Here is a 72,089-nt window from a genome sequence, read left to right as displayed (position 1 = left end):
TGGATCGGTGATGGCTAGAAGACTGGCGACTTCGACCGCCGAACACCGCCCGAACAAGGAGAGGCATCGACTTCGGCAGAAGTCGTGACAGAAGGAAGCGTGAGGTTGGCTAAAGCGTTAGCCTGCACTAGTGAAGCTAGACTAGGCCTATAAGAAGTAGGTACACTCCCATCCGTATTTATTTAGACAGTGAAGCAACAATTAAAAAAATGTGGATCTATACTCCAGCATGTTGGATTTGAGATCAAATGTTTCATATGAGGCAACAGTACAGAATGTCACCTTTTATCTGAGGGTATTTTCATACATATCTATTCTACCGTCAATTAAACCAAACCAAAATGCAAATGCATTCAACAAGTTTGTAGAGCTTCAATCTTGATTTAGTCATTGCATGCTAGAAACATGGGACCAAATACTAAACTTTTGACTACTTTAATACACTGTTAAATATAAGTGATGTAAGTGAATTTGTCCATACACTTATGACTTCTTCAAATGGGGGGACTAGATACAAAAAGTGCTGAAAGGTAAAACAGATATGCATGCACTGTCGCCTCATATGAAACATTTGATCTCAAATCCAAAATGCTGGAGTGTAGAGCCAAATTTAAACATTTTAGTCCAAATAATTTGAGGGGAGTGTAGATGTTTCCCCTCACCACTGATAAAGGGGAGGGTCCGATATTTTTGTCATCCCCCAACACCTTAATTGTATTTTTATTTATTGAACCTTTATTTAACTAGGCAATGGTTAAAGCCACACTGTTAGTTATACATAGTTGCATACCATCTAAGTGGGCCACCATTAAGACTGTAAACAATGATAAGTAACCTTGCCTGAGAACTGAAAACGTGTGTTAGCTCCCGGAGGTAAAGCCTAGGCCCTAGGCTTTAGCTCAGTGGAATAACACAGTCTTGTGACTCTTAGAAGACACGGGTTTAAACCCAGTCGATCACATTGTGAGATACATTGTTAGCCTGTGTTATTTGTTTTTCAACAGGACAATGACCCAACACATCTCCAGGCTGTGTAAGGGCTATTTGAACATGAAGGAGAGTGATGAAGTGCTGCATCAGGTGACCTGACCTCCACTATCACCCGACCTCAACCCAATTGAGATGGTTTGGGATGAGTTGGACTGCAGAGTGAAAGAAAAGCAGCCAACAAGTGCTCAGAATAGGTGGGAACTCCAAGACTGTTGGAAAAGCATTCCTCATGAAGCTGGTTGAGAGAATGCCAAGAGTGTGAAAATCTGTCATCAAAGCGAAGGATGGCTACTTTGAAGAATCTTAAATATATTTTGATTTGTTTAAAGCTTTTTTGGTTACTACATGATTCCACTTGTGTTATTTCATAGTTTTGATGTCTTCAGTATTATTCTACACTACAGAAAATAGTTTAAAAAAAGAGTAGGTGTATCCAAACCTTTGACTGGTTCTGTACATTAATGCATACTTCGGTGTACTACAAAGTGGCATGGCATTGCATGAGAGGGTGTTGCTCATGGCCCTTTACCATCATAAAAACGTGGGACAGAGATAATAGAGATAAGAGTGTTATGCACCGCCCTCCCAGTGTAACGAGAGAGAGGGGGACAGAGGGAGAGAAAGATGAGGAGGAAAGAGGGCATGAAAGAGAGATTGAGGGAGAGACCGGGAGAGGCAGATAGAAAGAAAGATGGGGATATGGATAGAGAGTAGGGTTGGGTGGTATGCAGATTTCCATACTGTCATACCGTTTCTGATCCATACCGGGGTATACAGTATCACTGGAAATGCACACAAGGGGCGTTATAAAAATACATTTTAAAACGTTTTTTTTTTTTTACTCACAAAACAATTTAGGCAACAGGATTCTTGATCCAGGAGGGGATTGGATGTCTCTGCTGTAACCAAGAAGATTGATCTTGACATCTAGCCACTTAGTTAGCCAGTTAGCAAACCAAATGCATAGCTGGATCCCTGAGCTGGATATCATTTATTTGACACATCTTAGATTTCTTATAGTTAATGGTCTCCCGAGTGGCGCAGCGGTCTATGGCACTGCATCTCAGTGCTAGAGGCGTCACTGACCCTGGTTCGTTTCCAGGCTGTATCACAACCGGCCGTGATTGGGCGTCCCATAGGGCGGTGTATAATTGGCCCAGCGTCGTCCGGGTTTGGCCGGGGCTAGGCTGTCATTGTAAATAAGAATTTGTTCTTAACTGACTTGCCTAGTTAAATAAAGGTACAAAATAAAAAATAAGCAGTGGCATAGCACCCAATCCCCTGAAAATAAAATAAAAAGCTGAATGCCATCACCACAGTGACAAATCAGGCGTGAGGGCACTGGTGTGGGAGTCTACACAACAAACCGACACACACTGACAACAACACATATTGAGTCACTGTATCAGGATGACTCACACCATGCAAGGAAATGAATCTATAAGCAAACACACGGGACGAATGACCACTAATTTTTCACCACGGCATTATCAGTTTATACACAACCACGCATCGACTCAAAATCAAAAGGGTTGCTTTGAAAGAGATGAAAAGTGAAAACAGTTCAGTGACAAAAACCACCAACTCGTCTTTGAAGATCTCCCACTTATGGTTGATGGTCTCACAAACATGGCTACAGTATTCCAATTCCCACAGATGGAACTGTATAGTTTATGTGCAGTATGCCGTTATATGAGGAGATATGGGGGTGAGGTGGGGGTTGTTACCTTGCTCCAGTAGGTTCACTGGCATACAGTCCAGTCAGTTCCAGTCGGGAAGGGAGGTTAAGTTATAGACATGCTCCCCATATGTTCCCTGTGTGTGAAATGACTGTGTGGGGAGGAATGTGTGTGAAAAAGCGAAGGGGTAAGTGAACGAGTGTGTGTGAAGGCAGGTGTGTGTGCATGCACATGTGTCTGTGTGTGAGATGGCAGGGATTTAATGGGATTTCCAGCTCTGCAGAACGCACCTGCTCATCGGACCAACCCCCCCCCCCCCCCCCCCCTCACCCCCAACCAACACACACACAAACACACACACCCTATCGATCCGCATGCCGGCCGCGTGGCCATTCATCAGTGGGATGGTCACACCCACTGTAACTGTTATTTACTGTTGGCCAACGCTCAGTCAACCAGGTGTGTTTTACTGTTGGCCAACGCTCAGTCAACCAGGTGTGTTTTACTGTTGGCCAACGCTGTCAACCAGCTGTGTTTTATTGTTGGCCAACTCTCAGTCAACCAGGTGTGTTTTACTGTTGGCCAACTCTCAGTCAACCAGGTGTGTTTTACTGTTGGCCAACCCTCAGTCAACCAGGTGTGTTTTACTGTTGTCCAACCCTCAGTCAATCAGGTGTGTTTTACTGTTGGCCAATGCTCAGTCAACCAGGTGTGTTTTACTGTTGGCCAACCCTCAGTCAATCAGGTGTGTTTTACTGTTGGCCAATGCTCAGTCAACCAGGTGTGTTTTTCTGTTGGCCAACCCTCAGTCAATCAGGTGTGTTTTACTGTTGGCCAAAGCTCAGTCGGGCCTTGGAGGAGCAGACGACCATCACAGCTCAGAGAGAGTGAGAGACAGAGGAAGAGGGGCTCAGCGAGTGAGCGAGAGACAGAGGAAGAGGGGCTCAGCGAGTGAGCGAGAGAGAGGAAGAGGGGCTCAGCGAGTGAGAGACAGAGGAAGAGGGGCTCAGACTGAGAGACAGAGGAAGAGGGGCTCAGACTGAGAGACAGAGGAAGAGGGGCTCAGACTAAGAGACAGAGGAAGAGGGGCTCAGCGAGTGAGAGACAGAGGAAGAGGGGCTCAGACTGAGAGACAGAGGAAGAGGGGCTCAGACTGAGAGACAGAGGAAGAGGGGCTCAGACTGAGAGACAGAGGAAGAGGGGCTCAGCGAGTGAGAGACAGAGGAAGAGGGGCTCAGACTGAGAGACAGAGGAAGAGGGGCTCAGACTGAGAGACAGAGGAAGAGGGGCTCAGACTGAGAGACAGAGGAAGAGGGGCTCAGCGAGTGAGAGAAGAAGAGGGGCTCAGACTGAGAGACAGAGGAAGAGGGGCTCAGACTGAGAGACAGAGGAAGAGGGGCTCAGCGAGTGAGAGACAGAGGAAGAGGGGCTCAGACTGAGAGACAGAGGAAGAGGGGCTCAGCGAGTGAGAGAAGAAGAGGGGCTCAGACTGAGAGACAGAGGAAGAGGGTCTGGTGGAAGTGAAAAACTAAAGGCTTACAGTTGAGAAGATCGATAACCAGTAGGAGAAATACAGAAAATCAGCAGATGAAGTACGAATGGGAGTTAGGAAAGAACCCATACTCCTGTGTTGGTTGCCATTTTCGATTCTGCAAAGAAAAGAACACTGTTTACTTGTTGCACACGTTGCTGTGCAATTCTGCCAGTTAGACAGCACTGACAATGGCGCATGACGATCAGGACACTGACTAAGGTGACGCTACTACAGTAATCCACTTTACGGTCGCGCTCGTAGCGAGCTAACATGGTTCTCTGACACCCGCCACTCAACCTCCGGCCTAACGACGCTGTAATTCGCCCCCACGCCACGGCCGGAGGTTCCTTTTGCATTGTCATCATTACAACCCCATTCAATTACCTTGACCTCCAGCAGGGCCCGGGCCTCCCTCCCTGTCCTGCTCCGTTTCCACGGAAGGTTAATTGAAAGCGAATGCAACATTAATTTCCTTATTAATGAGAGCAGGTGACTGGCGGTAACTACAGAGAGGCTTACGACCTCAGCGGCTCTTTCGTGGAAGTCTTAGAAGGTTATTAATTTCCTTATTAATGAGAGCAGGTGACGGGCGGTAACTACGGAGAGGCTTGCGACCTCGCGGGGACTTTCGTGGAAGTCTTACAAAGTCCCTGACAAGAGAGATCGGTGCGTCTCAGGTCCACTTCCACTCTAGACAATGAACAGTGTATGTAAGTGTGTGTGTGTGTAACCTTCTAGGGTATGCGTGTGTATAAATATGTAAATATAGCTAGAGAACCTTGTGATTTGTAGGACTTTCGTGGAAATCTTGGAACGTCCACTTCCCTGTGTGTTTTGTATACACTGCGTGTGTCCACGTGTTTATATGTTTGTGTGTGTTTATGTATTTTGCTGGTAGCATCCCTTTTAGAGCAACGCTCACACAATTCCCACACTAACAGAAAGAGTCTATAATACAGTCATCCCACAATACAAGTGTCCAGAAAACTTTGCATTTCAATGTCGCCATAACACATTCACACAGTTCCACACGCTACAACACTCCACATGTCCGCAGTCTAATTCTTCACACCGCTCATCTGTCGAAGCACGATAAGATACAAAACTCCATGCAAAAGAACAAGCGCGCTCCCTTTTTCAATCTCCTTAAACAAATACCAGGCAAATGAATGAATTCTGAGCAGCCACTGCCAGCTGTATCACAAGCTAAATCTCTCTTTTAGTTTGTTTCTGACGCATTCCACCAGATGCAGGCTATTTGTTCTTATGAAAACCTTTCACAGCACTTGGGCTGTTGTTCTTTCCTCTCTCCAGGTTTGTGCGATTCATCCTGAAAGTCTATTAAAAAGCCACGTAAACATTGCGAAGGCTATATGTATAGTCAAATATGCAAATAGCCATAACGAGGGGTTGATTAGCGTGGTATTTTGGCGGCGCTATCGATTTGTAAAGCATTTACAGGGGACCTTACACCTACAGTGATATCCTCTTTGTTCCCGCTGACTGCCAACGTAACACACGTTAAACGGATCAGTTAGGCCCGGGTGCCTTTAAGGCAAGCACCTTAAAGCCATTTAAAGCATATTCACACATGGGAATCTTTCTTATGATCGTTCCATTATAACATTGTCCAAACAGATTGGGAGGTCATATTTCGCTATGCAGTGCAACAAAGCCAAAACATACTGTATTATTTTGTTTTGTTTCCAGGCCAACGCAGAGGTTTACGATATCAAATGATGGTTGGATTAAAATTCATATAAAACAAATGCATTGTGCTCTTCTGGTCTCAGTAAGACACTGGACTCCCTGTGGAGAGGGCTTTTGTTATTTTGGGGGAAAAGGACAGTGTGTGTGTGTGTGGTTTATTAATACAGTTTGTATGCACCAAGAGTCTTTTTCTATGGATACCCACGATCAAACACTTGTTTGAATACCATCATAAAGTAAAAATCCTGAAAATCCACACAGTATGATGCTGTTCTCCTATTTTCATTTTCTTCACTAAAGCGCTAACACTGCCCAAGTATCACCGTGAGAGTGGTTCTTTGATACAAAGCAAAATCACAGAATTGTCGGGAAAGCTCACACTGCCAAACGTTTTCCTCAGCTTTTCCTCAGGTTTTATTCTTCTATATTGACGTCATTGTTCATCCGCGTGTTCTTCGTTTTTGCTCCTAACGTCGGAGACAAACAGAAAGCAAACTGTGCCATATCAGACCAGCAGGTTATTAGCACGAGCCCTGCCAGGTATCCAAACACAAAGGACTGTGGGAATAATTCTGGGAATAATTCTGTGGCTGCACAAACAGAAAAATACTTTATCGCTCTCGCTGCTTGGTTCCGTTTCTCTTGTTTTGAAAGATTAAAAGTGGACGGGGGGGGGGGGGTGGTAGAGGAGGGATGGAGGGAGGTTGTGGTTGTGTTATTGATGTGCAACACTGGCTCTGATAAAGGATTGTGGGAGCTCCAGCTCCTATCTGGCTCCTCCAGCGACGACATGTTTACTCCCCAGGACATGCCTGAAGTCAGACTGTGACTGTGTGCGCTTGTGTCTATGGGGGGGGATGGTGAGAGAGAGTAAGCCTGCAGATGCTTTTTCATTCCGTCTTTAGTAAGAGCACAATTAAGGTAGGGGGGGGGGGACGAGAGAGAAGAGAGGGGGAGAGAAACCAGATCAATTCTCCGGGCGAGGTAATGGAACAGGCGCGTCACCACTGCCAAAATCCGATTACCATAGATCCATTTCTGCCATGCTTTTAAAAAAAGCTAAACGCTGTGTGGCCGAAAATAATGCACATCTGAGCCCCCCCCCCCCCAAGTTGGGAAGAGAGGAGGGGCCATCACATTTCAAAGAGAGAAGCTAAAGCCCCTGCTTTATCAAAAATATAGATTTCATAGGCAGGCGGGGTTGATTTACACAGAAAGGGGCCAATAATGACAAAATGACTTATTGGGTGAGGCCGGCTGGGGACGGGCCGAGGAGGGATGTGTTCTCTTCATCACTTCCACTGATGTTGTCTATTTAGCTCAATATCAATCTACCAGGAGGGTACCAATGGGAAGAAGTCCTGTTCCATCAAGTTCCTCAAAGGACGGCTGGCCTCTATCATATTCAATTGTGAACCGCAGGAGTCCTCATCCCATCTCTACCTTTCTTCATGAGTGATAGTCTTTCCTCCACTCCATTTGTCTGACCCTACGGGGGGAACCGATGCACTGATCCATCGAACCACACGGCTCCGTTTTACGGACGGACCCCCGCCTCCAAAGCAGCTCCTCCAGCCGGTGCTAACAGCTGGCCGGACGTCTTAAACACACACTCAAGAAGGGCAAGGCCAGACGAGGGCAAGTCCCCAATGGTACCGTCAAACCACTGGCATCCACCTTTTGACTGCTTTGTAAAAGACTTAGACTCATAGAATGTTAATCTGAAATGATCAGTCAGATAACTCAGTTCTTCTCTACGTCCATCCTGGGTATTTTACTACAGCTGAGATTTGTTGAGATAGGAATTCCTTTTAGTACAAATCCCCCATTTCAACTTCCTGGAATAATTTAAATAGCTAGGGTTTACTTTCTCCATTCAATACAGATGTAAATTTAGGTTTCTTAATTTGAGCCAGTTTGCTTCAGCAGGAACATAATCGTGCAGAAACAGGAAATATCATTTATTATGTGAGTTATAATTAAGGAAAATGTTTTGTAGGGGTTGATACATTTTCCGTTAGGGCAAATCAAGTCTGAAATTTTAAAGTGGAAATGACTAAGCTAAGTTCGATCATGCTTTGTGATATATATATATACACACACATATATATATATACACAGTTGAAGTCGGAAGTTTACATACACCTTAGTCAAATACATTTAAACTCAGCTTTCCTGGCATTTAATCCTAGTAAAAATTCCTGTCTTATTAAGTCTGTTAGGATCAACACTTCATTTTAAGAATGTGAAATGTCAGAATAATAGTAGAGAAAATGATTTATTTCAGCTTTTATTTCTTTCATCACATTCCCAGTGGATCAGAAGTTTACATACACTCAATTAGTATTTGGTAGCATTGCCTTTAAATTGTTTAACTTGGGTCAAACATTTCAGGTAGCCTGCCACAAGCTTCCCATAATAAGTTGGGTGAATTTTGGCCCATTCCTCCTGACAGAGCTGGTGGAACTGAGTCAGGTTTGTAGGCCTCCTTGCAGGCACACACTTTTTCAGTTCTGCCCACACATTTTCTGGAGGATTCAGGTCAGGGCTTTGTGATGGCCACTCCAATACCTTGACTTTGTTGTCCTTAAGCCATTTTGCCACAACTTTGCAAGTACGCTTGGGGTCATTGTCCATTTGGAAGACCCATTTGCAACCAAGCTTTAACTTCCTGACTGATGTCATGAGATGTTGCTTCAATATATCCACATCATTTTCCTCCCTCATGATGCCATCTATTTTGTGAAGTGCACCAGTCCCTCCTGCAGCAAAGCACCCCCACAACATGATGCTGCCACCCCTGTGCTTCACGGTTGGGATGTGGTTTCTTTGGCTTGCAAGCCTTCCCCTTTCTCCTCCAAACAAAACGATGGTCATTATGGCCAAACAGTTATATTTTTGTTTCATCAGATCAGAGGACATTTCTCCAAAAAGTACAATCTTTGTCCCCATGTGCAGTTGCAAACCGTAGTCTTGTCTTTTTTATGCCGGTTTTGGAGCAGTGGCTTCTTCCTTGCTGAGCGGCCTTTCAGGTTATGTCGATATAGGACTCGTTTTACTGTGTATATAGATACTTTTGTACCCGTTTCCTCCAGCATCTTCACAAGGTCCTTTGCTATTGTTCTGGGATTGATTTGTACTTTTCGCACCAAATACATTAATATCTAGGACACAGAACTTCCTGAGCGGTATGATGGCTGTGTGGTTCCACGGTGTTTATACTTGCGTACTATTGTTTGTACAGATGAACGTGGTACCTTCAGGCGTTTGGAAATTTCTCCCAAGGATGAACCAGACTTGTGGAGGTCTACAATTTTTTTATTGAGGTCTTGGTTGATTTCTTTTGATTTTTCCATGATGTCAAGCAAAGAGGCACTGGGTGTGAAGGTAGGCCTTGAAATACATCCACAGGTACACCTCCAATTGACTCAAATGATGTCAATTAGCCTATCAGAAGCTTCTAAAGCCATGACATAATTTTCTGGAATTTTCCAAGCTGTTTAAAGGCACAGTCAACTTAGCGTAAGTAAACCCTCTGACCCACTGGAATTGTGATACAGTGAATTATAAGTGAAATAATCTGTCTGTAAACAATTATTGAAAAAATTACTTGTGTCATGCACACAGTAGATGTCCTAACCAACTTGCCAAAACTATACTTTGTTGACAAGAAATTTGTGAAGTGGTTGAAAAACGAACTTTAATAACTCCAACCTAAGTGTATATAAACTTATGACTTCAACTGTGTGTGTGTGTGTGTGTGTGTGTGTGTGTGTGTGTGTGTGTGTGTGTGTGTGTGTGTGTGTGTGTGTGTATATATAGATAGATATATATATATATATATATATATATATATATATATATATATATATATATATTCAACTTTTTTTTTTTACCAATCACAAGTTTTTCAAATTGTATTTATTTTCAATCGCAAGTGGGGTGCCGCTCCTAATGCCCTTATGGGCGGGCCTCCACTGGAGTGGAGGCTGGAAGTTAGCCTAGCCGAGCAGAGTAACTGACAGCCCCATCAAGGCAAGAGTGTGACAGTAGGGAAAGGAGGATGGAGAAGGGAGCAGAGGGGGAACGAGGGGAGGGGAACGAGGGGCTCGTTCTAGTGAACTCTGAGCTCGGATGGCTGGATCATCAAAGACCACACTTGCGGCTCGGTCATGGGGCTTGAAACTGAATCCGTCGGGCAGAAAGAGGACCCTGAACAAACCGGCCCGACGAGTTTCAAGTTTTATTGTCACTGGATATAGCAGGTGTAAACAGTACAGTGAAATGCTTAACTTGTGAGCTCTTTCCCAACAATGCACAATAGAGGTAGCAATATAGGTAAGAAATAAAACGTGACATGCGAGAGAAGCAAAAAACGAAACAAAAACATGACAATACAGTTATATAGATATCTTATATACACAGGTCAGTGCAGTGCCCGTACAGTTATTACAATGTTCATTGGTACTGGAATATACATGTAAACAGGGGTAAAAGTGGCTGGTAGGAGGATACATGGGGCGGCAGGTAGCCTAGTGGTTACAGCGTTGGGCCAGTAACCGAAAGGTTGCTGGATCGAATCCTTGAGCAGACAAAGTAAAAATCTGTCGTTCTGCCCCTGAACAAGGCAGTTAACCCACTGTTCCCCGGTAGGCCATCATTGAAAATAAGAATTTGTTCTTAACTGACTTGCCTAGTTAAATAAAGGTTAAATATATATATATATATTTTTACGTAAACATACTAATGGTAATAAACAATATAGCAGCAAGAAATGTTTATTTTAATGAATCACTATAATCAATCAATGCAGATGAGTGTGAGTTGTCAGTAGTGAGTGTGTGAGCATGGGTGCATGAGTGTGTGTATTGTCAGTATGCGTGAATGTGAAGTGTGTCCGTGTAGGTGTGCGTGGCTGAGTGGTAGAGACCTGAGGATGGGCATATAGTCTGTGGGAGAGATGGGAAGGCAGTGGTAGTTAGCTATTCAACAGTTGGTAATAGTGGGTGAAGGGGAGGGGGGTTTGGGATGGGGGCGCATGCATGACTGATGTGTTTCCCCTCCCGCCCCTCCTCTGGGAAACGCATCAGGCGTCTCAGTTGAAACCAATTGCTGCCTGAATAGCCCTGTCTTGCGCTTACACTACCATTGTCGCAGCTCTTGTTTTGACAGGATCGGATCTTCGTCGCCCGTCAGAAGCTGCAGACAAGGCCTGATTCCGCCGGTGGCGATTACCCGGGTAACCTTTTAAACGCTGCGCTCAGAAATGGAGTTGGGACATTAACATATCCTTTGGCTGGATGACTCGTTTAACCGTGGAAAAGTGAAGACTTTCCTCCTTGCATGAGAGGTTTACGTCAGCGTTAATCCTAGCCCAACCCCCCCCCCGCCACCCCTTTTTTCCCAAGCCCCCTGTTTTACCCCACCCCTGTCAAGGAGTGCAACTCTAGCCTCCTTCCACGGCTTATCTTTCATGTCTCTCTCTCTCGTTCTCAGACACGCTCCCTCTCTGGTTCTCGCTAGGGCGGCAGGTGCCATCACAAGCAGCGGAACCACGGCTGCAGAAACACCCTCGTTTTTTTTCCTTCGCCAAAGACACTATACCCTTTCCTTCCCTCCCTTTCTTTCCACCTTCCACCGTCAACCGATCTCTCTCTCCGGTCGGGGCTGTGTCACGAGGGATGGGTGGGGGAAATGACAGTCTGGCCACAGCATTGGGGGGGACATCTGTGGTGAGTACCCTTCAGGAGAGAACACAGAAAATGATACATCCATGTCTGTTCATATACAAAAAAGGTGTGGTTTTGAAAAGGTGTTTTGCACTTTGGAAAGTGACAGAAAACTGTAAAAAATATATATATGTCTAATTAGTGGTAGCCTGACTAATTATAGGGTGTGTATGACACAGTCAGAGCCCTGTACTTGAACAGCAAGTTAAGTAAACACTTCACAAATTTGTGACAGACAATAACACGGAAGAGTTACTGTGCAAGTACACATTGTTACCTATTTTGCACGACTACACAGGGTTCTACCGTACTGTGCTTACACCTACCGTTTCAGTTCATTGGTCATGAAGGAAACAAAGATAGGAAGCATCTAAGGCAGGGCTATCAGGTCTTCAGTTCTAAAAGCCTGTACAACCATCCAGTTACATGGCTCTCCGGGACAGAAGAGTCAAAGGTCCCAGACCTAACAGGCTATTTGGACACGTCTCCACAGCACTCCAACCCTTTCCTTCTAAGGTTTGAGGTCAAAGGGTCAGCTGAACTTATAATGACCTTTACCATTCAACCTAACCCTAACCCCGAAAGGCTGAGCCATCGCAAGGCAACAGGGTGAAGAAGTGTCTCTGTGGCACAGAGTGACTCGTACAGCTCCCCTGTACAGTCACCGTGGTGACAAAGAGGTCGCGCCCGGTGATATGTCATAATGTCAGCGATGCGAGGCCAGGGGGCGTTGAGGGAGTGCAGATGACCTTTGACTCATGTCACAATCAGTCAAATTTACATAGCTAATGGGGATATTGAGAGAGACAGAGCTTGTGAATTTACAGTAGATATTTACAGTAGGCATTTACTGTATTAGAAAGTATGGAGTAGACATGTATTATTTACCAATGAATTTGGTCCGGATTCTCTACAGATGGTTATAATTTTAACAAACTATCTGTTGATAAGCAACTGCTTGCTAAGTTTACGGTTCGAATATGGGTTAGGGTAAGGGTTAAAGTTAGGGCTATTAGATAGTTGAAATGTTACTGTAGAGCATCTACAGATGGACTATCCAAATAAAGTCATACCCAGAATTGGGTTACGCTTAAAGAGTAGTCTGTGATCCAATGCACTCCATCACTGAGTACCTCATCGTGATATTCTACTCAAAGCAAACACATCATTTGGTGGAGGAGTTTAATCATAAATCAACTTTGTTCAATGGGTAATGATTGCATTCCATCTCTTTTGATTATAGTTTTCATGAACATGAGATCTAACATGTTATTTGGATTAGAAGCGATCCAACGTACAAAGTCAATATGCAAAAATAACAACTGCAAACTGAGTCTCCAAAAAGATAATAAGTGGTGTCATGAAAGAGAGCTCTGTCGTTTTCATCTTGTAGATTCTTCCCACTGATTCTCTTCACTTTTTTCAGAACTGTTCATTTCTGGAGGTTGGAGTCTCGCAGCTTCGGGGCGTGCTTGTTCCTCTCCACGCTGTATCCCTGGCTTGATACTGAGCTTCAGACTGTATAATTTTGGGCTGACACCGCTTTAAACGCAACAGCGTGGAGCAAAACAAGAGAGAGCAACTCGAGGGACACGGGCTCAAAAAATTTCACTCTCATACTCGCCGAGCAAAAACCAGAACTGAAACTACAGAGGGTTCTGGAACAATTGTTTAAATCATGACAGGAAAATGGCCACCGCTTGGGGAGGTTGTGTGTGAGTGCGACTGTGGATGAGTGTGTCTGCATGTGTGAGAGACAGAGGGTGAGCGCATGGCTGTTTGTGTGTTTGTATGCGTTAAACACCAAGATGGTCTACATTTGTGACTGTGTGGTGTGAGAGAGAAAATGTGTTCCTAACAACATTTTTGTGGATGTGTGCTAGCACCATATACTTGTTTGCATGCGTGCACAATGTGTGTGTGTGTGTGTGTGTGTGTGTGTGTGTGTGTGTGTGTGTGTGTGTGCCTGCCTGCCTGCGTGTATCTGCCTGTGCCCCTTCATAGCTGGACCCCACTACAAAGCCTCTCTGATCTCAGTGTGAGCTCTGTCTCTGGGCCTTGTTGAACAGACCACTTCGAGCGGCGCTCTCCTGGGTATGTGCCACACCTGCTGCCAGGACATGATGACCAGAGGAGGGCCCCCGTCCCTGGCACCCTCAGAAGCAGCAGTGCTAAAGTGCTAGTTGAAGTCCCCGTCGTTTACATTCATTAAAAAACAGTAACGCCTAGAGCCAGGAGCCCGACGCCAAGCCTGCCACAGCCGATAAACAGGGGCCACCTCTCACTGCCCAGTCCCTTCTTTCTTCGCTCCCTCTCTCTCCTAGACTGCGCCCCACAGCACCCCTCTGTGGGCACTGGGTTCTGTGTGTTGGCAAGCTCTCCTTCCTTCCTCTTTCCCTCTCTTCCTCCCAGCTTTGGCGAGGGGCTCCTTTGATTTTGGAGTTGAAACGATGCAGGTTTCTCTCTGTTCCAAGGGATAAAGGGCATCAATATGAAAGTGTTTTTGCCCTTTTGGGTTTTCTGGAACCCAATGTGCTTTATCAATTTGTAGAAGGCTATGAAATCTATGTCACTTCTCTGGGAAAGGTATCAGGTTCTGGTTCAGTTGGGCTGCAGGTTCTGGTTCTATAGGGATGTAGGTTCTGGTTCCGTAGGGCTGTAGGTTCTGGTTCCGTAGGGATGTAGGTTCTGGTTCCGTAGGGCTGTAGGTTCTGGTTCTGTAGGGATGTAGGTTCTGGTTCAGTAGGGCCGTAGGTTCTGGTTCAGTAGGGATGTAGGTTCTGGTTCTGTAGGGCTGTAGGTTCTGGTTCTATAGGGATGTAGGTTCTGGTTCAGTAGGGCTGTAGGTTCTGGTTCTATAGGGATGTAGGTTCTGGTTCCGTAGGGCTGTAGGTTGTTTCTACAGGGATGTAGGTTCTGGTTCCATAGGGCTGTAGGTTTTGGTTCCGTAGGGATGTAGGTTTTGGTTCCGTAGGGCTGTAGGTTTTGGTTCTGTGGGGCTGTAGGTTCTGGTTCCGTAGGGCTGTAGGTTCTGGTTCCGCAGGGCTGTAGGTTCTGGTTCCGTAGGGCTGTAGGTGTTGGTTCCGTAGGGCTGTAGGTTTTGGTTATGTAGGGCTAGAGGTTCTGGTTCTGTAGGGCTAGAGGTTCTGGTTCCGTAGGGCTGTAGGTTTTGGTTCTGTAGGGCTGTAGGTTTTGGTTCTGTAGGGCTGTAGGTTCTGGTTCTGTAGGGCTATAGCTTGTGGTTCCATAAGGCGGTACCGACCACACACTTTGAACCACTGAACCACATAAAAGCTTAAAGTTGCACTATGCAGAAATCGCTCCACCATTTCCTGGTTGCTAAAACTCGAATAATTCAACTAATTTCAGTTTATCCTGTTAGGGCTAGGGGGCAGTATTTGCACGGCTGGATAAAAAAAATGTACCCGATTTAATCTGGTTACTAATCCTACCCAGTAACTAGAATATGCATATACTTATTATATATGGATAGAAAACACTCTAAAGTTTCTAAAACTGTTTGAATGGTGTCTGTGAGTATAACAGAACTCATTTGGCAGGCAAAACCCTGAGACATTTTCTGACAGGAAGTGGATACCTGATGTGTTGTATTACCTTTAAACCTATGCCATTGAAAAACACAGGGGCTATATTTTGGCACTTCCTATTGCTTCCACTAGATGTCACCAGCCTTTACAAAGTGTTTTGAGTCTTCTGGAGGGAGATCTGACCGAACAAGAGCCATGGAACGATGATGGCCCATTAGACACCTGGCGCGCGAGTTCATGTTGGGTACCCTCGTTCCAATACGGTATAAAAGAGAATGCATTCGTCCACCTTGAATATTATTCATGTTCTGGTTAAAAAAGGCCCTAATGATTTATGCTATACAACGTTTGACATGTTTGAACGAACGTAAATATATTTTTTCCCCTCGTTCATGACGAGAAGTCCGGCTGGCTTAGATCATGTGCTAACAAGACGGAGATTTTTGGACATAAATGATGAGCTTTTTTGAACAAAACTACATTCGTTATGGACCTGTGATACCTGGAAGTGACATCTGATGAAGAGAATCAAAGGTAATGGATTATTTACATAGTATTTTCGATTTTAGATCTCCCCAACATGACGTCTAGTCTGTATCGTAACGCGTATTTTTCTGGGCGCAGTGCTCAGATTATTGCAAAGTGTGATTTCCCAGTAAGGTTATTTTTAAATCTGGCAAGTTGATTGCGTTCAAGAGATGTAAATCTATAATTCTTTAAATGACAATATAATATTTTACCAATGTTTTCTAATTTTAATTATTTAATTTGTGGTACTGACTTGACTGCCGGTTATTGGAGGGAAACGATTTCCTCAACATCAATGCCATAGTAAAACGCTGTTTTTGGATATAAATATGAACTTGATAGAACTAAAAATGCATGCATTGTCTAACATAATGTCCTAGGAGTGTCATCTGATGGAGATTGTAAAAGGTTAGTGCATCATTTTAGCTGGTTTTATGGTTTTGGTGACCCTGTCTTTGAATTGACAAAACATTACACACAACTCTTGTAAATGTACTGTCCTAACATACTCTAAATTTATGCTTTCGCCGTAAAACCTTTTTGAAATCGTAAAACGTGGTTAGATTAAGGAGATGTTTATCTTTCAAAGGGTGTAAAATAGTTGTATGTTTGAAAAATTTGAATTTTGACATTTATTTGGATTCAAATTTGCCGCTCTTGAAATGCACCTGCTGTTGATGGAGTGCACCACGGGTGGGACGCTTGCGTCCCACCTAGCCCATAGAGGTTAAGTGACAAAATAAGCAAGTATAGTGTAGAGATTCATTATACCATCTAAACAGCTGTGAAATATATTTTCCATATTTTCCATTATATTGTTGTTTCAGCTGTTTGATGCTGGTGTACAAAACCGAAAAAAATATGCTAAAACAAAACTTAACGGGAAGCTTAAAAATAACGCACATAGAACAGATCTACCGCTTCTTAAGCTTTCAAGTAGAATGATAGATCTATAACTCACATTTCAACGTGAATTTGGTCGAGTTGCCCAAAAAGTTACAATTTCCACTTTAGATATTGACTTATGTCATTTCAATACTTCACTATACATTCTCTCTAACCACCCTGCGTTAACCTCGTTCTAATTCCATCCATCTCGTGGCATCGATAGGCAGTGCATTGGGGGGGGGGGGGGTTCTCGATGTCACAATTCTCTCATGCCCCTTTTGCCAGAGTTGGGGTTGGAGTGGGGTGATGGGGAGGCAGTGGTGGATAGGTTAACAGCAGTTACCTTCCTACACTAATTTCGCGCCTGGCTGGCTAAGATCATTCATTGTCAACATGCTAACCCCGGCCCACCCCCTGTTAGTGAAATACGCGCACATACACGTGCACACTACAACAACACACCCCCAACCAGGAACCTGCTGGTTAATGTATTACATAAACCAGGGCAGGAGAATTCCAGCCTGCTAGCTCCACTCAGCATTTAGAAGCATGAACACGAAAGAAATTCAAGATGAAGGGGACGGTGACCACTAACTTTCCCACCCCCGTGGCTCAACAATGACGGTAGGGTCTCCCTGCACAAGCGAATGGAGGTGTGTGTGTGTGTGTGTGTTTGTGTGTGTCTGGTGAGGAGAGGGGGTGCTTAGAGTGTCACTTCTGGCTAGATTAGAGAGTGTCACTCTAGAAGAAAAAGATCAAAGTGCACACTCCTAGAGGAAAAACAGCCCCTTTCTGAAGAGAGCAGAGAGCTGACAAGAGTGGCTAACCAGAGAGGGAAAGCCAGCTCGTGTTAATTACAAACAGCATGGAGGGATAAGGACGGGGATTAGGTCAATCATGGAGGGTGGAATTAGAAAAAAGGGTCTAGCTTTAATTAGCATTGTTGGAAGGGCGGTCACGTGGCTAGCCTAGGCTCAATGAGCAAACCGCTACGGCTAGCCATCATTAGCATTCAGATAGTGGAAGTGAAGCTAAAAACAAGGACGTTTCAGGTAGAAATAGCTTGGCTAGCTGCTCAGACATGCTGGGAACCTACACAAAAGACAGTCACTTTGGGCTACAGGGGTACAAAGAGCCAAGGGAGTGAATCATTGTGAATAAGCGACTGGATATTCGGTCCAAGCTGCCTTTTAGTGTCTCTACTCGCTAACTCCCCTCCCCTGACCAGACATTATGGGCTTATCACACCCAGCAAAAGGGAATAATTACCCAAATACTATCCAGCACAGCCATCTTTAATCAGAGCACTGAGTAATTACTCCGACACAAATGACTTCAGTTCATTACAAGGCTGCCATAACATGGCCGACGACGGCAGACTGTTCATCATTTTAAAGCGTATTTTTATTATTTACAACCGCCGCCGCGAGCCGGGAAACAGATAAATACACAATTGTCATTTAGGAGTGGGGGGTGTGAATGGATGTGCTAGTCAATTGAGCATTTTTCAAAACATGCATTAAAACCCCAAAGTGGAGGGAGAGAAGATAGGAAACAGAGTTGTTGTTGCCATCGTCCCTCAGGCGATTTGTGGTGTGCTTAAAAAAGAAACACTTGATTAATCCCGCTCTTTTTTTGAAAATAAATTACATTTATACTAATATTAACTATTATTTCAACATGTTTACATCCATCCATACAAATAGAGTTAAGTCTTTTACATTTTTTCCGACTTGTTTCTTTTTGTTGTTTTCTTTAAGTACTTGCGCTGTCTATTTTCATGGGGTCCAGTACTGGTCTAATCAGCTGTAGCCAGATGGGTTAGTTCAACGCCAGCCACAAAGCCCCACCGCCACTAGACGTCTCTGCATCGCTCCTGGCCAGATATGATGCTCCCTCCCGCGGGGAATTAGCCGACAGGTCTGCATGCTCCAAATACAACCAACCTCTGTACTGGTGCCGGAGGATAATAATATGTACAAGACAAATAGGGGTCAAACTCTGAGAATTCTGAGAGATTCTATAAGACTGGCACAAGATAGAACTGTAAACAGACAAGAATGTTCCAAATTGATCATCAAGAGCTCCAAATGAAATATCTGAGAAATTATGGAAATTGGGGTTTAAAACAAAGTCTTTCTTCAGATGGCAACCCATAATTCTAAAGTGGTATTGTCGCCAAGACAGAGTGTTGACATTAGCATTGAAAAGGACTGCGTATTGGCCTTATGAAGGTATTAAGGACTTCCAACAATGTAATATAGTGCTTCAGTTATGGGGGTTCTAGGATTCAAATCATAGAAATTGCAATCCAATACCTGTGAATCAGACGACATATGTTTATGATATATTTTATCTGTGTGTGTCAGGGAACATACACCCCTTATTTATAGGTCTGTGACCGATACTGACAGGAAAATATTATTCTGAAGGTTCATCTGTATGTTTGTTGAGTTGCCTTTCCCAGCTTGAGAGTCTGATAGCCTTGCGCTGACTGGCGTTTGAGGGACAGCGTGCCCTATGTCTGAGAAACACGATAAGAGCTATTGTGCCGTCACATGTCACACACTCCTGTGACATTAAAGAGGCCCTCATCAAAATGAGTTTATTTATGGCAGCCATTCAAACTGCCACCACAGCTAAATGTTAAAGGTCAAATGCAGCCGTTTTTATCTCAATATCAAATCATTTCTGGGTAACAACTAAATACCTTACTGTGATTGTTTTAAATTAAAATGGTCAAAAAGATGGCTTCTTATTAAAGAGCAAATTGCTAGCACTGTCTGGGTGTGGTCTAAGGGGGAGAGGAAAACTGAAAACAAGCTGTTATGGGCAGAGATGTTTGGAACTAGTCCATTAACCAATTTATCACATGGTGATGTCACCATGGAAAGACCAAAGCTCCATCCCACCAAAACAAGCAGAAATTTCAGGCAGTCTTTCCAAACAGCTCTTACACTAAAAGTGCATTGTCATCATTCTCACAATTTCACAGTATTATACCAACTGCATAGTGTGGAAATTTATAAAAGCAAGTAAATCACGTTTTTGACTGCACTGGGCTTTTATGTAACATATTGTACATTGTAAGGGGTACTCAGAAAGTATTCACACCCCTTGACTTTTTCCACATTTTGTTGTGTTACAAAGTGGGATTAAAATGGATTTGTCATTTTTTTGTCAGAATAGTCTGTAGATTCTAACATTTGTCAAAAAAATATGAAAAATTCAACACTAATATATCTTGATTAGGTAAGTATTCAACCCTGAGTCAATAAATGTTAGAATCACCTTTGGCAGCGATTACAGCTTAATCCAGTCACACCTGGACTGTAAGTCTCTAAGAGCTTTGCACACCTGGACTGTAAGTCTCCAAGAGCTTTGCACACCTGGACTGTAAGTCTCTAAGAGCTTTGCACACCTGGACTGTAAGTCTCTAAGAGCTTTGCACACCTGGACTATAAGTCTCTAAGAGCTTTGCACACCTGGACTGTAAGTCTCTAAGAGCTTTGCACACCTGGACTGTAAGTCTCTAAGAGCTTTGCACACCTGGACTGTACAATATTTGCACATTATTCAAAAATAATAATAATCTTCATGCTCTGTCAAATTGGTTGTTGATAATTGTTAGACAGCCATTTTCAAGTCTAGCCATAGATTTTCAAGTTGATTTAAGTTTTAAAAAAATGTAACTAGGCCACTCAGGTACATTTAATGTAGTCTTGGTAAGCAAATCCAGTGTATGCCTGGCTTTGTGTCTTAGGTTGTTGTCCTGCTGAAATGTGAATTTGTCTTCCAGTGTCTGTTGGAAAGCAGACAACCAGGTTTTCATATCGGATTTTGCATGTGCTTAGCTCTATTCCGTTTCTTTTCATCATTAAAAAAACTCCCTTGCCAATGACAAGCATACCATAACATGATGCAGTCACCACCTGTAACGCCCTGACCATAGAGAGGGTTTTTTACTTCTCTATTTTGGTTAGGCCAGGGTGTTACATGGGTGGGCGTTCTATGTTTATTTTTCTATGTTGGTTTGTTTCTTTGGTTTGGCCGTGTGTGGCTCTCAATCAGGAACAGCTGTAGATCGTTGTTGCTGATTGAGAGTCATACATAGGCAGCCTGTTTTTCCTTTGGGGTTTGTGGGTGATTATTTTCTGCCTAGGTTTGTGTTAATCCTGACAGAACTGTTGGCTGTCGTTTCTTTTCGTGTTTTGTTAGTAGTGTTTATGTTCATTAAAATCCTTAATGATGAACACATCCTCCGCTGCACCTTGGTCTCCTACTTCCACCGACGACGGTCGTTACACCACCATGCTTGAAAATATCAAGAGTGGTAGTCTGTGATGTTTTGGATGTGCCCCAAACATAACACTTTGTATTCAGGACATAAAGTTGCCACATTTTTTCAGTTTTACTTTAGTGCCTTATTGCAAACAGGATGCATGTTTTGGAATATGTTTAACTGTGTACAGGCTTCCTTCTTTTCACTCTGTCATTTAGGTTAGTATTGTGGAGTAACTACAATGTTGTTGATCCAGCCTCAGTTTTGTCCTATCAAAATCCCTGAGCGGTTTCCTTCCTCTCCAGCAACTGAGTTAGGAAGGACTTCTGTATCTTTGTAATGACTGGGAGTATTGATACACCATTCAAAGTGTAATTATTAACTTCATCATGCGCAAAGGGATATTCAATGTCTGCTTTTACAAATTTTACCCATCACCAATAGCTGTCCTTTGTGAGGCATTGGAAAACCTCCCTGGTTTTTGTGGTCGAATCTGTGTTTGAAATTCACTGCTCGACTGAGGGACCTTACAGATAATTGTATGTGTGGGGTACAGAGATGAGGTAGTCATTTTAAATCATGTTAAACACTATTATTACACACACACAGTCTATGCAACGTATTATGTAACTTGTTAAGGACATTTTTACTCCTGAACATTTTAGGCTTGCCATAACAAAGGGGTTGATACTTATTGAGTCAATAATGTAATTCTACTTTGACATTATGTGTAATCCATTTTAAATTCAGTCTGTAACACAACATAATCAGGAAAAAGTCAAGGGGTGTGTAGAATTTCTGAAGGCACTGTATCTGTTCAGCATACTTTCTGCACAATAGCAGAAGACATTACATTTGTTTAATGATCAACGAGATAATGACTTCCGATTGCAGATGACCGTATAAGACGGCCTCGCAACAAAAAACTTGATCTTATGCAACATTGCTTGCATGTTGTCAGTTATTTGAAGTGGTGCTGAACAAAGCCACCACGTCACCTACAGTATCTGGGCAACAACAAGGAACATGCTGTACTGAGAACACATTTTCTTACACCTGTGGAGTTCATTGTGTGTTCAAGACAACTGGGAACTCTGGAAAAAAACAAGCTCAGACTGGGAAAAATTGTGATGTCAGTGATGTTCAGGTCGGAGAATTCAGAGCTCTAGGATGATGCCCACGAGTTTCCAATTTATAATTCCGGATTACCGTTCAAAACCATTTTCCCAGTCCGAGTTCGTTTTTTCCCCCAGAGTTCCCAGTTGTTTTGAACACCGAAGTTGGAGGTCGGAGTTTTCCAAGTTTCATGTTGTCTTGAACGCAACATCACTCCCATGTCCAGACTAACTTCATAGACAGGTGGCCATGAGTTCATGAACAGTTGCTTTCTACTTCTGTGCCAAATTTCAGAACAGATCTGATTGGGTAAGGGTAATTGTCACCGTGTCAACCGGGTCTTTGTGGCTTCAGACAGTCTGGCAGAAAATTACAGAGTAAAACAACACACGATCACAGCTGCTCCTCCGTCGCTTCTGGGGAAAAAGAACAACAGACGAGACCAAAATAAAGATAAAAACCAACCCAGAAGCGGCTAACTAAGCAACACATCTCCTCCTTTTTCACGAGACTGAAAAATGAAATGAAATAATAAACTACCGGGGTCACCGTTGTTAGTACCTCAAACATCTGACAACACATCAATATGCTGTAACTCCCATTGATCAACAGTCACCTGGTAATTTGTATCAACAAAGTGAGTTTTCTTCACACCTCTTTACCAGAGGGCCTCAATAATAGGGCTGTTGCTGTGACCGTATTACCGCCACACCGGCAGTCATGACCGCAGTAAAATTCCACATGACCTTTTGAGTCACGATAATCTCCTTTTATGCACTCAGGACATGCTTTGGTAGTACCCAACTTGCATCAGGTCCTAATGGCCTGGTACTCAGGGCTCGATTTTCCATCTAACCACTCTGACATCAATTCAAATGCAATGGGAAATCACAAACACTTATCAAAACAGTAGGCCTATCATACTTTCAAAACTCACCTCACTGTGATGATCAATTTGAAGAAAGAGGTTCTGTAGGTTGAAACAGTGTAAAACATAGTTGTTATGGATGTTGTTTCAAAGCCAAACACAACGAAATGGACAGCACTTTCTAAAGTGATGATTCATTCAAAACTCCCATACACATATTAGAGCTTGTGCACATGAGCCTAAACCCAACATTTTTTGGATGATTGTGCTGTTATACAATACATAGCCTACCGCATATTACACATGGCAGAAAAACATAAAACAAAACTGATTTTAAGATGTCTTTGGTATATAATTGGTCTATCCTATACTACAAAATTAAACAAATTCTAGTAATCGCTGTTGAGTGTAGACTGTATTATTATGCATAATTGATGGACTGATTACCTTATGCTACACTCCAAAATGTCTATCCATGAGTCTGGGAGAGAACGTGTAGCCCTAGGCGATGCTGTTGGTTCATTGATTGTGCAGGGAGCCTTACAGTTAGCCTACAATTAGTGAATTTGTATAAGATTTTGAATAGCCTAATAATAGGGATTTTTTTGTATATTTTCATAATTGAGTGACATTACTGTCAGATATACAGAATATCTCAGCACCACACGTTTCCATCTCCTCCTCTCTCTTCTGTATTCCTTTCTTGAGCGGGCAGACAGGCTGTCAACCGTTTAGTGAAATATGTTTCATTGTGAAAACATGTTACTATTGATGTTCCCGAACAGATTTCACTTGGTTGCCCAAATTAAAGCACCGGGCTCTGTTCCTGCCCATTGTAATGATGTGCGCTGAGAGTCGGGAAGCAAGTTCAGGGAGTGAGTGTTTTAATAAAATAAAGGGAACATAATACAAAACAAGAAACACTAACAGCACACAGACATGAAACAGAAACAATGGCGCCTGGGAAAGGAACCAAAGGGAGTGACATATATAGGGAAGGTAATCAGGGAAGTGATGGAGTCCAGGTGAGTCTGATGACGTGCAGGTGCGCGTAACGATGATGACAGGTGTGCGCCATAACAAGCAGCCTAGTGACCTAGAGGCCGCACACGTGACACCCATTTGATAATGGGCCATTCTAAAGCTTAGCTAATTTGGCATATTAGTAAAGACAAGAATAAATGGAGAATAGTCTGATGGGTGAAAATATGATCACTTGATGAGAGAACAGCTGCGCAGCCTGAGGCAACGAACAGAGAGCAAGATTTTTTTGCTACTTTCTCAAATCACCAATAGTCACCCCTTGCAGCTCATATATGTTTTGATTTCTAAGACAAGGTTTGTATCATTCACAACTAGTTGCCAAATAACTGTAAATCTAGTATATATGGCCTGTTTTAAATGTTCACTTTTACGCTCAACATAGCCACTTCATATGCGCACTTGCTCCTTGATGGGAAAAATATCATTTATATTTATATTCTTCTTACTAAACAATCATATAAAATAAAATAATGACACAGTATTTATAAGAATATTTTGTCAGCTAAATGATCAAGCCTACAGCCTACACCATGGAACATAGCCACTTAACATAGGCCTACAGTAGGATAACATTGGCCCACAGTAGGATAACATTGGCCTACAGTAGGATAACATTGGCCCACAGTAGGATAACATTGGCCCACAGTAGGATAACATTGGCCTACAGTAGGATAACATTGGCCTACAGTAGGATAACATTGGCCTACAGTAGGATAACATTGGCCCACAGTAGGATAACATTGGCCTACAGTAGGATAACATTGGCCTAAAGTAGGATAACATTGGCCTACAGTAGGATAATATTGGCCCACAGTAGGATAACATTGGCCCACAGTAGGATAACATTGGCCTAAAGTAGGATAACATTGGCCTACAGTAGGATAATATTGGCCCACAGTAGGATAATATTGGCCTACAGTAGGATAATATTGGCCTACAGTAGGATAACATTGGCCTACAGTAGGATAATATTGGCCCACAGTAGGATAATATTGGCCCACAGTAGGCCAACTCATATTCTGTTCTTCTAAAATTAATTTTCTTCGTATCATAATGTTTCTTTAGACCTGACTAAAATAAAGAATGGATTTATTGTGAAGGTGTATATAAAATTGAGTAAGACTTTTTAAAATGTAGATGTTCCAAAGGGGCTCATCAGCGGCTTGGATGTGTGGAGGCCTGGAGATGCTAAACGTGTTCATGTTGAATACGGTCAATTACCGGTGAGACCGGCAGTCTTTTGCATGACAATAACCGGCTGACAAAATATCATGACCGTCACAGCCCTACTCATCAGAATGGAAAATTCTGTTTTCATTTCATGCCCCTCTCCTCTGCAGCCGCTTTAATTCATTAACACGTGTTCAGAAGGAAATGAAATTAAAGTAAGGACTAGTCAAACAAGCTGTTCATTTATGTGTTTAAGTTGTGGCAGTGCACCCTCAAGCCCCATGTGCACATCTCTCGACACCCAACTTAAAAGGGACTTTGGATAATTGCTCGTGGACATAGTGGTATCAATCACAACCCTGCTAGCTGCGCCGACTGTCACCGTCTGTGTTTTATTTACAGTACACCGGCGAGAAGCAACTGCCGAATTGGTTTTTTGTTGTTGCCAATAATGTTTGTTTTTTTAATGGATATGACATTACACCATTACATAACACTAAAAACAACAAAAACATTACACCCAACAAGACAGCACCTTTCAACCATATATCAGTGGTTGGAATATTAAACAGCAAGTAAAAATAAATAAATAAATAATACTAATAAGTTATAATAATTTAAAAAAATAACACCCGTTACACATACATTTGTACTAACTTATACAAATGCCACATTGTTGACGATAAGTGCCACAACGCTTTGTTATGTCATCTGGTCTCAGACTTTGCCATAATGACCTGCCCGTGTCACATCATGATTAGTGATTTTATTCTAAATAGCACCGAACCCCCTCCCCTCCAACCTCTCAAGTCATCAGCGAAAGGAGCTGGATGCGTCGGCCATTAAATTGATGCCTGGCGAGTCGGTAAATTGTGAGATTTAAAAGCAGATAAATGTGGCATAGTGATACGATCATAGCGGGATGCTTACCAGAGGGTCATAAACCCTCTAACACACGGGATGACGAGCTAGGAGGATAGAAGGGGAGAGGGATGACACAGCGGAAGGGGAGTGGACACAGAAGTTTTGGCATAGCGGACACTGTAACCTAGCTCCGGTGGGGTGCAATACCAAGGAGACCATACGCAGGGCCACCCAGACGACACCAGCCGGCGTGACGCAGGAAGACCCTGGGACCAATGTTCCCTCAAATTTCAGGTCTGCTGAGCGTAAACTTGAACATTGTGAAAATTCTGTGCAACTTCCGGCGTGCGTTTACTGTGAACACAGAAGCTGTACCCTCTTTAAGTTACAGTTTTAACAGCATCCAAGTAGACTGCTGTGGCTATTTGATCATAATGTAGGCCTATCGGAGTGGCCTACCATCAAAAACAATGGAGAAATGGATCCCATAACATTTTAACATGGAAATAGCTGTTCTGTCAGTAGCAGCAAATGTGTGGTGTTCAATGTAGGCCTACATTCCATGAGACTTTTGAAAAAACATGCAGGGCTTGACATTAACCTCTACGGGATCAGTGTCCCTAAACCAGGACAGCTGTTGCTCAATATGCGATAATGTGACTAGAACAGCCAATTCCGAGACATAGACATGTCTTATATGGGCAGAAAGCTTAAATTCTTGTTAATCTAACTGCAGTGTCCATTTTACAGTAGCTATTAGAGCAAAAAAATACCATGCTATTGCTTGAGGATAGTGTACAACAAAACACTTATCACGGCAAGTGGTTTGATACATTCACCTCTGAAGGTATATAATGTACTTACATTCAGTAATCTTGCTCTGATTTGTCATCCTGAGGGTCCCACAGATAAAATGTCACATAGTTTTGTTGATAAAATCAATGTTTATACTCAAATATAGGAACTGGGTTCTACAGTTTGAACCCAGTTGCTGTCTCTGGCTCCAAACCCTCCCCCCCGCTGCCTTCTTGTGGACAACATCTAAATTACGCCTAGAATGCTCTCTCATTGCATGGCCTTTCTCTTGCATTTCAAAGATGATGTATTTTTTACCAGATCTAATGTGTTATATTCTTCTACATTAATTTCACATTTCCACAAACTTTTGAGTGTTTCCTTTCAAATGTTATAACGAAAATTTAAAATAGGTTCCGATCCTGAAGAGGATATTTATCAACTTGTCTTTCAGACAAGGAGGTGACTGAAACTGTTGTGTTGTTTGATGCAAGAAACCACAGTACAAAATACAATTCATTTTTATTCCCATACCATTATTAGAGAAAAACTAAAAATGATGCTACCCTCTGCCTATTGGCTACTTAGCTTGCAACACTGCCCCTTTAAGCCAAAAAAAAGCTCTTTACCTGACTCGGGGATGACACACACAAACAAAAGGGGTGTGTATTCTGACTTGAGATCCACTCGTGCAGAATTTTAGGTAAGTTGTTCATTGATTTCAATGGGAAATTATGTAAAAAAATGTGAGTTAGGCATGCCGATATCAACTCAGAATACCACCCTAAAGGAATACTTTTACCCCATACATGCCAAACACACACAAACACGTACACATCCCCCTCAAAGCCGATATCCATAAATGCATGCTCAATCACACTGGCAGACCCTCCTCGCATGACATCTGCTCTTGCTGAATTACTGCAGGGCCACGTGCGGAGCAGCCTACGGGGGCCCCTGCCTCTGGCTCAGGCAGGTTAGCCAACACACGACAGGCCCTGCATGGAGGCTCATCTGGACGCCATCGGATCAACTCTATCTTCTCCCCTTCTCTTCCTCCTGTACTGTGTCATCTTTCTACTGTACTCTGTGGTTCTTTTCCAGTAGTGCCAAACATATGAGAAGGCCCCGGCGGGGGCTAAACAAATCACTGTTTAGCCTGATGCTGATGCATATGGCTGATCACTCCACTAGAGGCAATCCAGTTATAGTGTGTGTGTGTGTGTGTGTGTGTGTGTGTGTGTGTGTGTGTGTGTGTGTGTGTGTGTGTGTGTGTGTGTGTGTGTGTGAGACTAGGAGTTAGTTATGACTCATTACTGTTACCCTCTACAGGCCCCATGGTGCGTTATGCTTGGAGTGCATCAACAATGGTTCATAATTTCTATTGTTACCGCCGTCCAACGCCTTAGCCCCTAATATCCATACATTGAGTTTTACATCAACAATGCACTATTCCTCCCCTGTCACAAATGAGTGATGAGCCGTGTGAATTTGTGCTGAGGAAACTAAAAACCTTAATTAAAGCAGGAGAGCAGAAACAAACAAAGATGAGATGAACGGAAACACTGGGCGAAAGAAAGGCTTGACTCATCGGTGTTGACTCTCCCTCTCTCTGATGGACAGCATCTCCTCCCCTGTCATGTTTGGCTACTCGAGACAAATTGCCAGGTGAGAGCGTATCATTTGTAGCATTCAAAAAAAGAAACGGATACAAATGCACAAAAAAGTTGAAGTGGTGGTTGGCGCTGGTTGCTAGGGAACAAATAAGGGACCAAGTTCCATGGCTGCGGTCCAAACACTTAAGACACACCCTCGTCCACTTATCCTCGCCTTATGCCCTCGGGCTAATCCCCGTCGCCATCTTGGAGGGCGGTCCAAATGATTAACCAAGCAAGGGAAGTTTGCAACGTAAGCCCCTCAGCCCTCGTGGTTCGTCGGCTTTGCGAGTGTATAACTATCAAATCAAAGTTTATTTGTCATGTGCGCCGAATACAACAGGTGTGTAGACCTTACAGTGAAATGCTTACTTACAGGCTCTAACCAATAGTGCAAAAAAGGTATTAGGTGAACAATAGGTAGGTAAAGAAATAAAACAACAGTAAAAAGACAGGCTATATACAGTAGCGAGGCTATAAAAGTAGGGAGGTTACATACAGACACCGGTTAGTCAGGCTGATTGAGGTAGAATGTACATGTAGACATGGTTAAAGTAACTATGCATATATGATGAACAGAGAGTAGCAGTAGCGTAAAAGAGGGGTTGGCGGGACACAATGCAGATAGCCCGGTTAGCAAATGTGCAGGAGCACTGGTTGGTCGGCCCAATTGAGGTATGAATGTATAGTTAAAGTGACTATGTATATGATTAACAGAGAGAAGCAGCAGCGTAAAAGAGGGGTTGGGGGGTTTTGCATACCTGTTCAGGAGTCTTATGGCTTGGGGGTAAAAACTGTTGAGAAGCCTTTTTGTCCTAGACTTGACACTCCGGTACCGCTTGCCATGCGGTAGTAGAGAGAACAGTCTATGGCTGGGGTCTTCAACACTTTTTAGGACCTTCCTCTGACACCGCCTGGTGTAGAGGTCCTAGATGGCAGGCAGCTTAGCCCCAGTGATGTATTGGGCCGTACGCACTACCCAAAGTAGTGCCTTGCGGTCAGAGGCCGAGCAATTGCCGTACCAGGAAGTGATGCAACCAGTCAGGATGCTCTCGATGTTTCAGCTGTAGAACCTCTTGAGGATCTCAGGACCCATGCCAAATCTTTTTAGTTTCCTGAGGGGGAATAGGCTTTGTCGTGCCCTCTTCTCGACTGTCTTGGTGTGTTTGGACCATTCTAGTTTGTTGTTGATGTGGACACCGAGGAACTTGAAGCGCTCAATATACAGCCCCGTCGATGAGAATGGGGGCGTGCTCTATTCTCCTTTTCCTGTAGTCCACAATCATCTCCTTAGTCTTGGCTACGTTGAGGGATAGGTTGCTATTCTGGCACCACACGGTGCTCACTATGTTCACTCCGGGGCCTGAAACTCCCCATAATTCAATTCACGACGATTGTACATCCGCTAAGAAAAGTCAGCAAAAACTTAAAAACAACATCAATGGAGAAGTCAACATACAAGTGTAAGTAAAAACAAATGCAAATTTGTTAGAAATTGTGCTACTAATGCACATGATGGCACAAACACGTCTCGTAAAAAGCAAATATGTTTTTGTTTGGTTATCTTTTGGAAATTGTAGAAAAAAAAAAATCCTTCTTCAGAAGTAGCTAGGCAGGCTAACGTTAATTAGCTAATTAATTTGCTAGCTATCTACTGTATAGTAGGCGTATATTAATAATTATATAGTCAATATAAGTAGACATGGAATCATAATTGACTAGCGCATATAAAGCGCCACCTACCGGTGGATGAAAACACAATCATCGCGGGATGAACAAGTGACGAATTTCCGGCCAAGGATGGTCCATTTAAAAATCATTCCTTCCTCCCTCGCCCTGCAAATGTATACTTGTCAGACATCATGATGTGTCATCAGAAGTGTCCACTTAATTTGAGGGTGGGGGGATAGAGTGTGTCTTAAGGGTTTGGACCGCAGCCCTTGTGTACTTTTTGTCACGGGTATCCAAGCAAAGGGACTAATGAATGGATCTGGTATAAACATCAAACGGCGGGGGGAAAGAGACAGATGCATTTTTTACAATTAGCATGGCGAGGCATTGGTATTTTATTAGGATCCCCATTAGCTGTTGTGAAAGCAGCAGCTACTCTTCCTGGGGTCCACAGAAAACATTAACATAACATAATAGAGAACATTAATAGACAAGAACAGCTCAAGGACAGAACTACAATTTAAAAATGGCACATGTAGCCTACATATCAATACATACACAAACTAAACTCAGCAAAAAAAAGAAACGTCCTCTCACTGTCAACTGCGTTTATTTGCAGCAAACTTAACATGTGTAAATATTTGTATGAACATAACAAGATTCAACAACTGAGACATAAACTGAACAAGTTCCACAGACATGTGACTAACAGAAATTGAATAATGTGTCCCTGAACAAAGGGGGGGGGGGTGAAAATCAAAATTAGTAACAGTCAGTATCTGGTGTGGCCACCACTGCAGTGCATCTCCTCCTCATGGACTGCACCAGATTTGCCAGTTCTTGCTGTGAGATGTTACCCCTCTCTTCCACCAAGGCACCTGCAAGTTCCCAAAAATTTCTGGGTGGGAATGGCCCTAGCCCTCACAATCCAACATATTCCAGACGTGCTCAATGGGATTGAGATCCGGGCTCTTCACTGGCCATGGCAGAACACTGACATTCCTGTCTTGCAGGAAATCACGCACAGAACAAGCAATATGGTTGGTGGCATTGTCATGCTGGAGGGTCATGTCAGGATGAGCCTGCAGGAAGGGTGCCAAATGAGGGAAGAGGATGTCTTCCCTGTAACGCACAGCGTTGAGATTGCCTGCAATGACAACAAGCTCAGTCCGATGATACTGTGACACACCGCCCAACAAGACCAAGACGGACCCTCCACCTCCAAATAGATTCCGCTGCAGAGTACAGGCCTCTGTGTAACGTTCATTCCTTCGACGATAAACGCAAATCCGACCATCACACCCGGTGAGACAAAACCACGACTCGTCAGTGAAGAGCACTTTTGCCAGTCTTTCCTGGTCCAGCGATGGTGGGTTTGTGGCCATAGACGTCGGTGTTGCTGATGATGTCTGGTGAGGACCTGCCTTACAACAGGCCTACAAGCCCTCAGTCCAGCCTCTCTCAGCCTATTGCGGACAGTTTGAGCACTGATGGAGGGATTGTGCGTTCCTGGTGTGACACAGGCAGTTGTTGTTGCCATCCTGTACCTATCCCGCAGGTGTGATGTTCGGATGTACCGATCCTGTGCAGGTGTTGTTACACGTAGTCTGCCACTGCAAGGACAATCAGCTGTCTGTCCTGTCTCCCTGTAGCACTGTCTTAGGTGTCTCACAGTACGGAAATGGCAATTTATTGCCCTGGCCACATCTGCAGTCCTCATGCCTCCTTGCAGCATGCCTAAGGCACGTTCACGCAGATGAGAAGGGACCCTGGGCATCTTTCTTTTGGTGTTTTTCAGAGTCTGAAGAAAGGCCTCTTTTTTTGCTGAGTTTATATAGGTCAAATAGGGGAGAGGCATTGTGCCGAGATGTTGCTTTATCAGCTTTTAGAAACCAGGTTTGCTGTTCATTTTAGCAATATGAGACGGAAGTGAGTTCCATGCAACAATGGCTCTATATAATACTGTACGCTTTCTTGAATTTGTTCTGGATTTGGGGACTGTGAAAAGACCCCTTGTGACATGTCTGGAGGGGTAAGTGTGTGTGTCAGAGCTGTGTGTAAATTGACTATGCAAACAATTTGGAATTTTCAACACATTAATGTTTCTTATAAAAAGAAGAAGTGATGAAGTCAGTCTCTCCTCAACTCGTATCCAAGAAAGACTGGCATGCATAGTATTTACAGTTGATGTCGTAAGTTTACATACACCTTAGCCAAATAAATTTAAACTCAGTTTTTCACAATTGCTGACATTTAATCCTAGTAAAAATTCCCTGTCTTAAGGTCAGTTAGGATCAACACTTTATTTTAAGAATGTGAAATGTCAGAATATTAGTATAGAGAATGATTTATTTCAGCTTTAATTTCTTTCATCACATTCTCAGTGGGTCAGAAGTTTACATACACTCAATTAGTATTTGGTAGCATTGCCCTTAAATTGTTTAACTTGGGTCAAACGTTTCGGGTAGCCTTCCACAAGCTTCCCACAATAAGTTGGGTGAATGTTGGCCCATTCCTCCTGACAGCTGGTGTAACTCAGTCAGGTTTGTAGGCCTTTTTGTTCGCACATGCTTTTCCAGTTCTGCCCACACATTTTCTATAGGATTGAGGTCAGGGCTTTGCGATGGCCACTCCAATACCTTGACTTTGTTGTCCTTAAGCCATTTTGCCACAACTTTGGAAGTATGCTTGGGGTCATTGTCTATTTGGAAGACCCATTTGCGACCAAGCTTTAACTTCCTGACTGATGTCTTGAGATGTTGCTTCAATATATCCACATAATTTTCCTCCCTCATGATGCCATCTATTTTGTGAAGTGCACCAGTCCCTCCTGCAGCAAAGCACCCCCACAACATGATGCTGCCAACCCAGTGCTTCACGGTTGGGATGGTGTTCTTCAGTTTGCAAGCCTCCCCTTTCTCCTCCAAACATAAAAATGGTCATTATGGCCAAACAGTTCTATTTTTGTTTCATCAGATCAGAGGACATTTCTCCAAAAAGTACAATATTGGTCCCCATGTGCAGTTGCAAACCGTAGTCTGGCTTTTTTATGGCGGTTTTGGAGCAGTGGCTTCTTCCTGGCTGAGCGGCCTTTCAGGTTATGTCGATATAGGACTCGTTTTACTGTGTATATAGATACTTTTGTACCTGTTTCCTCCAGCATCTTCACAAGGTCCTTTGCTGTTGTACAGGGATTGATTTGCACTTTTCGCACCAAAGTACGTTCATCTCTAGGAGACAGAACGCACCTCCTTCCTGAGCGGTATGATGGCTGCGTGGTCCCATGGTGTTTATACTTGCATACTATTGTTTGTACAGATGAACGTGGTACCTTCAGGTGTTTGGAAATTGCTCCCAAGGATGAACCAGACTTGTGGAGGTCTACAGTATTTTTCTGAGGTCTTGGCTGTTTTGTTTTGATTGTCCCATGATGTCAAGCAAAGAGGCACTGAAATACATCCACAGGTACACCTCCAGTTGACTCAAATGATGTCAATTACCCTATCAGAAGCTTCTAAAGCCATGGCATCATTTTCTGTAATTTTCCAAGCTGTTTAAAGGCACAGTCAACATAGTGAATGTAAACTTCTGACCCACTGGATTTGTGATACTGTTAATTATAAGTGAAATAATCTGTCTGTAAACAATTGTTGGAAAAATGACTTGTGTCATGCACGAAGTAGATGTCCTAACAGACTTGCCAAAACTATAGTTTGTTAACAAGAAATGTGTGGAGTGGTTGAAAAATGAGTTTTAATGACTCCAACCTAAGTGTATGTATACTTCCGACTTCAACTGTAACTGCCAAAATAAAGGAAACACTTGAGTAAATGAAGGATACAAAGTAGGTTTGGACAGTATACCATATATACCGTATTTGTAAATAGCCACAGGATGGTTTTTCCATACTATCAATACCATTGAAACTACTTATTTGAAGTATTTTTTAATACATGTGAATATTTGTAGTTACATTTAAGTAAATACCCACAGTCAACTTGTGCAATAAGTTAGGAAATAAAGAAGTTCTTCATGTTCTTCATTTCATTTTCACTTTAATTATGAAGTTTACCGGTAGTCCCCAGTCACAAGTTGTTTGTTTACAAGCACACAATGGCGAGAGACCGGAGCCTTGTGAGTCACTCACTGTTGTACAGCCAGGTGATCTAGGTGATCTAGTTACAGTATGGAATTCACAATTAAATGTTTGCCAGCTAAATATCTTATAACTATTAAGTTAACTGTCAAAACATGTGGTAAATGCTCTGCAGTTGTGCATTTGGTTTGCTAATTTAGTAGCTAGTTAGCCATCTAGCTAACTGGTTAACTTCTTCCAAAATCAAGTTTTGCTTGGTAACAGCAGTGAATCCCCTCTTGGATGAAGTCATAATATTTGTTTTATGTGTGCAGCAAACTGTGCATAGCATTTTTATTTACTTGTATAAACTTTATGAGCTGTTCTGCAAATACATTAGGTCAGTGACTGTATAAAATGTTTGCAATGCGCTCGTTAGCATTCTCTATGGGATTCTACATTTACTTGTTAGCATTGCTAAACTTTGTACTACAATAGCGCATCTTGTGTTCAGTGTCGGTATTACACAAGGTCGGTATGAACGTATGACCATCTAGATACCGCCCAAGCCTAATACAATGTATATTTACAGCAAGTGCCTCCACACAGGTGTGGTTCCTGAGCAATTTCTAAGCAATTAACGTCCCATCACGCTTCGGGTCATGTATAAAATGCTGGGAAGGCCCAGTTGCCCATTATTTTTTCTACCGTTGCTGTGATTGGGGTCATAGTCAACCTATGGGGGCATAGGTTGACTATGACCCCAATCACAGAGCATGAGTGGTCACTGAATGGTTTGATGAGCATGAATACTTTGTAACCCATATGCCATAGCTGGGTCAGTCACCGGATCTCAACCCAATTGAACACTTATGGGAGATTCTGGAGCGGTGCCTGAGACAGCGTTTTCCACCACCATCAACAAAACACCAAATTATGGAATTTCTTATGGAAGAATGGTGTCGCATCCCTCCAGTAGAGTTCCAGACACTTGTAGAATCTATGCCAAGGAGCATTGAAGCTGTTATGCAACTCATGGTGTCCCAATGACCTATTAAGACACTTTATATTGGTGTTTCCTTTATTTTGTCAGTTACCTGTATACACAGTGTATGTACTGACAATCTGGGTGTGGCTCAGGGAATGTGTGATAAGTTGGTAACATGACATCCGTGTGTGTTAAAGGCTGGCCAATGTAGCCATTTTCAATTCCAAATCATTTCTGTATAAAAAGTAAGTACTTTACTGTGATTGAAAACTATCAAAATGGTCAAAAATAAACAAAAATAGCTTTTTAGCAAGAGCAAATACTCAAGGAAAAATGTTGCTAGGACTATCTGGGAGTGGTCTGAGTGGGGAGGGGAAAACTGAAAACTAGCTGTTATTGGCAGAGGTTTGGAACTCTTTCTTATTGGTCCATTAACTAATTTACTGTCCCACCAAAACAGCCTGACATTTTAAGCAGTATTTTCAAGCAGCTCTTACACTAAAAGGGCATCATAATAATTTTCACAATATTATTTCAACCTCATAGTGTGTAAATGTATATAAAACAGAGGAGACTAATATTTTTGACTGCACTGGGCCTTTAACCTGTTAGGGCTAGGGGGCAGTATTTGCACGGCTGGATAAATTTTTTTTACCCGATTTAATCTGGTTACTAATCCTACCCAGTAACTAGAATATGCATATACTTATTATATATGGATAGAAAACACTCTAAAGTTTCTAAAACTGTTTGAATGGTGTCTGTGAGTATAACAGAACTCATTTGGCAGGCAAAACCCTGAGACATTTTCTGACAGGAAGTGGATACCTGATGTGTTGTATTACCTTTAAACCTATCCCATTGAAAAACACAGGGGCTGAGGAATATTTTGGCACTTCCTATTGCTTCCACTAGATGTCACCAGCCTTTACAAAGTGTTTTGAGTCTTCTGGAGGGAGATCTGACCAAACAAGAGCCATGGAACGATGATGGCCCATTAGACACCTGGCGCGCGAGTTCATGTTGGGTACCCTCGTTCCAATACGTTATAAAAGAGTATGCATTCGTCCACCTTGAATATTATTCATGTTCTGGTTAAAAAAGGCCCTAATGATTTATGCTATACAACGTTTGACATGTTTGAACGAACGTAAATATATTTTTTCCCCTCGTTCATGACGAGAAGTCCGGCTGGCTTAGATCATGTGCTAACAAGACGGAGATTTTTGGACATAAATGATGAGCTTTTTTGAACAAAACTACATTCGTTATGGACCTGTGATACCTGGAAGTGACATCTGATGAAGAGAATCAAAGGTAATGGATTATTTACATAGTATTTTCGATTTTAGATCTCCCCAACATGACGTCTAGTCTGTATCGCAACGCGTATTTTTCTGGGCGCAGTGCTCAGATTATTGCAAAGTGTGATTTCCCAGTAAGGTTATTTTTAAATCTGGCAAGTTGATTGCGTTCAAGAGATGTAAATCTATAATTCTTTAAATGACAATATAATATTTTACCAATGTTTTCTAATTTTAATTATTTAATTTGTGGTGTTGACTTGACTGCCGGTTATTGGAGGGAAACGATTTCCTCAACATCAATGCCATAGTAAAATGCTGTTTTTGGATATAAATATGAACTTGATAGAACTAAAAATGCATGCATTGTCTAACATAATGTCCTAGGAGTGTCATCTGATGGAGATTGTAAAAGGTTAGTGCATCATTTTAGCTGGTTTTATGGTTTTGGTGACCCTGTCTTTGAATTGACAAAACATTACACACAACTCTTGTAAATGTACTGTCCTAACATACTCTAAATTTATGCTTTCGCCGTAAAACCTTTTTGAAATCGTAAAACGTGGTTAGATTAAGGAGATGTTTATCTTTCAAAGGGTGTAAAATTGTTGTATGTTTGAAAAATTTGAATTTTGACATTTATTTGGATTCAAATTTGCCGCTCTTGAAATGCACCTGCTGTTGATGGAGTGCACCACGGGGGGGACGCTAGTGTCCCACCTAGCCCATAGAGGTTAAACATGCTTGTGCAGTCACAGAAAAAGTGTTGGGGTGTGTGATTGTGTGTTTGTTGTACCTACATGTCAAAAAGGTTTAATGCCAATTTCTGCCACCTCTTCTGCTGCTATTGGAAATCAATACATCAACTGGTCCGTTGAGTCCCAAGTACTCATCCAATACTATGCCGTTTGGTCTCCACAGGTCTCCATGTTGCCCTCTGGCTAAGACCCACCTGTCTACCTGCACTTTAGTGCCCACTAATATGCCTGATCTAAAATGACAGCGCCTTTAGCTCACACTGCTTTCAATCCCCCCCAAAAATGATAGGTATACTTTTTGTGTTATGTGTGACACACACACACAGTCTTCCTCTAACACACAAGCACACTTGCCCTTAGTATGCAAATGAAATGCTGCTGCTGCTATACGTTCATGATTACATGAGAGAAGAATATCTAACTGAGTCAAATGTTGATATCGCAAGAAAATGTACTGGTTCCCTCACAAAACGTATGCCCCAATTTCTCCCAACCTAATCTATAAACTCCTCTCTTTCTCCCTTGTTCTAGCACACCTCCGAGTCCCGGCCGGTCTCGCTCCATCAAGCCAAAGATTTATCAGGTTGGGATGAAAACAAACAAGCAGTGTGTGGTCATCCTAAGTGGGCCTAATTGCCTCTTTAAAATTCCACCACCGAGCTATTAAAGGGCCAAATTCCCATTTTTCCCCTCTCTCTTTCTATTTCTCTCATTCTCGTTCTCTTTCTTTATCTCTTTCCTCCTGCATCTCTCTTTCTCTCTCCCCCTCTCCTATCTTGAAACGTGGCAAGCGATTAGTCCGAGTGACTTAATTCATTAGGGGCTCCTAATGATTATTAAACTGCACATGTGAGAAAGTAACCCGGGGGCAGGAGAGAGAGAAGGAGAGAGGGAGAGAAAGAGAGAGAGAGATGGAAGGAGTGTGTGGGAGAGATGAAGGGGATTAAAACAAGAAACGGGAGAATATATTTCTGAAAATAACTGGGGGCATAATATTGGAGGTATTATCAAGGACAGTACACAATACGCAGAAATTGACAATCTTCCCGCTTCTATAAAAAAAATGAACAATTGGGACATAAGTGCGTCATACACTCACGCGAAGAAAAGGGAGACCCTTTGGCATTGTGACAGTTAGGTCAAAAGCATCTCTTCCTAACTCCTTAAAAAAATAACAAATTCCCACGTGCACACAGATGCATATGCGCGCACACACACGCAAATAAGTACATATACAAAACACACGAAGGCTTCCTGTCTCTCCCGTTCCCTCTCGTCACCCCACACCTGACGTTATCCATAAGGGAGATTTATTCACTCCTGGGAGTACATCTATGAGAGACAGCTTCCACAGTCAGAGCAAGGCTGGCTAAGAAATTGCTTTTGAGGGATAAAAAAAAAACTGATTTGAAAGATTTATTTCAATCTACACCAAGGATGCATGATACATTCAATCTGTTTATTTGAGTGAAACACTCATTTCAGGCTTGAAGAAGAAGTCTAAAGGGTAGATAAGGCTGAATTGCATTTAGTGGTGGAGTGGCGTTCAGTAGGGCCCTGCTGGGACTCGCTCAGATCCATTTGGTTGTCATTGCTACATTGCGCTGAGGAGGGTGCATCATTTATTCATTTTGTTTTGTTTGCTTTATTGATAGATTGATTGTTACCTTGAACATCGGCGCCGTGATGAAGGACCTCAAACAAAAACACGACTGGCAGTCGTTCCCGCCGATGGCACCGTTCCTCTCCGTCTCTCAGACAGCCTGACTGGCTAGCCCATAAAACATGATCAATATTCTGTTTCCTTGGTCAACTATTCATTTCGTTCACAGAGAGACAGAGAGAGTGTCAGTAGCTAAAAAGCTCAAATCAAAAAGTCAGTCCTCCAGAGACCACCACAATTACCCAATAATTGGATGCCGTTTTTTTTCCTCCCGTAGTATAGACACAGTGGTTGAACTTGAATTAGTATTTATAATGGGGGAATATGTGATATGACACAAACAAGGCTTGCTAATAGAGAGAGAATGGCTCTCTCCCGTCCGACCGCCAGATGGGCTGCGAAGAAAAGGTCACAGCGTGATGGAGTAGGGAGCCATCGCTCAAACAGAGCTCGGTCCCAGAGGGGAAAGAGGGCGGTCCCAGAGGGGAAAGAGGGCGGTCCCAGAGGGGAAAAGAGGGCGGTCCCAGAGGGGAAAGAGGGCGGTCCCAGAGGGGAAAAGAGGGCGGTCCCAGAGGGGAAAAGAGGGCGGTCCCAGAGGGGAAAAGAGGGCGGTCCCAGAGGGGAAAGAGGGCGGTCCCAGAGGGGAAAGAGGGCGGTCTGTGCCCATAGGCCCCCACACCAGCCAGCCTTTCCGGTTTTACGTCACCGAAGAAGACAGGGAAGGGGACTGAAGAGGCAAAGGGTGAAGTAACTCTCCGTCCGTATGGTCAGGAGGAGAGGGTAACCAAATCGTCATGAGCAACATGACATCCCCAGGCGGATTTTAGTAGGGTTAGGGTGGTTCTATTTCTAAACTGGCCTTTTGAAATACACAACCAGCTGAGAGAGATGTGCATTCATTTACCATATTATATTCACAACCTCTAGACAGGTTTACAAGAAATCTTTCAGTAGAGATACATGTAGGAGGAGTTGTAATTGTATGTCACCGTTGGGGGCATATAGGCTTTCGCCTCATTGCCAGGGATCCTGGGAGGGAATACAACCTGGATGTTGCCGACCTGGCTAAAGCCTTTAATGCCGGCGGGATTAATGGACGAGGGCTCAGGAGGTAACATGTGGCCTCGGTTCAAGCCGGGGTGAAAGGTCAGAGATGCCGGTGGCTGACAGACGGAGGGTGATCAGATCCAGGACAAGCCTCCATCAGGAATCAAAACACCAACAGACAGCGCGGCCGGCTTTGTCCTCAGTGTGTCAGACCAGACGCCAGCGACGTCAGCTCATCTCAGGGGAACTGGTGATGGTGTCACGTGGGTCCCACCCGCTGGGCTGGCAGGCTGGGTGGCAGGGCGCGAGCACCAGGCTACAAGCTGGGGGTTTGGCCCTGGGAAGAGAGCCCCCGTCTGGGGATGCGCGGAACTGTTCATGAAGTGAGCAAGGATGGGAATAAAGCTGCCAGCAGAATGCATGTATTGTGGCAATGCTAGATATAACTTTGTCTTTTTATAGTAAGATACATCAAGCTGTTGGTCTCTGTGGATAAGAGTGGCAAAACTAAAGCAGAGTTAAGAAGAAATCAACAATAATGGAACCAAAGTCTGTGTACTATATTTGTTTGTGAGACTGCCCAACGTCTATCTGTGTTTATTGCTATTCAAGTGTATGCTGCTCTTTGAGTCTGAAATTGGCCAACCATGAATTCAAATGTGCAAATGTATTCCTGTAAGTTGGTGTATAATCACATTTCGGGGAACCTCTCCCTGACAACCAGACCTGCTGATTCAGACTGGCTACCCTGTGATGTTAAACATTAAACTACCGGCCCGACAGTATTTCCTCCTTGACCCATGCACCTCGTACTAATCTCCTCATTGGGTCAGAGCAAGAACAGTTAGGGGAGGAGCAGCAGCTCTGCTCCTACATGACCCAGGAGCCTTGTCGGCGGAGGTTAGCTTGGCACCATTGATCGGGTAGAAATATGCATCATTAATGAATCAGGAAGTGGATCTGGAGTTTCCCTGGCACCCCAGTAGTCAACTCTATTAGACCACGCCCTATTACCTTGTGCTTATGAATAATGCATGAGCCCCTTCTTTCCAGGTGGGACTGAGGCTGTAAAATAAAAAAATAAAGAATATGAATATTCAGTCACTCGGCGGGTAATGAAATCTACATGTTCAGGGCGGGGTGTCTTCTTTTAGATTGCTGGGAGTCCATCCACACTATGTGGAACTGTTAGAGTGTGCTGATGGGGAGAAATGAGAGACTTTATATGCATTGACAGGGCTGAAATTTTGCCCTGCACTTTTAAATCGCTTGTCTGGCTGCACATGGAGATGTCAATCGGACATTAGGGAAGGCGGCCATTTTGTGGTGATTTGTCAGAGCATATCAGATGGACACGGGAAAGGAGAAAAATAAACAATCTATTGGTTAACAAAAAGGGCTTTGTGTAGTTGGCTTTACGTACACTCACTCAACACACAAAGGGCCTACTATCGCTACAGGAAATGACATAGGCGTAAAATGTCAACCACTCCATTCCAGAGACCATTCTAGAGTCCTAAAAGAATATAATGTATTTGCTTATATCACATTCTAGAGACATGTTCATGTCCTAGGATACCACATTATCAGTTCTAACCTGATTCCTTGCTGTTGGTGGTGACCATGTTGCTTAGATATTTACAGGGAAAACATAGAAGTAAAAACCCACCAACGTCCAGCTTAGACAAACCGCCAAGCCTCGGAAGGTTAATGCGTACGACGCGTGGAACACGGGGGCCTGCAGGATGCCATTGTGACTCCGAACGTCATTCCAGAACTCCCGGGCAGCGGCGCGGGGCTAAACCCGGTGATAGATGCCATACTTTGGCTAATTTCCTCCTCGGTGGACACGAGTCATCAGAATATGACGGCGTTGGATGGACAGGGGGGGAGAGAGAGGGAAAGGAGAGAGATCAGCCCAGCCAAGCGTCAGAGGAGCCGTCGGCCGCCCCGTCCCACCCCATTAGGTCGAATCGCGGCAACAGCGAGCCCAGGCGGGCGGCATTGTGCAGTCCACCTCTGAATAATAACCAACGCCTTACCACCCCCCCACCACTAGTCCAGCCAAGCAACAGCCCACTGACACCTTCAGACTAACTCTAATTCACAGGGCCCCAGCCATAACAAGGGGCCTGAATGCCCTTCTTAATGCATCGGCTTCATCTAACAAAACAATTCAGTCGAATACGACTCGCTAACAGTGAACAGTAAACCAGGAAGTGGGGAGAATGTCGATAGCCAAGGAGATCGAACGAGGTCTGCTGTTGTCCTGCCCTGCTCATCAGTTACTATGACCTGATTGGTTGGGTGTGCTGTCCCCCTCCATGTGGGAAATCAAGCTCCAATGGAAGTGGCTACCGCTGATGCTCAAGCTAATTTGGACATTTGCTCAAGCATGAAATATGGTCGCGTTAGAGCTAAAACTGCAATTAATCCAACCCAGATACGGTGTACCCGTTAAAACAAATCAAACAGACCAAAATATCAAACATTATACAAATTCTAACATAATGAATTAACAAATCCATGGCTTACACACAACCTCTACACATCATACTGTCAAAAAAAACCAATGACTACAATGTAAGTGATTATATATCTACCAGAAAGCTCTCTGATGTAAATTTGACCAACGTTTGGCCATTTTCCCTTTGAAGGTTCAGAGTAATTGCCTGTGGATGACTTTAGCCTTCCAATTCCCTGGAGGCCTAATTGTAATGTATTGTTGAGAAGGGCCTCAGGGCTCTCCTGGTAGTCTTATTTATGTTTGCCATTCATCAGTCTGTTAAATATAGTCAATACCGCTGTCGACGTAAATCACACACCCACACTGTGGAAGCTGCTTTTCACCGGCGTGAGAGAGGCGCAAAGGACCTTGAGCCGGTGCCAAGAGGAGTTCTTCAACCCAACAACTGACGCTGATTCAGGAAAGTACGGATGAAAAGGGAGGTGCTGGAGAGATGGCCTTTGTTTGTCGTTTTTTTTCTTCCCGCCATTGTGAAGGAAGGCAGAGGGTTCATCGAAATGCCTCAGACAACAAGAGGAGGACTGTCTGGCACGGTCAGCTCTTAGACTGACTGAGAAAGGTTTTCTCTCTCTAGGGCTCTGAGAGAAAGGCTTCAAATATCGACGGGCTTCAAAAAGGCCAGACCACAACATCTTACAGGCATCAGAGTCTTGACTAACAATTTCTTATGAACGCGTAAACACATGCCTGCATATCTCATCAATATGTGTCATCAATGCATCTGCAGCTAATAACATCACGGAGTTACGGTATATCCACATTTGGTTTCGTTAAGAGTTAATACCGCTGGTATTGTGCCTTCAAATCAATTACAGGGGGCTCAGGAAAACTGGGCCAAGCAGACTTTGCCAGATTTTTCAGTGCAGTCCCCAAACGCCACCCACGCTTCTCCAACATATCTAAACTGATCACAGCTATCACCTAAATGCACCAGCTCGGCTATCCTCTTGGGCCACCAACAATGCTGCAAATAGCTGCAATCCTGTTTTCCATTGTTCATTTCAGTTTCCTCATTGATCAAGATAGGAGAAAGTATACCAAACAAACCTCGCTAGAGGGAATCGTATTCTAAATGATAGGTGTTCTGTGGCCTAATAGAAATGAATGTACTGCCGAAAAGCATTTCATTTTTTGTCCCTATAACTGACATGAGTACAGACACCTGTCCCCACACACACACACACACACACACACTGTGCAAACACTCCAAACCCCCACCACCACTAATAACCAGCAATAATGACAATCTATAACTGCACTCCAGTTAGGTCCCTGGACAGACATTACAGCTATATTGCTGCCCAATAAATAACCGCACAAATAAAGCGGCTATCCCGTGGAGCATCACAATGTTCTGGGGTGTATGCAAAATAGGTTAGTAGCACCATACTGCAGGTCACTGCCACACCATTTGCTCCTTTATCGACTTCAGTGCAATTCCAAAAGGAATTAGGGTGGCGTCACAATTCCTCACAGGAGTTGCCTCTGGGTTTCGCACAAAGGGGAGCCTTCTGCAGGAATGACAAAACCCATTTGTTTTACGAGGTTGTGTACTGTATGTATTCACCAGTACTTTTCTCAAGGACCTGGATGTTTACAGGGAAATGGCAAGCACAGCATAAACTCCTTCTGCATACCTTTTCTAGAGGAACGGAACCCTTCATGTCAGTGGGAATCATGAAATGTCGACAGAGGCTCTCATTTACGTCTGTCAGACGTTGGGTTAACGTTTTCCGGAGGTTTCAGTAGCGTTTGCTGGTGAGTGTGTGTCGAGCTAGAAGGGAGGCAGCAGGACTCTATTAGACAGACAGACAGACAGACAGACAGACAGACAGACAGACAGACAGACAGACAGACAGACAGACAGACAGACAGACAGACAGACAGACAGACAGACAGACAGACAGACAGACAGACAGACAGACAGACAGACAGACAGACAGACAGACAGAGACAAAGGGCTACTACATTGACTGGTGACTTTTGATATTGTCACTGTCGCAATGTCTCCCTCTCCATCCCTCTTCCGTTCCCATCCCGATGACCCCAGCCACCGTTGCGGCTCGTCCGTGGGTCTTTCCACCCCCGCCCACACGGCTGTCAGGTCTATTGCCTGTCTGTCATGTGTGCCCCCCCCCCCCCCTTCCGTCCCTTCCATCCCTTCCATTCCCTCCACATTCAGGCAAACACACACATCAAGCTCACACACCTTTTATATTTTCAGTACACACATGTACACAACCTACACATATAAAGCCACATTAACAAACAAAACACAAAATACAATAGTATACTGAAGTAATCAATAAAAATACAAAACAAAAAAACTGAAATGATAATAGCTCCTGTACACAACTACCCTTCAGAGAGTTGGTTTAAATGCAAGAGATTTTTTGTATTTTCAGGCAGTCTGTGTGACAGTCCTATAAAACATGGGGAGGGGAAAAGGGGAGGAGAGATACAAATGGTGTTCGCCGTCTGTCAGACAAGAGGCAAAGAGGCCTTGACATGGACCAGTCCATACAAGGAGTTCCCTGTCGAGAGTAGGAAGAATGGAGGGGGAGAGAGGGGGAACGAGGGGACAAGAAGAGAGAACAGGGGACAGAGAAGAATCTAGTGAAACATTGATAAAACGGAGAGAAACGGGAAGAGGAAGGAAGGGGGAGGGAGGGATGGGTGGAAGAGGGCAGGGGAGGTGGAGAGCACGGGTCCCTCTTTACAACATTTCATTGATCGGGTCCAGTTAGCGCCCGCTGCCTCCATCCACTACCCCCGCTTCCATCCACTACTATATCCTCCACGCTTGCCCCCCCCCCCCCCAATACCCACTCGCAGGGCCAAAGTGATAGACAGTGAGAATTCAGTGATAGCATTTGATTGTCAGCAGAAGTGGCAGTTATACATTTGCTCCAGGATAGCTATTTACTCTGACTGCCCGGGAGTGAGTGAGGGAAGAGAGAGAGTCAGAGAGAGGGAGAGACGGAGAAAGATGGAGAAAGAGCGGGGGGAGGGTGCGAGACGTGCCAAGGCCAGCTTTCTAATTTCTAACTCCCATCAACCACCCGATGATAAAAGCACTTTTATAGGAATAACATTCACAGCGAGGCGGAATCTTCTGAGCTGCGACTAAAACAACTCCTCTACGGCAGAAGTGATCTGGGAGCAGCAGAGGCAGCTTAACCAAAATGAGTATTTTACAGTAAAATATCCCGTTTGCTGCAGGTTAAGAGCACATTAATCTTTGTTTACAGTATGATACTGGTAGAGCTCAATATTTGGGGGTTGTGCACCGAATAAAAATCCCCCCCTCCCTCTTCTCCCCTGTTATCAAAGGTTCCATCTTGGATTATTTCTTCAATTTCTTAAAAGCTTAAGTCAACCTTTTGAATTATCCAATCAAGTGTGAAGGGGGACAGAAGGAGGGCGCTTGGCATTTACAAATGCAGGTGGTGCGGTGAAATATGGAAGCCATATTTCAACATCTGCGGGGGTGACACACGTGCGCACGCTGCACAGGCACCACGCATGCACAAAGCACACAGCGGCGACTGCACATTGCCACCAGGCTGCAGCAGGTAGGTGTGTGTGTGTTTACCTTTGACATCAGCCTGACAGCCTTTTAATTACACTTGGGTGCCACTGTGGCTTTCTCTTTCCATGGCCACTACTGACACCTCACACACACACACACACACACACACACACACACACACACACACACACACACACACACACACACACACACACACACACACACACACACACACACACACAGCCCTCCCTTCCAACACACACTAACGGCTGCATCAAGGGGGGTAGGGGGACAGGACTGGGTCTACCTGAGGGGTAAAAGGCTGACGCTGGCTACATTGACTCATCTAACTAACTAGATGGCAAACAAACGTCTCTGGCCTGTTTGATGAGTGGCAGCTGATAGTGCCGATTCATAATGGGGCCTTGGTGTGTGTGTGTGTGTGTGTGTGTGTGTGTGTGTGTGTGTGTGTGTGTGTGTGTCAGTCACAGGCGGCTAGTGGCACCTTAAATTGGGGGAGGACAGGCTTAAAGAAATGCCTGGAATAGAATACATGAAACGGTATGAACCAATTCATTTCCATGTGCTTGATACCATTCCATTCACTTCATTCCAGCCATTGTTACAAGCTGTCCTCCCTTCACTAGCCACCTGTGGTGTGCATGTGCATTCGTGTGTGTGACCGGCGTATGGTGATTTATAGGGTGCTGATGGTGGTGCCAAGTCTGCCAAAGCGGGCACGGCAGCGGGCACGGCAGCGGGCACGGCAGCGGGCACGGCAGCGGGCACGGCAGCGGGCACGGCAGCGGGCACGGCAGCGGGCACGGCAGCGGGGACAGGTGGGCTGGCACACTACTGTATTTCTAGACACTGTCTGAGGACAAGACCTTCATATACATACTCACAATGCACACACTGTGCATTCAGACGCAGAACATGGTAAGCTGATCCTAGATAATGAGACCAAGGGCAATTGTATAATGGACAGGCATCGACAGACGTTGCGTTATGAACGGTAGAACACTAAAACAGATTATAAAGATCATTATTTCAACAAACAAAAGGTGACTCACAGTAGAACATGAGTTACTTCCACCCCCAAAAAAATCTCATAGATACTCCAAAACTTGGATCTCGTAATTAAGATCCAACTCTGAAAACCACAGGAAGGCAAAGTACTTTTTCTGTAGATCAAGCTGCAGTACTTCTATGAATTCACTAAATCTGCACAAAGGAAACACATACGATTCTCAACATAGAACATAGCTATCTCTCTAGAGTCAATCTCTCACCCTGTCTCGTATGTTTGCGTGACACGGCGGAGGTGGCGTACGGGGGAATTTTCTGTTTAATATGTATTCGAACACCTCGCGGTGCCTGGCCCATCCGAGACCTCCCAGGGTTCATTGTAATTTCATTAGCTAGTGTTGGCAACAATGAGCAACAACGAGCGCCTGTCACGTCAACATGTCAAACTCTGCCATCACTCACCCCCCTCCCTCGCTGATATCCTCACAATAACCCCCCTCACACATACAGTGCCTTGCAAAAGTATTCAGACACATTTTAGTATTCAGACACATCATTATTCTTCACATTTTATCCTGTTACAAAGTGGGATTAAAATGTATGTAATTGTCATTTTTTTGGTCAACAATCTACACAAAATACAATAACTAAAACATAGTCTTTGCATAAGTATTCAACTCCCTGAGACAATACATGTTAGAAACACATTTGGAATCGATTACAGTGGTGACTCTTCTTGGGTAAGTCTATAAGAGCTTTGCACACCTGGATTGTGCAATATTTGCACATTATTATTTCCAAAATTATTCAAGCTCTGTCAAGATGTTGGGGATCATGGCTTGACAGCAATCTATTAAAAAGAGGAGGATCCCATCAGTTTTCTATAGGCTAGGCCTACTATATTTATTTCTCAACTTTCCATATATTAAGCACATTGCTTCTCTTAACAACAGGAGTATAGTCTACCTGGCTGGCATGAAAATGATCCAAGTGCATAGATAACATGTCTCTCTTCCCCTACCCGTTTTGAGACAGGTGCATGATAAATGGTCCATTCTAAATCGAATCAAATTTCACACATATTATTTAGTATATGTAAAGACAAGGTTAAATAAAGAACAGTCTGATGGGTGACAATATTAGCCTATCACTTGTGAATTATATATTGTCATTTGTGAATGATGCCCAGCTTGTGTGCATGACTTTTTCAAATCATAGTCGCACACCTCATGTAGCCTAGCCCATAGGCCTATATGTTTTGCTAAGGTTTGTATCACAACTAAAGTGGCCAAATAACTTCTTAAAGCACATTAATATGCTTTACTATGAGTGTAGACCCTAACTAGCATACATAAGCAGCGCGTGAGTTTCAAGTTTGGGGAAGATAATTTTCACCATAAAAATGCACCTTTATAATAAAAGCATTACATTATTTGTGGCCACTTTTGAGAATGGTGCTTTCCCGCTAATTGATTGCATTTTGGAACATTGCTGCGCTTACAATGTGATGAAATATCCTAATAGACTATCATCATTTTAAGCAAAATGTTCTGATCTATTGCGTCAGCCTCATTGCTATTAAAAAAGGTTTTGATGCTAGTGGTTGTATTAATTTGGGATCTATCGCATCCCATAACTGTCCCAGACTATGTTTGGAATATTTATTTATTGCACAGAATAGGTCAACTTTTGTACTATGGGGGATAGTAGATAGACATAGGCTAGTGCTTTTGCTGTTCGTTAGACCTACTCACCTTGTTGGCTGATGAAAAGTAAATGTGGACAGTTCTTCCAATATCTTCAATGTGCGCCTCGGAATCGGATAAGGAGGCATGCAGTTGCATCCCTGATGTGTGTCTGTCTTCACTTGTAGCCTGTGAGAAAGACCCGATCACGTGACGGGCATTCGCTAATAAGAATTGAGCTATCTGAGAGAGCCATGTGAGTGCGATGTGTTTCGAGCACGCAGCCGGGAGAAGGGAATTATAATTATTATATTCAGCCCAAGGACACAACGGCCACTGGCGGCAAAAGGCATGGATTTGTTTAGGGTGCATTACGGCCACACAAAGGGGATGCCGCCGAGAAATTCAAGGCATTATCAAGTGCTTGTCAAATTGTGAATGAGAGCCTGATGAAGTGTGTACAGCCTGTGCAAATAACAAAGCAGAGCGCAAGCCTTTCATTCTACTTTTTTCAAATCATCATTAGTCGCACCATGCAGCCTTTAGAATGTATTAAAAATACAAACGCTGGGCTATATGTTTTGATCACAACTAAAGTTGCATGAATAATTCTAAATTAAGCATACAGGAAGACCTGTTTCTTTGTTAACTGCTCAACAGAATAAGCCGCATGTGCACACTTCCTCAAATCGTTTGGAGAAAATATCCTCTCTATTTTATTCAGCTTTGTTCAATTGTGTTCTTCATAATTTAAAATAATTTTAAAAAATGCCACGGAATTCGAAGTAAATCTTGTCTCCTAAATGAACTAGTGTAGCCCACAGCCATATGGCATGTTCCAAAGGTCTGCATAAGTGTCTTGTAGGCTATGCGTGGATGCTAGGAGATGCTACATGTGTTTATATTAATTAACGGTGAATTACCGTGGACCAGCAGTTATTTGCTTGACAATCACCGGCTGAAAAATGTCATGACCGCCACAGCCCTACAGTACCAATGGCCTCATTGTAACATCCCTGAGCAGTTTCATTCCTCTCCTGCAGCTCAGTTCAGAAGGACGACTGTATCTTTGAAATGGGTGGTTTAATAATACATAATCCACAGCATAATTATTAACTTGACCATGCTTAGAGATATTCAATGTCTGATTTGTTATTTTTACCAACCTACCAATCACTGCCCTTATTTATGAGGCATTCGAAAAGCTCCCTGGTCTTTGTAGTTGAATCGGTGCTTGAAATTCAACACTTGACTGAGGGACCCTTTGTATGTATGAAGGACAGAGGAAGGGTTAGTCATTCAAAAATCATGTCAACCCCTATTTGAGTCCATGTAACTTATTATGTGATTTGTTAAGCCAAATGTTAATCCTGAACTAGTTTAGGCTTGCCTAAAAAAAGGGTCTGAATACTTATGCAACATCTATACTTTAGTTATGAATGTTTTACTTACCTAAAAAAAAAAGAATGTTAACAAAAATTACAATGAAATACATTTTAATCCCAATTTGTAACAATAAAATGTTAAGAAATCCAAGGGGTCTGAATACTTTTGCAAGGCACAGTATACGCACGCACACACACATAAGCACACACACACACACAAACACACACCGTCTCACTCACTCCCCCCTCCTCTCTTCTCACACTCACATCCCTCGAGTCTCCCGTGAGCAGCTAGGCCGGTCTTCAGGGGCTTTCCCCGTCTTCCCATTTTAGAACAACGTGCCGGGGAAATAGGACACGGAAGAAGAGGAAGGAAAGATTTTATATATGTAAGGTACTTTGATGGTCTCCACCTTCTTCCACCACCAAGGCTATAAATAGCTGACTGTAGCTTTAGAGGAAGGAATGAAGACATGTGGACTGCCCTCCCCTTCTTTTCTGTCAGTGTGCACACACACACACACACACACACACACACACACACACACACACACACACACACACACACACACACACACACAGTACTACGGAGATACACACACACTACCTACACTTGCTCAAACAGGCATACAAATGCAAACACACACACACACACGACTGATAGATGACGGTACAGCATGACAGGATGTGAGGCCTCAGGCAGCCAATGAGGTCAAAGTTCACAGTGGGGCTCATTGTATTATGTCAGATAGAGCGTTGTTTCCGCCTGCACTGATCTGTCTCATATCTCGCAAAGTGTAATGGCTTCAAAGTAGTCCGGCTACAATGTGCTGTCTAACATTCTAAATTAACTCCTAGGTGACATCATATGCTGAATCCGAGTGGCGCAGTGGTATAAGGCATTGCATCGCAGTGCTAGCTGTGCCACTAGAGATTCTGGGTTCGAGTCCAGGCTCTGTCGCAGCCGGCTGCACCGGGAGACCCATGGGGCAGCGCACAATTGGCCCAGTGTCGTCCAGGTTAGGGGAGGGTTTGGCCCGGCAGGGATGTCCTTGTTCCATCGCGCAGTTGCGACTCCTGTGGCGGGCCCGGGTGCAGTGCACGCTGACACAGTCGCCAGGTGTACGGTGTTTCCTCTGACACATTGGTGCGGCTGGCTTCCGGGTTAAGTGGGTACTGTGTCAAGAAGCAGTGCGGCTTGGTTGGGTTTCGGCGGACGCACGGCTCTCAACCTTCACCTCTCCTGAGTCCGTACGGGAGTTGCAGCGATGAGACAAGACTAACTACCAATTGGATACCATGAAAAAGGGAGAAAAAAAATGTAATATATATATATATCAGTTTACAGTTTAGTCATTTAGCAGACGCTCTTATCCAGAGCGACTTACAGTAGTGAATACATACATTTCATACACATTTCATGCATTTTCTTTCATTTATTTTTTGTACTGGCCCCTCGTGGGAATCGAACCCACAACCCTGGCGTTGCACACACCATGCCGGCATTGCAAACACCATGCTCTACCATATATATATATATATATTTTTTTTTTTAAATGATTTTTATTTAACTAGTTAAGAACAAATTCTTATTTGTGCGCCGCCCTATGGGACTCCCAATCGCGGCGGATGTGATACAGCCTGGATTCGAACCAGGGACTATAGTGATGCCTCCCGCACTGTGATGCCGTGCCTTAGACTGCTGCGGCACTCGGGAGCCAAATCAAAGCTAAAACAATAAATCTGTAATTCATGTTGAAGTTTTTTTGGTGAGAAAGTCTTAAGTCACAGCATTTTACATCTAGCTAAGGATTTTTGTGCTTCAGTGAGCAGTATTTCTGAAGTATTTCTGAAGTTTGAGAATGGGCACAAGAGCTAGCATAAATGTGTCCAACATTAGCTAGCTGAGCCAGTCACTATGCTGCTAACCAACCAGCTACCTTAATGCTGCACACATAATGCTGGATGCTTTCCAACAAAAAGCTAGCTAGCAAGCTACTGTAGTAGCGCTAATGCCAACATTATTATGAGTTTTCATAAAGCAGCTCTTCTGCCGCAAGTCAGCTGCTGTTGAAATCAGCTGACCCAACGATACAAAGTAACATTTGCAATCGGGGTGATTTCTGATAATTACATTTTGGGGCTGCATGTCTACAACTTTAGGGTAATTTAAACAATCCAAGCAAGCTGTTTACATCAGTAAAGGTAGAGCTTACTAGCTATGTCAGTAGCTGAGCTAGGTAACGTTACAACTGTTAGCTAATGCATCTGATCAAGTCACTGCACTGCCGACCGGCATCCTTGCACAGAATTATAGCAGGAGGTAGCTTTGTTTTTATTTTCTCACAGTTGCAAACGAATAAATCACTGTCACAACGTTTGTAATAATTTAGCTAGTTATTCTGCCTTCCTCATGGAGAGTCATTAGAAGGTGCAGTGATTTCATACATTTTTGAATGGCGGATGCTCAGGAATATTCCCATTTTGAATAGGAGTTCCACGTCCTACAAGACAGATCGGTTGAGGGACGAGTGTCGCGTAGGAGGGTCTTTCTATAAACTAGGAGGGTACCAGTGAAGATTTCCTACACTGGACAACTTTGTTTTGTGGATTGTAAAATCCAAGAATTCTGTTTTCTCCCGACTTCTCTCTGCTGTAAATTTGAGATTGGGGTCAGATAAATTCTTACAATCCAATAAAGACAACAAGTTGGAGTATACTCTCTTCCGCAAGCCGCAGAGTAGGAATACACTTGCAGACAGTAACCACCCGGTACACCTTAAGCGGAACATACCAGCGGGTGAATTCCTAAGACATAACTGTAAAAGCTAATAAAATGTGCACCAGGTTCCTGCCAGGTATGATAAGGGTGTCATTGAACAGGCCTATACCCATGCTAGAGAGACTGAACGTCAAAGGATACTCACTGGCACTAATAGAAACCAGGACAAAACGCCCCCAAGTTTGTGTTTTTCCACGGAGTACAGCCCATGTGTCCCATGGTGGCGGTGGGGTTATGGTATAGGCAGGCATAAGCTACGGACAGCGAACACAATTGCATTTTATCGATGGGAATTTGAATATACAGAGGTGCTGTGATGAGATCCTGAGGCCCATTGTGGTGCCATTCATCCTCCACCCTCACCACGTTTCAGCATGATAATGCACGGCCCCATGTCGCGAGGATCTGTACACAATTCCTGGAAGCTGAAAATGTCCCAGTACTTCCATGGCCTGCATACTCACCAGACATGTCACCCATTGAGCATGTTTGGGATGCTCTGGATTGACGTGTACAACAGTGTGTTCCAGTTCCCGTCAATATCCAGAAACTTTGCACAGCCATTGAAGAGGAGTGGGACAACATTCCACAGGCCACAATCAACAGCCTAATCAACTCTATGCAAAGGAGATGTGTCATGCTGCATGCGGCAGATAGTGGTCACACCAGATACTGACTGGTTTTCTGATCCACGCCCTTACCTTTATTTTTTAAATGCATCTATGACCAACAGATGCATATCTGCATACCCAGTCATGTGAAATCCATAGATTAGGGTTTAATGAATTTCTTTCAGTTGACTGATTTCCTTATATGAACTGTAAGTCAGTAAAATCTTTGAAATGGTTGATTGTTGTGTTGATATTTTTGTTCAGTGTAGATTGAAGCATTCATTCCATCGATTTGAAATTCTGGTGAGCAAAGGTTTATTTAGTCTTCTAGGGCAACAAGTAGTAAGAGAAGCGGCATCTATCTAATTATAGACCAGTTGACTATCCAACAGCCTACCAAAATGTTGGAAATTACAAGCAGAAACATAGGCCATCTCTGACTGTACATCGCATTATATATATTTGTGGGTCGTGTCCGGGCGGGTGCAGGTGAACAAACGGCTGACCTGCGCGTTACTAGTGCACACCTATGATGAGTGTACTGTGTACTACCCCACATTATGCTGTGGGGACGTCGTTCTTGTAGACCCTTCATCCCTTTTGGAAACCAAGCGGACATGTTTCTTTGACGTTCCTTAATGTATTTCTGAAGGGAAATGATCTATATTGTGTTATTTGCTACATATCTGTAATGGACTGCTGGATGGCCATTCTGTCCCCAGAAAGCACTATTTGGTACAACAGCAGTAATGACTGACATCCTGTGGTACTACGGAGAAATTGAACTGCATTTCTACAGACGAAGAACAGATGAGATCCCAGCACATGTCCTAGTTGATTGGCATCCTTTCCTTGTTTCCTCTCCTTGTCTCCTTTCCTCCATCACCAGTGACACATGAAAGGTTTCTGCCATGCTGATTCCACCTGTTATTGACTGTCAGATTAGTGGTCATGGAGGAAAGGTTTACGGGGAAAGGAAGCTAGTTAGACAAGAGACCCAACCTGATCTCTTATGTATTTAGTTCTCATGCCTTGATCAGTATGCAACCAAATTGGCCTAATGAGCATATACTGTATGTATACGTGTATATGGATGTGTGCATATGACTAACATACAGTAGTGTTAAAATAATCATCAAACTGTAGACGGTCTGTCAGGGGTGAACCATGAGGTGCAGGAATTATCGGGTTGTATCACCAAATCGTTTCTGCCAGGGCTCGGCACGACAGTGAATTACCCAGCATGCACTAGGCCTGCGAACTGGTATCCATTAACCTGCGTCTGCTTCCCTGTCTAAAAGGCTGTCAACAGCACCAACTAGAAAACAGCAACACACTGCTTTTCCACAACCAGGAAGTGATTCAATTTAAGATCGCTCCTCCAATAGCGAGCCCACCAGCTCCCCGCGTGTACTCTCCAGTCTCGCCCAATCAGATGCCGCGTTTCCATCAGCTACGGGGGACACCACTCATTTTTACCACCCGGAAACAAATGACCAGTCCTTCAAGTTCCCACCCCGCCTCCCTTCATCTCTCTCTCTTTCTCTCCTTCACTCCCCGATCACTTTTTACGCCAGTGTAAATTGGCCAGCTTTGCCTAAAGTAATGACGCCTCGATGACATACTTAGGGCACAGTGATGGAGGTTAGTGCCACGATTGATAAATATGTTACTTTGCCCAACCCAACAAATGACAAATGAGTTTAACTGCCGCCGTTAAGGCATTTATAATATCGATCAGGCAGGAGTCAATAGCGAGCTGCTACGCAGCCTCATAATATCACTTGAGCGCCCGGTGGCACACACGCATACACAAAAAGAACGAGAGAAGAGAAATCAATGGACACTGCTGATACTAAGAGAAAGACTAATGTTCTTAACTAAAGGAAATAAACACATTAGGAATGAACCTGGTCGTACTGGCGCGGCGCGGGCCTCACTTCATCTCCACACAATTAATCCCTCGTTAAGGGGGTAATTGTTTTCTGCTGCTCATATTTATTGTTGACAATGGCGCAGGTGGACGTTATGGAAACGGAGGACGAGGTAGAGAGGGAGGGGAATATCTGAGGTGGGTCTGGCGGAGCAGGCGAGCGAGGAGCGTATTGCCATGGGTTGCCAAGGGCAGCAATCGATCGGAGGGAGCAAGGCGGGACAGGGCTCTAATTGAAATTAATTTTGCAGTGGATAAACGATTGGACATGTAGAGGGGAGCCTCTTTCGGAGAGAGCGAAGGAGAGAGTATTTTTTTCCCCCTCACCTTTCCTCTCAACGGGCGAATGTCAGGAGGCTCTTCAAATTAGAAATACGATGACTTCATCATTTCACATGGACCGATAGGCTTTTCACACTGTTCTGAATCAATCCAGGGGTGATTTTACAGTGAGGAGATGAGCGGTGGGGATATTTGCACAGCGTGTCATATGATAGTCAGTGGTCATCAGGATCGGATTAAAAGCCAGAATGTAAAGCCTTTCCTCACTTTGTCCCTATTCATCTTAAAAATGTCAATACTGATCAAATATTTAAATGTTATCAGAATTGTACAAAGAAAATGTACATTTTTCACCTAAACAGCGCGAAGAAAGACCGCAAAATCCAACCATGAGGCCCAAGACACAGACACTGCCTCCATCGACCATGTGGGTTTGGGGGAGAGCTGAGCTTCCTGTTCGAATTCCATGCATCTTTATTGAGGTTGCGCGGCATGTCCGTCTCTGACAAACATAACCTACCTGACAGAACAAGCGAGCTGAAGGATCAAACGATGCGTTACAGATGGCCCGGTCTCTCTCTGACTACACACAGAAGAGAGGAGAGAGGGTGAGAATGGAGATGGAGGGAGAAAGAGAGAGGGGAGGAGAGGGAGAAAGAGCGAGTGAGAGGGGGGAGGGGAGGGAGAAAGAGCGAGTGAGAGGGGGGAGGGCAGGGAGAAAAATGGTAAGACAGTGGGAAAAATGAAATGAGAGAAAGGCGAGGGGGTGAGAACAGGTGTGGAGTAAAAAGGGAGGAGCGTGGGAGGGAGAGAAGTCAAAGAAAAAAGGAGAGCGAGAGAGAGACAGAGAGAGAGACAGAGACAGACAGACGGACGGACAGAGAGAGACAGAGAGAGAGACAGAGGGACTGCAGGCCTTTTTTCTGTAAAGTTGAACAGGTGTCCAGGGCTATTTGTGGCAGAGAGCCGATCTCCAGTTGTGACACGTCAACCTGAGGGGACATAATGGCTCCCTCTGTATGATAGAAACATTGGCCCCAAACCACTCAGCAACCTACATACACACACAAACACACTATTCCCCCCTCCCCACACACACACACACCTGTTTCGCCGACAAACCAACTACACTAATTCCATCCTCTCTCTAAACCCCCCACCCACACCGGCGGCCCCTTCTTGGTGCAGGAGTGGAGGGTTTGGTGTGTATGTGGGAGGGGGGGGGGGGGGGGTCTGGTTCTCAGAGTGATTAAGAGGCCTGTTCTCTCTGTATGATACTGTATGATACACAGGACTGTTGGGAGAAAACGGCAGACCTAGGTCAATCCGATTCCAAATACTTTATCTGTGCTACATTGAGGTTGACTGGCTTCATGGACCAATAGAATAGTCGCAAGAGCGCAAACCCTGACTATCTGGCACTCTAAGCAGGCTAGAGCAAAACACTCGAAGATTTCAAATATTATTTCAACCTAGATGTGGAAAAGGGTTAACGTGGGAACATTGACGGCACACATTTAAGCAGGAACCACTGTATGTAACTGCTAGGGTCATGATATTTGTGTAGGAAGAGGAAGAGGCTACTGGAAATTTGCAACGAGGAAAGCATAGGAAAGAGGTGTTTTATGATAAAGGGTGTATATTTTGTGTTTTATAGTATATTGTTAAAAAAAAAGAGCTTTTGTATGTTGTACGTAAAAAAACACATTCATGATGATAAAAAATGAGCGCAAGCATTCCTTTTCATTGTAGTTCTCGGTTTGTCAGGACATATTTGTGTTGTTTTAACGCTGTTGTTTCTCCATGTAACGCAGCGCCTTTGTCTAAAAGGATTATTACTCATGTGGACCATTCTTCGCCTCACAGTAAAAGTCTCTTGTATGACTATAAAACAGTCCATCCATGACTCTGGTTGTTACCGATGTATAAGGGAGAGTTAATGCACAACATGAACTAAGTTAAACATTGAATATTTATCACTTACCTGGGTAAGAAGAGGCGGTGGACCAACACAGCGTGGACATGAAAAAGAAGAAAAAATACTAACATTAATAAGGGACAAACTTAATCAGAAAGGTGACAGGCATTTCCTGTGGTAATTGTGTATATTACAGTCAATTCATCAACCAATCAATCAGTTCATTCATTGAACAAGCAATCAACTGTCCGTGTGGTAAATTAGTCTGATAACGGCACATATTCCCTTTCTACTGCACAGCATCGCACGTCGTCATTGGCTTACTCAGTATGGACTTTGGGGGGGGGGGGGGATCGAACATTTGGCACCGCCTACCCAGCAGAATGGAAATAGGTTTGTCGACGCTAAACTAAACGAATTATCATAAAAAACTCCCAATAAGATGGATGACAAACGATGCCCGTCTCTGGTCCTTGACAGTTTCCTACATTTGGCTTTTTAATTGTGGGGATTTAACGTGTTGGTTAATTCTGTCAATAGTAATTATGTCTCTTTTGGCTGCCGCGCGCATGTTTTATGCTAATGTGCTTTTAGCTGTATGTATTTGTGCCCGGCTGCCAAACAACACTGGCCAGCAAATAGGCTTTACTTCCAGCAGAGGCAAAACGATGCTAAATATACTTCGACAAATACATTTAACACATTTCCACTGAATTTGTGGGCTTAAGGAAATTGCTGCTACTGAGTGAGTTAAGGTACTAATCCGAGTGGTTGGTTGATGACTCATGCCGGAAAAACAGTATAATTTAAATAATTGTGCAATGTTAACGTACCGCTGAAATAAATTCACACCTTTTAATGATTATACACTGCCATAAAATGAACTGTAGATATGCCTTGCATTGTATTGCTCTGGACTGCCGTGGACTGTGACAACAACCGACAATTGAAGTGTACCTGGCAAATATGTTCCCTGTATAGCAATGATTTGTAAAACATTACCCTGACCAGGCACTGGAGTCACACACACAGTAGAATAGTGAGGTATTTCAACCTACACAGAACAGACGGGAACCAAAAGTTTATTTTGGCACAAAGTTGTTGGGTACACTTTTGTAATAAGGTTGCAGGCTTGGAGCTTTTGGTGAAAAGATGAAGGGGGTTAGTGAAAACCTGCTGAGTCAACACATAGCCCCAAGGACAGTGGAGCCCCATTTAAGAAGTGAGAAAGATGGATTTCACATGGAGGAGAGGAGTCCCCCGGCTCCCCTCCAACTCTTTTTCACCTGGATGACTGTTGTGGTTCCCGTGTTATCAAGTCCACACGTTTAATGTAGACATCAGTCATGTTTTCAAAGGGGCGGTGGGTTTGGGGATCAGAAATAGACTACGGAATGATCAACCGTTATGTCCTGTAGAATCTTCCAGAGAGAAACGTCCAGGTCTGGTGGAGGATAGACAGGGGATGTCATCTTCCAGACACAGCACATGACTTTTTCATCAGCACATGCACTCCCTAAGCCCGGTCCGCGGGGGTGTGCGAATCAAATCGCCACTGTGGCCCGAGCTCCCCCCTGCTCGAAAAATTGCATACTGCCAAAGCGGTGGCCGGGTAAACTCAAATAACCCACCCACCCTGCACGGACGGACACACACAAACACTCAAGATGTGGGCGAACTCAAACATACACATACTTCATAGGGGCACAATCACAAAGAGAGAACAGAAATGGAAAGCCCGAAGACGTTTCGTAGGACCAAATCAAACGTTCCCTCATAAAATCTGCATCACATGACGGCCACAATAACAGTTAACGAGCTAGCTACGGCCAAATGAAGCAGGGTCTTACAGACACGGGGTTGGTGTTGAGGCACATTACAGCTGAATGTCATTGTGATTATTACATCTTCATCACATGCTTAAGTTCTCAAGTCATCCCCTTTAGGCCATTACCAACATGAAATCATGGTACGTGAGCTTGTACTTCCAACAAACAATGATCACCCCCATTCGCATTATATGGCAGCGATTTAATATGCGTCTTGTTTTTTTGTTCGCGTTCTCATGACATGGACAGATGCTTAGGTGTGTATGTAAAGACAAAACAGACGACTCGAGAGGAGAGAGCTGGTGGTGGAGAAGCGATGACCAGGAGGAAGAGTTGGAGACAGCAATGTGTTCATTCTCAGTCTTCTTCTTTGGTGGGTCATAAAACGTAAGGGGCCCGGAACGCCGCTCGCCATGGAATCGCCTTTTCTCTTCTCATCCGCAGACAAATTGGCAGCGTGGGAGGTCATAAATATGGAAACAGAGGCCTCACACACACACAACCACACTGCTCCAGGCCATGAGTAACTTTGTCTTCTCCCGCTGCACACACACAGAGACCAAGGACCTACCCAGAAATAGAGGTCTGTCTTTTTTTCCCAGTGTTACCTCAGTAGAAAGAAAGAGAGAGAAAAAGAGAGAGAATGAAAGAGAAGGGGGAAAAGTTAAAACATTACAGTCCTGTGGAGGAGTAGGTACCACTGCAGAGGTTAAGCAATCTGAGAGCTTCAGGCAATCATTCAATTTAAAACGTACTAGGAGCCCTTGGGCGCAAGGCGCATAAAGATGTTTAACAACTCAATGTTTTACAGCCTGCGGAAATGAGATCTGAGTGGGGGAGCGACGGGACAAGGAGAGCCCGGTGTGCGGTCCTCACACACACTTATCCCCGCCAGCCCCCCCCCAAAAAAAAAGTTGGCCAAAAGAACGAGTTGAGCCCATGACCTCATCCTCCTCTGGAGACAAACGCACTACCTGCAGGCGGACGGCGGGCGGGCGGCATGGGCGGGCGGCATGGGCGGGCGGGGAGGAACAAATCACCTGTCGCCCAGACCCAGTCACAGAGCACTGATTCAGAGAATAACTAGGCCAAGCCACACATGACGCAAACTATCTCCCCCTTTCTCCAACTCACACTCTCCCTATCATTAACTCCCACTCAACAGTCAGTTCCAACAGAAATCATTATCAAATGACAGAATATATGTAGACACCTTCCTGTTTTTGTTCTTTTTCATCTCACTTTACTGTCCATCTCAGATCAAAGATGGCCCACATTTCTACATAGAAAAATGCCTGAAATGTTTCATTAATGCAGTGCATATATCTTATAACGGCAGTAGAGAGAGGGAAAGAGGGAGAGGAAGAGTGAGAGGGAAAGAGGGAGAGGAAGAGTGAGAGGGAAAGAGGGAGAGGAAGAGTGAGAGGGAAAGAGGGAGAGGAAGAGTGAGAGAGAAAGAGAGAGAGGAAGAGTGAGAGAGAAAGAGAGAGAGGAAGAGTGAGAGAGAGAGAGAGAGAGGAAGAGTGAGAGAGAAAGAGAGAGGCACAGACAGAAACAGAGTTTACTCAAGCCAAGGGAGAAAAAAGGGAAAATAACAGAGGTGAACTCAAAGCAGGAGTGTGTCACATGCAATGAAGCCTGTGCAGGAGACCTCCTGCATTTTTTAAAGACTTGTGAGGGCAGTAGATTCCATGGGGAGGGATGGAGGGTGCACAATGGGACTCAAGGCATGCACGTACCATATTGTAGACTCTCCTGTGAAAGAGAAGAGTCACTCTCTTTTTTACCACTCTCGCCCTCTTCTTCTTTTCCTCCCCCTTCTATCAGTCTTTTATTTCTCTCTACATTTCATATTGTACCTCAGTCTATCGCTCTCTTTACCGCTCTGACTCTATTCCCTTCTCTCGGCTGCATATACTACCTTCTCTCCCTCTCCCCGCTCCGCATCCCCCTTTTATTCCACTCTTCTGCCTCGCTCCTCCCCCCCCCATTCTCTCTCTTTACCTCCTCTTCCCACTCGCTCCTCTATCCCCCTCTCTATCCATCTCCCTCCCCTCGCTCTGACACTCTGGCAGGGCTGTCTGGCAGAGAGCCTTGGTGTGGGGCTGTTTCCCCAGCAGGCTGCCTGGTGCCGGTATTGTAAACAGGGAAATGTGCTCCATTGTGTCCGCTGCACAATCTCAATATGGAAGTGGGCTGAATGGGAGGCTTGTTAACCAATCAATAGAGCAGACTGTCTAAACCTTGTCCTTGAAACCCGCTCCTCTTTCTCCAATGCATAACAAATAAGAGGAATGGAGAGAAAATAAAAACTCCCCTTTTCTAGTGTTGGTTTTTTGTGTTGAAGTATTAAAAAATACAAATCTGTGCTCTCAAGGTAATTTAGCAAAATTATTAGAATACTTAGAGGTATCAGACGCCATGCCTTTGCTCTCGGGTGACATATTGGATGGATTTGGAGGGTAATCTATGGGAAAATATAGGAGTGTTGAACGACTGAAGTGGAACAGATATTTGATTGGCAGTGAGGTGAGTTATATTGGCACACAAACAGACATGAGTTGAAAGGGAGACAGATTCAGCCTTATGGATTGCCAGGAGAATAATTCCCTAAACTAACATAAATACAGGAATGATATTTACTAGACTCCAATACATTTTGGCATACTGATGTCAGAAGTGGGATCCAGTGTTTGTAAAAGGTAGTATAGCACTATACTGGGAAAATATTACATTTACTTTCTTGAATCACGTTTCACACATGACAAGTAAAAGACCATTGATCGATATGCAATGGAAGTGCATCCACTTTTAAGATGCACATTGTAGCCCATCCATAGAACACCATTCATAGTACTCCATCCATAGTACTCCATCCATAGTACTCCATCTATAGTACTCCATCCATAATACTCCATCCATAATACTCCACCCATAATACTCCATCCATAATAGTCCATCCATTATACTCCATCCATTGTACTCCATCCATAATAATCCACCCATAATACTCCACCCATAATACTCCGTAAAATCAAATCAAATTGTATTTGTCACATGCGCCGAATACAACAGGTGTAGACTTTACAGTGAAATGCTTACTTACAACCCAATCAGTACAATATCTATGTGGATGTGAGCCCTCCCTTCCCAACACTTCCTGACTTTCTAGACACTTAAGTCTGGGAGAATGGGGACTTTGAGGCTTAGATTCTTTTTAGTTATCAAAGATCAGGGTTTGTAACTGTGTAAGCTTGCATGCCTGGGCAGAGCAAAGTATGTGACCATTTAATTGTATCTACCATCAGTGCTCATGTAGTGGGTAATATTTAATCATATACAGTACCATTCAAAAGTTTGGACACACCTACTCATTCAAGGGTTTTTCTTTATTTTTACTATTTTCTACATTGTAGAATAATAGTGAAGACATCAAAGCTATAAACTAACATATGGAATCATGAAGTAACCAAAATAGTGTTAAACAAATCAAAATATATTTTAGATTTTAGATTCTTTAGAATATAGCCTCCCTTTGCCTTGATGACAGCTTTGCAAACTCTTTGCATTCTCTCAACCAGCTTCATGAGGTAGTCACCTGGAATGCATTTCAGTTAACCTGTTAGGGCTAGGGGGCAGCATTGACACGGCTGGATAAAAAACATACCTGATTTAATCTGGTTACCACTCCTACCCAGTAACTAGAATATGCATATACTTATTACATATGGATAGAAAACACCCTAAATTTTCTAAAACTGTTTGAATGGTGTCTGTGAGTATAACAGAACTCAAATGGCAGGTCAAAACCTGAGAGATTCCTTTACAGGAAGTGGCCTGTCTGACCATTTGTTGAACTTCTTTTCCATCTCTATCATTTACTAAGGATCTCTGCTCTAACGTGACACTTCCCACGTCGTCCATAGGCGCTCAGAGCCCGGGAAAAAACAGAATGTCGTCATTCCAGCCCCAGGCTGAAACACATTATCGCCTTTCTCAAGTGGCCGATCAAGGGACACTGGCTTATGCGCGTGACCCCGACCGCCCCCGCCTTTGGGATTTTTTCCTCTGTTTGCCGAAAAGGAGATTCCCTGTCGGAATATTATCGCTTTTCTACGAGAAAAATGTCGTAAAAATTGATTTTAAACAGCGGTTGACATGCTTCGAAGTACGGTAATGGAATACTTAGAATTTTATTGTCACGAATTGCGCCATGCGCGTGACACTTCTTTACTATTTCGGATAGTGTCTGGAACGCACGAACAAAACGCCGCTATTCGGATATAACGATGGATTATTTTGGACCAAACCAACATTTGTTATTGAAGTAGCAGTCCTGGGTGTGTATTCTGACGAAGACAACAAAAGGTAATGAAACTTTTATAATAGTAAATATGATTATGGTGAGTGCTAAACTTGCCGGGTGTCTAAATAGCGAGCCTGTGATGCCTGGGCTATGTACTTAGAATATTGCAAAATGTGCTTTCACCAAAAAGCTATTTTAAAATCGGACATATCGAGTGCATAGAGGAGGTCTGTATCTATAATTCTTAAAATAATTGTTATGCTTTTTGTGAACGTTTATCGTGAGTAATTTAGTAAAATGTTAGCGAATTCCCCGGAAGTTTGCGGGGGGTATGGTAGTTCTGAACGTCACATGCTAATGTAAAAAGCTGGTTTTTGATATAAATATGAACTTGATTGAACAAAACATGCATGTATTGTATAACATAATGTCCTAGGGTTGTCATCTGATGAAGATCATCAAAGGTGAGTGCTGCATTTAGCTGTCTTCTGGGTTTTGGTGACATTATATGCTGGCTTGAAAAATGGGTGTCTGATTATTTCTGGCTTGGTACTCTGCTGACATAATCTAATGTTTTGCTTTCGTTGTAAAGCCTTTTTGAAATCGGACAGTGTGGTTAGATTAACGAGAGTCTTGTCTTTAAATGGCTGTAAAATAGTCATATGTTTGAGAAATTGAAGTAATAGGATTTTTAAGGTTTTGAAAATCGCGCCACAGGATAGCAGTGGCTGTTACGTAGGTGGGACGAATTCGTCCCGCCTAGCCTAGAGAGGTTAACAGGTTTGCCTTCTTAAAAGTTAATTTGTGGAATTTCTTTCCTTCTTAATGCCTTTGAGCCAATGAGTTGTGTTGTGACAAGGTAGGAGAGGTATACAGATGATAGCCCTATTTGGTAAAATACCAAGTCCATAGAACAGCTTAAATGAGCAAAGAGAAACGACAGTCAATCATTACTTTAAGACATGAAGGTCAGTCAATGCAGAACATTTCAAGAACTTTGAAAGTTTCTTCAAGTGTAGTCGCAAAAACCATTAAGCGTTATGAGGACTGCCACAGGAATGGAAGGCCCAGAGTTACCTCTGCTGAAGAGGATAAGTTCATTAGAGTAACTGCAACTCAGATTTCCACTGGTCTAATGTCCATTGCTCGTGTTTCTTGGCCCAAGCAAGTCTCTTCTTCTTATTGGTGTCCTTTGGTAGTGGTTTCTTTGCACCAATCCGACCATGAAGGCCTGATTCACGCAGTCTCCTCTGAACAGTTGATGTTGAGATGTGTCTGTTACTTGAACTCTGGGAAGCATTTATTTGGGCTGCAATTTCTGAGGCTGGTAACTCTAATGAACTAATCCTCTGCAGCAGAGGTAACTCTAGGTCTTCCTTTCCTGTTGCTGTCCTCATGAGAGTCAGTTCAAATGAAATAAAATGTTATTAGTCACATGCGTCGAATACAATAGGTGTAAACCTTACAGTGAAATGCTTACTTACGAGCCCCTAACCAACAACGCAGTTAAAAAAATACGGATAAGAATAAGAAACAAAAGTAACAAGAAATTAAAGACCAGCAGTAAAATAACAATAGTGAGAATATTTACGGGGGTACCGGTACAGAGTCAATGTGCAGTTAGTTGAGGCAATATGTACATGTAGGTATAGTTATTAGAGTAGCAGCGGCGTAAAAGAGCAGAGAGAACAATCTAAGACTAGGGTGGCTGGAATCTTTGACAATTTTTAGGGCCTTCCTCTGACACCGCCGGGTATAGAGGTCCTAGATGGCAGGAAGCTTGGCCCCAGTGATGTACTGGGCCGTACACACTACCCTCTGTAGTGCCTTGCGGTCGGAGGCCGAGCAGTTGCCATACCAGGCAGTGATGCAACCAGTCAAGATGCTCTTGATGGTGCAGCTGTAGAACCTTTTGAGGATCAAAGGACCCATGACAAATCTTTTCAGTCTCCTGAGGAGGAATTGGTTTTGGTCATGCCCGCTTCACGACTGTCTTGGTGTGTTTGGACCATGTTAGTTTGTTGGGGATGTGGAGACCAAGGAACTTGTAGCTCTCAACCTGCTCCACTGCAGCCCCGTTGATTAGAATGGGGGTGTGCTCAGTCCTCTTTTTCCTGTAGTCCACAATCATCCTCCTTTGTCTTGATCACGTTGAGGGAGAGGTTGTTGTCCTGCCACCACACGGCCAGGTCTCTGACCTCCTCCCTGTAGGCTGTCTTGTTGTTGATCAGGCCTACCACTGATGTGTCCTACGCAAACTTAATGATGGTGTTGGAGTCATGCCTGACCATGCAGTCATGAGTGAACAGGGAGTACAGGAGGGGACTGAGCACGCACCCATGAGCGGCCCCTGTGTTGAGGATCAGTGTGGCGGATGTGTTGTTACCTACCCTTACCACCTGGGGGCGGCCTGTCAGGAAGTCCAAAATCCAGTTGCAGAGGGAGGTGTTTAGTCCCAGGGTCCTTAGCTTATTGTTGAGCTTTGAGGGCCTATGATGTTGAATCCTGAGCTGTAATCAACAAATAGCATTCTCACATAGGTGTTCCTTTTTGTCCAGGTGGGAAAGGGCAGTGTGGAGTGCAATAGAGATTGCATCATCTGTGGATCTGTTGGGGTGGTATGCAAATTGGTGTGGGTCTAGAGTTTCTGGGATAATGGTGTTGATGTGAGCCATGACCAGCCTTCAATGCACTTCATGGCTACAGACGTGAGTGCTATGGGTCAGTAGTCATTTAGGCAGGTTACCTTAGTGTTCTTGGGCACAGGCACTATGGTGGTCTGCTTAAAACGTTATTACAGACTCGGACAGGGAGAGGTTGAAAATGTCAGTGAAGACACTTGCCAGTTGGTCAGCGCATGCTCGCAGTACACATCCTGGTAATCCGTCTGGCCCTGCGGCCTTGTGAATGTTGACCTGTTTAAAGGTCTTACTCACATCGGCTGCGGAGAGCATGATCACATAGTCGTCTGGAACAGCTGGTGCTCTCATGCATATTTCAGTGTTTTATGCCTCGAAGCGAGCATAGAAGTAGTTTAGCTCATCTGGTAGGCTCGTGTCACTGGGCAGCTCTCGGTTGTGCTTCCCTTTGTAGTCTGTAATAGTTTGCAAGCCCTGCCACATCAACAAGCATCAGAACTGGTGTAGTACAATTCGATCTTAATCCTGTATTGATGCTTTGCCTGTTTGATGGGTCATAGGAGGGCATAGCGGAATTTCTTGTAAGATTCCGGATAGAGTCCCGCTCCTTGAAAGCGGCAGCTCTAGCCTTTAGCTCAGTGCGGATGTTGCCTGTAATCCATGGCTTCTGGTTGGGGAATGTACGTACGGTCACTGTGGGGACAACGTCGTCGATGCACTTATTGATGAAGCCAATGACTGATGTGGTGTACTCCTCAATGCCATCGGAGGAATCCCGGAACATATTCCAGTCTGTGCTAGCAAAACAGTCCTGTAGCTTAGCATCTGCTTCATCTGACCACTTTTTTATTGATCTAGTCACTGGTGCTTCCTGCTTTAATGTTTGCTTGTAAGCATGAATCAGCAAAAATTTCATCTTAGCGCTTTATGGTTTCTGCGACTGTACTTTTCTAGATTGAGTAACATTCATGTTGGGCTCCCGAGTGGCGCAGCGGTCTAAGGCACTGCATCTCACTACAGTCCCTGGTTCGGATCCAGGCTCTATGACATCTGGCCGTGACTGGGAGTCCCATAGGGCGGTGCACAATTGGCCCAGCGTCGTCCAGGTTTGTCCGGGGTAGGCCGTCATTGTAAATAAGAATTTGTTCTTAACTGATTTGTCTAGTTAAATAAAGGTTCAATAAAATTTTAATGAAATACCTTGTCACAACACAACTGATTGGCTCAAACGCATGAAGAAGGAAATTCCACAAATTAACAAGGCACCCCTGTTAATTGAAATGCAATCCAGGTGACTACCTCATGAAGCTGGTTGAGAAAATGCCAAGAGTGTGCAAAGCTGTCATCAAGGCAAATGGTGGCTACTTTGAAGAATCTGAAATATAAAATATATTTGATTCCATATGTGTTATTTCATAGTTTGTTGTTTTCACTATTATTCTACAATGTAGAAAATAGTAGAAATAAACAAAAACCCTTGAATGAGTAGGTGTGTCCAAACTTTTGGACTGGTACTGTATATATTATACACTGAGTGTACAAAACATTAGAAACATGCATATATTTCTTTCGTTTTTTTTTACACCAGCTTTAAACAGCTGACGATACAATATTTTTGGTTATGGAAAATATATTTAACAGCGGTTAAGATGGTACAATGATTCTCTACAGCACTATAATTGGTTGCTTTGTCACAAACTGAAATTAGGCGAACTACTAGAATTTTAGCAACCAGGAAATGGCAGAGCGATTCTCCATATTGCATCTTTAAATGAATTATCTGACTCCATAAAGATGATTTAGCAATGTGCAAGAAACTATTGTTGAGTTACAGGAATTGGTCAAGAATGGCCTGAGAATAGTATATATCGAAGGCAGATATTTAATATAATTGTAAAATGAATGAATACAAGGCACAAAGCTTAAGTTACAAAGCATTGACAAGCATTCAAGAAATAGTTCTCGGCATGATCAGAGAGTGAGAGAGAGCGAAAAAAAACATGGCTTGTGCCATGGCCCGTAGCTATTGTATCTCACCGCAGCAGGTCAGGAACAACGAAGAGATAGAAGCATGGAATCTGATTAACTTTTATAAGATCCGAGTTGTTTGGATTCAAAATCTGAGTTATTGACCAATAGTATCACTGTTGAGTTAACTTCCAATCAGATATCAGACCTACAGGATGTTATCACAACAGAACCTCTGCAGCGCAGAAGGGCAACGAAATGGGGGTTGGAGATCAACACAGAGAAGGCTGAAAACCTAAAAAGACAATAAAACCTTTTGCATAAGAGTCACTTTGGGGGTTGGGCTGCCCTACACTCACACCAATGACAGTATGCATATGCACCATTTATTATGGTTTGAATACCGTTTTGTTTAACACCAGAACGTGCCAGTTACTTGAGGTGTGTAAAAATACCCAGTTTAACGACCCTTAGGATTTGTAGAACTTGCATTTCCAGACTCCATTTCTAGTTTAAAGCACAATGTGCAGAAATCACTCTGCCATTTCCTGGTTGCTAAAACTCAAATAGTTCACCTAATTTCAGTTTATGTGCAAGCTAGTGTAGAGAATCCTTGTACCATCTAAACTTCAGTGAAATAACTTTTCAATAACTAAAAATATTGTATTTTCAGATGGTGTACAAAACCAAAAGTAAAAGATGCAGAAACAATACTTAAGAACAGGAAGCATAGAAATATTGCACATAGAACACATTTACCGCTTCTTAGACTTGCTTTCATTTAGAATTACAGATCTATAACTCACATTGAATTTGGTCAGGCTGCAGAAAAAGTTACATATTGCAGCTTTAAACTGCGACCTGCAGTTTAGCACTTCAGAGGATAAAATATAAATATACCGTCTCAAGTGCCAGGAGGATAGGACTACTCTTTGCAGATTTTAAAAAGCTGTTTCATGTTCATAGACTCTCTGTTTCATGTGTTCATGAAATTTAGTACGTTTTGGAAATTTCCAATCAAATGTTGTGCAAAAAAAGCAATCATAAAATGTGTGGACAAACAGCACTGTGAATTAATTACCTTTATATAAGAATTTTTACATTTCTTTAGCCTACTGTTATATGTTTATTGGTCCACATGAGGTGAAACTGTTTTGATTTAGGCATCTTGGAGCCCTGCAGTTGATTTCTGCATCAAAACTTTTTTCCACACTGGCCACCAGTTCATTTTTACACATGGTGTCAGAATTGGGATCCATGATAACCCTAACATGACTGATGGACTAAAAGTTATATCCAATCAAGTACATTAGTGATTTTGAGCTCTCCCCTTCTTCTCCCATCAAGAAAATCTGACATTTCAGACTGTGAGCATGGGGTCTTTATGGCTTAACTTCTCTAGGGTAGGGGGAAGTATTTTGACGTCCGGATGAAAGGCGTGCCCGTAGTAAACTGCCTGCTATTCAGCCTCAGAAGGTAGGATATGCATATTATTAGTTGATTTGGATAGAAAACACTCTGAAGTTTCTAAAACTGTTTGAATGATGTCTGTGAGTATAACAGAACTCATATGGCAGGCAAAAACCTGAGAAAAATCCAATCAGGAAGTGTGGACATCTGAGGTTTGTAGTTTTTCAAGTGATTGCCTATACAGTATACAGTGACTTAGGGTTCATTTTGCACTTCCTAAGGCTTCCACTAGATGTCAACAGTCTTTAGAACATTGTTTCATGTTTCTACTGTGAATAGGGTGAGAATAAGAGCTCCTGGAAGTAGATGACTGAGAAAATTACATGAGCTCAATGGCGCACGCTCACGTGAGAGTTAGCTGTGATCCTTTTCTTTTTTGAAGACAAAGGAATCGTCCGGTTGGAATAATATGGAAGATTTATGATAAAAACATAGTGAACCTAACGCGCGAACAAAATGGAGGTATTTGGACATAAAGATTAACTTTTTCGAACAAAATAAACATTTATTCTGGAACTGGGATTCCTGGGAGTGCATTCCGATGAAGATAATCAAAGGTAAGTGAATATTTATAATGTAATTTTTGTCATTTCTGTTGACTCCAAAATGGCGGGTATCTGTATGGCTTGTTTTGATATCTGAGCGCTGTACTCAGATTATTGCAAAATTTGCTTTCGCCGTAAAGCTTTTTTGAAATCTGACACAGCGGTTGCATTAAGGAGAAGTGTATCTATAATTCTTTGAATATCTGTTGAATATTTTATCAACGTTTATGATGAGTATTTCTGTAAATTGATGTGCTCATTCACCGGACGTTTTGGGAGGCAAAACATTTCTGAACATTACACGCCAATGTAAAATGGGGTTTTTGGATATAAATATGAACTTCATCGAGCAAAACATACATGTATTGTGTAACATGAAGTCCTATGAGTGCCATCTGATGTAGATCATCAAAGGTTAGTGATTAATTTTAGCTGCATTTCTGGTTTTTGTGACGCCTCTCCTTGCTTGGAAAATGGCTGTGTGGTTTTTCTTGTCTCGGCGCTGTCCTAGCATAATCTAATGTTATGCTTTCGCCGTAAAGCCTTTTTGAAATCGGACAATGTGGTTGCATTAACGAGAAGTGTATTGTTAAAATGGGATATAGATTTTTGTTGTTTTGAATTTGCCGCCCTGCTATTTCACTGGCTGTTGAATAGTGTGTCCCGCAGGTGAGCGTCCCATATACCCCACACGCTAGCGTCCCACATACCCCAGAGAGGTTAAGGGCATCAAGGTCTTTGTGATCTCCAGTTAAAATCGTCCAGATTTGGAGGAAAGCAAATTGCCTTCTTAATTAGTCCTACCAAACTAAGCTTGCTGTATACCATGAGGGAAAAGGGGAAAAGATCTCAATAGCTGTGTTAAAACACCTATACTAATGTACTGTACACTATATACTTAATGAGTATATACTACATATTATATACTATTTGTTCATTTTAATATAGTGTAAACAAACGGTATCGTTTCAGTTGAGCGTACTAGCACTTCGCCTGGCTACCGGAAGTTGATGCTGTTGCTCTTGCTAGCTTGTTAGCGTAACAAATGACTAGTTAGGCTTTTTAATATTTCGGCTGTGTTCATAAATTCAGTCTGGAGTGCCAGAGTGTGCTCGGAGCGTTCGTAAATCCAGAGCGTTGTCAGATTGTCTGTTTGTAAATTCGGAGCATTTTGCTCTCGGAGTGTTCAGAGCGCACACTGGACTCTCTGGCCGAGTAGGGTTGATCCGGAGTGTTCTGACCTCACAGCGGTAGTCAAGCACTCAAGCTAACGTTGGCTAGAGAACACCTCATTTTGACCATTTTACTCACCATAGCAGAGCTAGTTATTCTGTGCTCTGGCACACTCAGACAAGAGTGCTCTGAAATCGGAGTAGATAGCCAGAATTAACAATGCCAATTGAGAACGCACAACGACTATACCACTTAGCTAAGAATGACGTGAATAATCAAGTCAATAAACGTTGGTTAGATAGATAGCATATAGTTCATATACTGCCTGGCAAGTTCGATGTATTAGTAGCCAACCAACATTAGGTAACTAGCTAACATACCGGTACATACTGCTGTAACGCTATTCGTAAGAATAGTGTTGCTAACAAATTGTCAGCTAACATAACGTGTAACTTAACTTATTTGAAAAGGCATTACTTTAATACATTGCTCAACATTTTCTTAACATTTGTCATAATTAGTTAAAGCAATGAATTTGTATCCGCTCTCACCATGTTCTTCAAATCTGA

General features: G+C 43.4%; 1 long non-coding RNA gene across 1 annotated transcript; it reads left to right on the top strand.

Annotated features, from left to right (window-relative positions):
- Nucleotides 1-16,992: 16,992 nt before the first annotated feature.
- Nucleotides 16,993-41,405, top strand: LOC145880002 (uncharacterized). Its single transcript, XR_014392883.1, has 3 exons — nt 16,993-17,230; nt 37,728-37,779; nt 38,852-41,405. It is a non-coding gene; the product is annotated as an uncharacterized LOC145880002 (long non-coding RNA).
- The last annotated feature ends 30,684 nt before the right edge of the window (nt 41,406-72,089 follow it).

Source organism: Salmo salar, chromosome 07 (assembly GCF_965601325.2).
Source record: "Salmo salar chromosome 07, fSalSal1, whole genome shotgun sequence".
Lineage (NCBI taxonomy): Eukaryota > Metazoa > Chordata > Actinopteri > Salmoniformes > Salmonidae > Salmo > Salmo salar.
Note: the sequence above shows the minus strand (reverse complement) of the source record. Positions and strands in the feature narration are given on the sequence as shown.